We start from the raw sequence: 56,537 nt of genomic DNA on the forward strand, positions 1-56,537 counted from the left end.
AAATGGACACCTATGTGTTAGAGTGCATTTAAATGGACACCTATGTGCTAGAGTGCATTCGACAAGCTAAAGGCTACATTAGTGACAATCCCTATTCGTAAATTACCAAAATTTGATAAGCCATTTAAAGTTGTTGCACGCTAGCAGATTTGCAACAATTGGAGGAGTCCCAACTCAAGAAGGGCAACCGGTCAAGCCGTATGAGAGAGGAAGTATGTAGTGCATGATTTAGAACTACTTGTAATTGTGCATGCCTTAAAAATATGGAGACATTACTTACTTGGATAGAGGTTTACTTTAGTGATGTGACTGATCATAAGAGCTTGAAGTGAAATCATCACTCAAGATGTCCTCAACATGCAGTAGAGAAAATTTTAAATATGACTATTGAAGTGGAGTAAATAACATTGAAAGCGTAGATATCAGTGATCCTAGTAGGGGGTAAAGGAGCTCTGGTGCAGCATTATAAGAAAAGTGAATCCCCGAATTCTATATGGCAAGGCATATAGAAATTAAAGCATAGTCTATTTGATTTGGATGCATACAATCCAGGAATTTGATTTTGAAATAAAATACAAAGTAGGCAAGGATAATGTAGCAGCAAAGCAGCTGATGCATGCAATAGAAAGGCTTAATTGCTTGCCATCTCAATGATTTTTAATCCTTTATCCGAAGAGACTAAGGCAAAGATAATTCACGATAGATTTTTTATGCCCATTTTTGCCTTACTTTCTCTGTAGGAAGGAATAGGGCTGCCCACGAAATAAAGAAGGTTGAAGGTTACAAAATTGAGGATTCAATAACCGTTTATGCATACCCAAAGATGAGGAATTAAAAAGACATATTGTGAGTGAAGCCCATGATAGCCTAACTGCAGGACACCCAGGTTATGATGACCCATTAGCCTACTAAATTTTACAGAGAGAATATGTGTAATTATATGGTTCAAATTGAATTCTTATGCAAGATGACCTTAGAATAGTTCATAAATATGGTTTTTAAGATTTTTATACATATGATTAAGTTTTGGAATAAAGTGGATGAGATTTTAGAGAGAAAAATTCAAGATTAGGTCTAGTTCTAGTTCTAGAGAGAGAGAGAGAGAGAGAGAGAGAGAGAGAGAGAGAGAGAGAGAGAGAGAGAGAGAGAGAGAGAGTATGGTTAAGTGACCTATTTTTGGTGCAAATGGTAGATAAATCTTCCAAAGTCATTGCATAGACTTAATCAACCTAGAATTAGATTCTAGTAAATTTTTAAGTCATGGTAGAGACTAATTCTAGAGATAGAATAGTTAAATCTTGCCATGTTAGAGAGAGAAATATAATATAACATAATCTATATGCATGTAAAATAGAGACTAATTCTAGAGAGAGAATAATAGATCTTGCCATGTTAGAGAGAGAAATACATTATAACATGACCTACCTGCATGCAAAATAGTAAATGTTGTGAGAGAGAGAAAGTGATTATAGAGTATAAAAATTACCATACGAACATAAGATTTGATATAAATTAGGATAAGAATAAAAGGGCTAGAACTTAAATAGTTAGTAAGTAATCTAGAGAGAGAAGGTAGAGAAGATAGAGAAAATTGCATCCTACGCTCCGAAAATATAGAAGGATCAAGAAGGGTCTGGATAGAATAGAGTTGAGTGATTGGAATACGTATGAAATCAAATTTAATTCACTGACCATGATTCTTAAATTAACCTTAGATTGAATTCTAGTGAGATAAGATTGAGCATCTATGATTGGATACTAAGTAGTTAAGATTGAGCATCTACAATTTTGTACCAAGTTATTGATCCAAGGATTTAAGAGAAGATTGTATGAACTGTAGAGTTATTTGAGATGAAATCTCTGTTGTTTAGGCTGAAAAGGCTTATTGAAATTTATAGACCTTGGAAATGAGTAAGAGGGCTAATATGAATATGGGACTCCTGTACTAACGTCTTAGGTAAATCAAACCATATGAATGGGTACTTCATGAGAATCTAAGAATGGATCTCATGAAAGGTCCCAATGTAAGAAGGGATTACCAAGCTGAGAATTATTTGTGTGAATGCATTGTGTTTCATGTATTGAATTTTGAAATAGTTATATTGTTTGGATTGACCAGTGGTACAAGGTGAGCCCCACAATGGCAAATGTGGAGCTTGTGGAGGTACCACACGGGTTATTGTTCCATGTGAGTTGCACCTCAAAGGTGGCTCATGTGATGGTGGTCTCTCAACGACTTGACCCCTTAGGCTTGAGCGTGGGTGATCTTCTGGTATAACTAGGGGAGGGACATGTTAGGTGGTCTCTATAGAAAAGGTGGGGAGTGTCACGGGGGAATCTGTGCTCCATGGCATCGTGGTAGTAGGTTGATCCAAGGGAGTGGTATGATCGCTTCCTAATGGGACATTGGTAGTAACCAAGGGTCAGATCCATGGTGGGTTGTTGGTGGTAAAATCGAGGGTCAATGAGATGAGACCATGGCAGGCTAGTCTCAGTAAAACCAAGGGATCAAAATAAGAGAGATTGTTCTTTTATTGAATAATTAATGTAATTCGATATATTGTTTTAAATTTATGAAAACATTATTTCTTATTAAGTGAAAGAGTGTGTGAGTAGAGGTTTGAATTTTGTATGGTGTGACTGTTTTTCTTTACATAAAGCTGTGTCGTCTAGGGGCATCAGGTGAAATACCCCTTGTACCTATGCATAACCCACACAAAAATTGATTCAGATCTTTCAATTATATGGTTGGGTAGTGGCAAACCCATTGGGTTAGATGGGGTTAGGCATGGTTGAATGATCTATTGGTTAAATGATTAGAGGGTTATCAAGAAGAGATTAGACTTGTAATTTTGAAGTGGCAAAATAGAGGCTAAACCTTAGATAATTAGAAGGAATCACTCACTTTTCTTGGATAAATGAATCTTCCAGAGGAGCTACTACTCGGATAACCAATGCCTAAGATATTGTTGGGAGAGCCCCTAGTGAGTCGCTTTACCCGAGTTATAAATTCAACTTCTACCAAACTCTAGGGGTAGGGCTCTCACAACTTTGAAGGCTAACATTATAGACATGGTGCTAATTATGAAGCCATCAATTTAGTTTTATAGGAATAACTTACCAAATCTATTTATGCTATCAACAATAACCAAAATGTCATCATGTACTAGAGCAATGTGTTGAACACAACCATTATACACATGGTGCTGATTATGAAGCCATACCAACCATTATACACATGGTGCTGATTATGAAGCCATCAATTTAGTCTTATAGGAATAACTTAGCCAATCTAGTTATGCTATTAATCATAACCAAATTTCATCATGTCCTAGAGAAATGTGTTTTAAAATCAACAAACAAGTTCATAGAAATGCTTTCCAATTTATCTCAAGAATTTGCAACCCACAACCTCATAAGGTTGAGACTTGGGAGTATTGATAATTCTAATCATTAAGCTTGACTATAGTCCTCGTATATTAGGCCCACACAAAATTATTGTGACCAAGTTGATATGAAAAATGTGGCACAATCGGGTAATTTTAATTACGTATATATTTGCTTGTATTAACTAAGGTTAAGTGAGCATATGCTAGGATGACAATAAAAAAGTATGTGGGTGGTTTAATAGAAAACCTGAAAAAGTGCATATATATGCTCACTTAACTAAGGTTAAGTGAGCATATGCTAGGATGACAATAAAAAAGTATGTGGGTGGTTTAATAGAAAACCTGAAAAAGTGCATATATATGCTCACTTAACTAAGGTTAAGTGAGCATATGCTAGGATGACAATAAAAAAGTATGTGGGTGGTTTAATAGAAAACCTGAAAAAGTGCATAGAGAGGCTTTTCATTGAGAAATGTCTTTGATTTCACATGAGACTTTGGAGTTATCTTGGTCATGCCCTTTGGTTATATAAGAAAAGGAAGATTGAATCTCTTTCATGTTCAAAAGGTAAGTGCCACTTTTCTTACTGGCTTACGAAACATTAGGCATCTCATAATGACAACAAGTCTAACATAGTTATAGCTTATGGGGTACTCTTTTCCAAGGGATTTCATAATGTCGAAAATACTTTGAATTTTAAGGCAGAACTCTCAAAGAGTTCAATGCAAGTGACTAAACGCACTACCTTCTTACAATGCTTACTATACTCCACTAAAGCTATTAAACCTTGGTAGCTCTTACTCAGGCCCTTTACCTATATAAGATTGTAATTTGTGCTTACAATAGAGAGAGGTTGTGAAATGGAACCTCCAGTGATTGATTTGAGTCTCCTTGTTTCTAATTATGATTACGAAATAATAGCTATTAATGATGGATTTGTTGATAATTCATGATTCTTTCTAGTAGTTGATTTTAATAGTGTGCTATTAATGATGGATTTGTTGATAATTCATGATTCTTTCTAGTAGTTGATTTTAATAGTGTGCTACAACAAGATTCATACTCTCATAGTCGGGAGTGGGTAAAATGTGGAATGTGGTTACATTAGGGAAAATTTGGGCTCCAAATGGGCCCTTTTAGAGCTCATTAAAATAATATAAGGCCAACCAATAAGAGTTCTTAGATTCTAGATCCATGTAACATGGATCTTTTTTGCCAAAGTGGCCCCCACAATTTCGAGCTCAAAAAAGAAAAATAAAATATATATTGACATAAAACTAAAAAATAAAAGAATGCCAGTCTTGAATACCACCTCTACCAAAATGTATGTAAGAAGGAATATCAGGAAAAGAAGCCAGATTGATTGAAAGCTATTATGATTGAAGAATTTTTCCACAATTTGAACTTAGTTCTCTTCATTTCCCACCTCTCTTACAATGTTTAACTTATTTCCTCCATATCTGCTTCATCTCTTCTTCTTCTTCTCTCAGCCTCTTTTTTCTTCCATCTTAATAGTCTGGTAAATTTCGTTAAGCTATGTTTGCTAATCATGATTTCTTTGTGATTTTATATTGTTTGTTATGTTTGTTAGCCCTCTGACCATGATGTCATTTGTGAAAACTTATAGGGTTATTTGTCAACTCAACTACAAGAAAAATGGAGTGCAAGGTTCACAACATTTCTTTAAAGTTTTAATTTTGCAATTTAGATTGTTGAGCCCAACGTAATGGTAATAATGTTCTGTTTTCCCGTTGTAGATGAGCTCTAGGAGAATACACATCTCTAACATTGAAAGTGTGGAGGTTTTCAACAAGAAGGATGTTGATGGTAGCTGGATCCCTCAGTGGTTTAGGAAGTCATACTGGATCACGATGAGACCCAGCACTCGAGGAGCATTTAAGGTAAAACGAAAAGACATTGGTGATCCTAACAAGCATTGGAAAGATAGGATCATGGAGTTCTGCATAGCATGCAGCCAAATGGTGTAATTGAGGTCCTTGTGCATCATGTTTATATGCACATGGACATAATGCTACATCACCATGTTTATATGCACATGGACATAATGCTACATCACCACGATGAAAGTACAAGATCTAAGTCAAACAATAAGATTCAATAAGTAGTCTTTTGTTTTTTGTGTTCAATACCTAATTGTTTTGTGCTCTATAGCTAAGCATTAAAATTTTCTTGCAGCTTTATATCCATCGAATGTGGAGGAGTGGCACAATGCAGAGTGCATTAGTGGAAGAAACAATGTCTTCCATATAGAGATAGGCACATTGCTATATAATAACCCACCTAGCCATTTAGTAGCACAGGGAATCTTCTTTTATAATTCCATGTATGTTTTGGCTAATGCAAATGATAATGTTGGTAGATTGGAGTCTATCTCACTACCACCATTGTCTAGCCAAGAATGGGTTTGTTCTTGCACAAACATCATTATAGCATACAAGAATAAGATAAGAACATCATTGCAGCAATGAAACCATCAACAAGTTTTAAGAATAAGATAAGAACATCATTGCAGCAATGAAACCATCAACAAGTTTTAAGATTCACATCCATCTGAGTTGGTTTATACCATTTAGAACCTTTGCATAAATGTTTACATCATGTGAGGGTGTCAAGAAAACAAAGTTAACATATCAAGTGAGGTCCCTTGATAATGATTGGATGAACCAATTTTTGGGAGAGGGATGGGATGTAAAGAGGATCTCTGTATAAGATGCCATTGAATGATAAGTAACAATGCTAGATGTTACATTCAGGTGAAATCAAAACATAAAGTTTGTTTATAGCAAATTCTATTAGGGTGACATCTGTTACTTTTTAGCATTGATTGTTTTTATGACCAGGTATTTCATTGGGAGAGGCAAACATTATGCATGCGATTTCATTATAGAAGATGGTGACTATGGAGAGGCATTTGGCAAAGCTTGGATCAAGACATGCGTGATGGAACTTACTCTTCCATCATAGATGTTGTAATCCAATTACAAGCTCAAGACCCGTTAGGGGTCATTAGATATTAGCCTTTTTAGATAAGAGATCCAATTGATGTGTAGTGATGCACCGAGGGATTTCTACTTTAAGTTAGATGGTAGGAAAATCGAAAGTAAGAGTGAAGCTTCCAAAACCTACTTTGCTTGTATCGAACCACATATCCTAGAGGTTGTGGAATCACCTTGAGATTGTAACCTTTACATATAAAGAAAATTTCAAGAGTTATCTTTGGTCTATATTTTGTATAAATGTTACTTCTTTCTTCTTTTTGCATTTTTTTCTTTCTATTTGCTTCAATGAAAACCACATGTCTTGGCATCCTTGCTCCTCTACCTTGAAAATGTCTAGATTTTTACATTAAGCCATAATTGGTCTCACAAACACTTATGGCACATCAGCAGGCTCTCGTTGCCCAATATTGTTAATTAGAGTTTCAATTGTTGTGGCCATGTATGGTCATACATCCAAATCCGTATATTCCGCTAATCGTAGATTTTACACATATGAAAAATTACATATGTGCTATCAGTGAATGTACACTACAATTTTTTATTACAACACAACTATGGGATAGACAATGATCCCCTACATCGCGTTGTATTGAATCTCTCAAGCCGTGTGGTCCTATTAGTGTTCTTGAAGGTTAGTTTCTCTTAAATGTTGATTATTTATACACTATTGGCCCTTTTGTTAGGAAATCAACACAATGTGACTACAAGTCTGGTCTATAATCACATTGTATTGAATTCTTCAAGCCTCAGGGTCCTTATAGGGTAGTTGTATTGTTTTGTTGACTATTTTTAACATATTTGTGTAGTCATGACATCAATACTTGCTTGTAGATAGATTTGTTTGAGATTGAGAAGCAAGTTCTACATGTTGTAGAGACTCCTCAAGAGAAATTGTTTACAACCTATACAGAGTAGGCCAGCATCATCATCATCCCAAGGTAACATGTATGTTCTCTTGGAATGTGTCTGTCCAACAACTTGATTCTAGCTAGATGCTCTTTACTTGAAGAGAAAGAGAACCACCTTCTGAATGCATTCACATGGAAATAAAACCAATCTAAATCTTTTAATTCATTGAAAAAATCTAACGACTTTACTCAAATAATCTTATGCAACAAAGATAAAAAACATTGTGAGCATTATAAGATCTTTTCTTAACACTTTACCCAAGAGGAGATTTTAGAGGCAACGGAGATCATTAGATACAGAGTCCTACAACAACATGATGGCTTTGGTTAGAGAGTGTGCTATATCACCATGTTGCTACTGCACTCAATGTTGGGACTACCTTAGAAAATGTAAGCATGTCACTTTTTAGTGTTTTCTACATATTTGTGCAATAATATAGACCTAGTATATTATAATTTAGTATAACGCGATAAAAGGCTTCACTCGCCAACATCCACCCTATATCATGTTGAATTGACTTGCAGTATACGTGGTCAATATAGTGCGAATATGGAACCCTACATCCGATCAGCTACGTTGCATACTTATGCAATGTGAAACCATACAGTCATTGTTGTAATAAAAAATTTTAGTATCGAGCTTTAGAGGCCCGTTTGTTGCATATTAGTGCAATATAGATCTTGTATAACGCAAGTTAGAGCAATGTGATATAAGGCTTCTCCTCGCCAACGTTGTCCAATGTAAGTCGCGTTGTAATGACTTGCAATATAGAAGGTCAAGTTAAAGAGCAATACCACATATCGCGTTGTATTGATTTCCTATCAAAAGGGTCAATGATGTAGAAATAATCAACAATTATGAGAAATTAGCCTTGAAGAACACTAATACCACAAGATGACAGGGAAGGAATTCAATAAAACGCGATGTGAGGCCAGATTGAGAAAGGAATGCTACCTATCGTGCTGCGTTGATTTGGACCTAAAATTGTTAGTTGTGCTCAAAAAAGCAACAACACACAAGATTTGGATTTGTATGAACACAAGTTGTGCTCATCATCACGCCTCACATGTCTACCATACATATGCATGCAAAGTCATTATTGCTCACGTCATCATCACTTGCTCTCTGTCATCATCGAGGTCTTCTTTGTGTGTCTTGCCGCGACATCGCTTGCTCTTTGTCATCGAGGTCGAAGCGACATTGCCTCGGGTAAGTGCTCTCATTGCCTCAATGCCTTTTCTCAATGTTTTAATATGGCGTCAATCACTATAGCACAAGCAAGCATGCTAGCTCGAGAGGGTCCCCTAGGCGAGAACCAAGTAGGTGTAAAAGTTGGGATAAAAACAACCAGTAAAGATTTGCACTATATGAGGCCCCTCTTCGAGTTGTATTGAATCAATGCAATGAGGAGGACTAGCGGGTGAGGGACCCCTCCTCCTCGGGTTGTATTAAGTTTGTCTTATATTAGCAACCCCATCACCATCATGATAATTTGCCTTACATTACCAGCCCCAACACCATCATGATAATTTGCGCCATATGAAGCCCCTCTTCGAGTTGTATTGAATCAATGCAATCCAACGTGATGAGGAGGCCTAGCACCCTCCTCCTAGCGTTGTATTAAATCCACCTTACCCTCCCAACCCCATCACCATCATGATAATCCGGCCTTCTTCCACCGAGCAGATCACATGGCACGGCCCCCAGTTCCCTTCCGTGGGCCAACTTGCAGTATAGGCGACGCAGAGCTTGGATACCCGCGGTGGGTTGAAGCTCCGTAGGACCCTCAACCATGCGATTGTCACAGTGCATCAACGCGAGGTAGGCTTCTCTATGGACGAGATATGTAGGTGATCGAGTCGAAGCCGTCTTTGCTTTTTCCGAATCATGGGTTTAGAGTGGCACTGATCGCATTCATTATCGCTGGAAGTGATGATATTCTGCCGCTCGGGGTGCTTTGTCTCCAGCTTGATCGGTCGTGAGAGCTGCAAAAGAAGATCGCCGCGGCCGTCCGTTAATTAGTGTAGTATGTCGTAGTTGTTGTTTCTGTTGTTACTGGACTTGGACTTAACGACGACCTATTCAACGTGGTTACGTAGAGACGGAGACGGAGACGATGACACAAACCTCCGGTGCCATCACATGATCTCACCAAGAGGGGGAGGGGGGGTCAGCGCGGCAGGAGAGAAGGTGACATAACCACATGGACGAATAACGTCCGTCCGACAGCGAAATGGTTCCCGAATCCCCCTTGCATAGGAGAAGCCTCGTTATTTTCATAATTTCTTTCCAACAAAATAATGTAATTTTCCACCGTGGCTTCTCCCCCACTAAAAAAGGAAACTACCAGATGCTTTGAAAAAGGCTAGATTGAGAGGCTTTTGTTGAAAAATAAGGACCTAGACAAGTAAAGGCTAGATTGATGTTGAAAAATAAGGACCTAGACAAGTAAAGATTACTATGTTAGATTCAAGAAGACATGTTCTTCAAGAGGATAGATTGAGAAACAATGAGGACCTAGACAAGTAAAGATTGTTATGCCAGATTCAAGAAGACCCGTTCTTCAAGAAACATGATGGAGAATTAGGAGAGGTAGCCTTAAGAACGATTGAGGAATTCTCAATATGTGATAAGGCTTAAATTCTTAGAGTCCCCACGTCGTGGTGCCTTGCTTGAAATTCCATCATGTGCAATATGCCAGATCATCAATTGTTGGCTACACACAAACATGTGACCTTACCAACAAATTTGCCACGTCACGCCTTTCTCAATCTCAGCTCTATTCGTAAATCAATGCGGGCCCATTCTCTGTAGTGCGGGGCCACCTATATCCGAGCTGGGCCACCTCAAACTTTGTGCCACATCACCCATTTTGTTTTCTCGAAAAGAAACTTTTGATTTTGAAGCCCTCAAGCTTGCCCGATCAGCAGTCTTGGCCCCAAGATGGCCTAGGCCCTAGTTATCACTAACCTGTCACATTCAAGAGTGGTGCCAAGTGGCATCTCAATGTGAGTAGAGGTGGGATCACATCAGAGGGACCCCCTCCTCGCGTTGTAATGCATTGAGCACATGAACCCCCCTCCCCCCCCCCCCCCCCCCCCCCCCCGCCGGCGCGATTTATACTAATTTGTTACAAGTTACATAGTATAAGATTATTTTAAGTGTGAAATCACTACAACGCGAGGAGGGCACCCCTAACAACTGTGTGCCAACATCCTTGCGTTGTAGTGATTTCACACTTAACATAATCTTATATTATGAACTTGTGACAAATTAGTACAAATCGAGGGGGGGGAGGGGGGGGCACCTCATGTGCTCAATGCATTACAACGCGAGTAGGGTTGGGGTCACATCAGAGGGAGCCCTTCCTCGCGTTGTAATGCATTGAGCACATGAGCCCCCAAATCACTACAATGCGAGGAGGTTGGCATGCAGTTGTTACACGGGTTCCCTTCCCACGTTGTATTAATTTTGCTTTAATAATATCACAAATGGATCTGACAATGACTGGAATGGTAGCCTTGAAATGGCACTTTGTATGTGCTTGAGCACCCTATGTAGTTCATAAACGACACACCTATGTTGCTCATACGTGTGATTCCTCATTGCTCGCATGGTGGGCAGGCAATACTCAAGACCACAGGTTTACATGAGGTTCGTATTCAACCTCGGTAGTGCAACTATCATGTGGTTAAAGAAGCAACATATTGTTGCTTTATATCTTCTCAAAAGAGGTTGGGTGCGGGGGTTGGCTATGCAACCCTGCATCTTAGTTTAATTATGGTAACCAAGGGAGTGAGTTAGGGATATAGAAGGCAGAAGGTGTGGAAAAGGAAGGCAAAATATGTGTAATCCGTATGTATTGTGTATGTATGTACACATGTTAAACACCTATTTTACAAGTACATGTACCAATTAATACAACACGAGATGAGAGATCGTAAGTGCGCTATCTAGGATAAGAAGAAGAAACGCAGAGTAAGTTCCCAATACACAAGTGTAAATGTCATCTTGTTGACTACCATGCTCTTGCTCAGATATTATCAATGATGTACAAGGATGCTCTTCACTATGAAGCCAACCTTCCCACGGAAGAGGAATTTCAAGATATTCAGCAAGACTCAATAGTCCACAATTTTATTCAAGTCACTAATTTATAATTGTGAAGTTTATTGAAGAATCAAATTTTCAAATTCAATGTGTTCTATTGGCTTTGGCTTCTTTCTATTCTATCCTAACTACAATTCTCCTATACTACCACATGAGTTCAATGTATTCTATTAGCTTTGGCTTCTTTCTCCTCTATCCTTACTACAATCCTCCTATACCACCACATGAGTAATTGCCTCAATGCACTGACTTCATGGATTCTACCACCATGTGCAGTGGCCTTCTGAAACCCACAACGAGCATGCCAATGTGAGTGCTCCATGCCTTGGGTAGACCACATAGATAAGCAAAGTAGGGACCATGAGCCCCCAAAATGTGCTACAATAAAAATGATGACAGCATATGCACATGGGTTATTTTCAATAAGAATCACTAATAAACAGCATAGGAATACACAAAATTGGGATCTAACCATATAATGTGTTTTGTAACACAGACTTAGAACCTGAGTCCATTTGTCTGTAGATCATTGCATAGGATTCTCTACTATTCACAAATACCTTGAGTTCGCAGTAAATGCATTCTTCACATCTTGCAATCGTACATGCACGAGATCATCACTAATTGTTCTGAACTTTAAATGAGAAAGTGTATACTTGACCATTTGTCTTGAGACAAGACTTGTGAGAGTGCTCCATTATCTTGTTTAAGGTTCTTCAGCTTATCAGTCTTGGCATGTATATGGCATTTGTAGTTTCCACTATTTTTTGACAATGTAGTAAGTGGTCTTTGTTCTCTTACTCATTCACGTGTATCCAAATTAGAGGTGGGTCCATGTTTGATTTTCTTCTCTAATGCCCCTTCTAATTTATTGTTCTTGGCATCCTTTGATTTTTGTTCCAATTCATGGTTCTGCAAATGCTGAGCATGAACAACTTCTACCAGCTCATTGTATTCATTCTCCTTGTTAGATAGTCGAGCATTTAACTGCTTGATCTGAGCTTCCTTCATCATCAGCATCCTTTGTGACAATATCCAAATGCTTTGCACTTGACTATAGCAATCCTTGTTGGGTAACCAAACAAGCAAGCCAACATTTCTCTCACAAACATATTTGATCAAAGAAGTTAGGCCTGAAAATTTAGGTGGTTGTTAGGTCAAGGGATCAAGTGTGTAAATTGATCCTTTCACCCATATATTAACATTCATTCTCCTTAATTCCCTTGTCTGTTGCATTACATAAGGGTTGACCTTAGAAGCCTCTGTTCTTTTATAGAGAGGAGCTTACTCATCATCCGGGTCCACATGTATAAATCGCTTCTTAGAGTTATCTTTGATGTTCTATACACCATAAAAAATTATTGAAATTGCAATTAACTGCTTTCTTTGTAAAAATATACGGTGCAATAAAACATTATCATTAATTTCAGACACTTGCATTTCAAATAACATAAAAATCAATGCCCTCTAGACATATCCATACCTCCATTGAGCACTGTAGCAACACTTCTTGATGCAATAACACTTCCTGGTAGTAAAATAATTAGGTATAGAAAATCAATGAAGACAAATATGACTTTTTAGTTCCACTTAAAGGCACCAAAAAGTCAAATATCTCTTCATTGTTATTCATGCATGAACAGTATGTGAGGAAAGAGGAGATTCAGGTGAAAGCTTAGAGGCTTCCTTGAGAGATGGAAGATTTAAATGGAGGGAAATTCAAATGAAGAAGAGTGGCTATTGGATGAAGAAAACTTGCCCAATGACAACCACCATGACTTCATGAAAATGCACTAGCATAGAACTTAGGCATGCTTAATTGTGCTGAAAAAAAAGAACTTTTCAAAATACTAGGTTTGCTTCAAGATATATTCGAGTTCTTTTTAAAAATGCCACTATTTTCAATCAACATCTTCTAATTCCATGTTGTACTTATGTCAGAAATATAGTTGCATAGTTACATATGTCAAAAATATTCTTGTACTTATTTTCTTACTTTATAGAGTACTAGCTTTTCACATTTATGAATTTTCACTTGCAGTGGTTGAAGTTACAAAGAATTTAAGCACATTAGAATAAAATAAGCATTGAATCTCTTTAGAAAATATAAAAAACAGTGAATTTAGATTTAAAAATAAGAGAGAGAAATCCAATATAATAATATTCTTTTTGTACTTTTTTGAGATTCTAGGAGGAGAGAGAAAGCCCTTAAAGGGTCTATTTGGAGCTCGAATTTTCCCTAATGTGAATGTTCACTCTCTTCAAGAGCAGACAGATGCAATTTTTGAGCCTTTTATGGTAAATTCACATGAACTTTCTGATAATGATGTTTCCCAGCTTCCAGATAATGGAGGGCATGTAGGAAATCAAGCACCAATTTCTGACATGCATATGGATTCTTGATGCCCTTTTATTACAACCCTGTTATTGTAAATATGTATATACCTCTCAAATGTTTTAACAATAACATGCAAGGCCTTTGTAGGTTAGACAAATGGAGACTTTTATGGGATTACATAAATAAAAATCAGTCTCATATGGTTTTTTTACAAGGACACAACCAGCATGCTTTTGTTGGAAGGGAGGGTTCTTTTGTAGGATATCACATCTTTTATGCTGGAACTTGTCACTTCTCAGGAGTAGTCATGTTTATTTGCCATGAACTTTAGCCATGTGTTACATATAATGATCCGTTAGCAAGATGGTTGGTTCTTCAAAGCCATGTCAATGAAGAGATTTTTTAATTTGGTAGGGTATATGCATCATAGACTTCTTAAATGAGAGCTTACCCTTGACTTTCAAATGTGTTTCTGTGTGGAGACTTTAATAACTCTCTCGAATATGATGATACACAAATCACATATGCTTGGCTCTGAAATTCGTCAATGGCATGCTACAGTTCGATATATGGGAGCATGTGATTTGTGGAAACACTTGATGCCTACCATGCAAGGGTATACTTTTCACCACAATGCTATTACTGACTATTGGGCTCGTCTGGATAGATGAAACATGTTGAATGTAAATTGATACGATACTTTCACTCGCAAAATGTCTATAGACTACTCGATGTCTCTTTCACATCATTATCCGTTGTGGATGATGCTATACTTTGGCATGTTGGCAATGGATGCACCACTCCCACAAAAGAGGTTGCTCTTGATCAACATTAGCTATTTGAAACATTGACTTTTTGTTGATTTGGTGGCTCATGCAATACAACCTTTGAAGATGCATATGCTTGTTGACATTGACATTGCTTGGTGCAAATTTGCTACTCGCATGCAGGTTATTATTTGGGAATAGGGTAAATGGTTTTTGAGAGAAGAAAGACATAAAGTGAAGGATGCAAAACTAGTGACTCAACAACTCAGTGAATGTAGTCATCTCAAAGAAGTCTTGATGATTTGGAGCAAGAGGAATTGATGCAAGAAACCATTTGACTTAAGAAAAATGATGAAAAAAAATTACAAAAGTGGCAGATAAGGTCCATACAAAAACTTCTCAAAGACACAGGTTGCTCGTACAAAGGATTTTTTAAGGGCTTACATGTTTCCAGGACTTTACAATGCATTCATAGAGTCAAGAATCAAGATGATTGTTGGATTGACAACACAGCAATTAGAAAGGGGCTACTTCAATAACCTTTTTTTGCTGCCCCCAATGAATCAACTTGAAGAATTATGGATGCACGGCACCAGTTGCTTTGCAATGTGAATAGAATTTAGTCTTGCAGCAGTAGCATGTATCAGATTTGGAGGTTGAATTCACCATGGATGAATTACAACATGCACTGCACGATTTGGGTAAATGGAAATCCCCAGGCTAGGATGGGCTCATAGTAGAATTTTTTTCTGCCTTTTTGGGATATGCTGAAATCTAAAATGCTTTTCATGATCAATTGTTGTTGGCATTCAGGCAAACTCCCGTCTTCTTGGAAAGAGGGATTGGTTCATTTACTTCCCAAAAAATATCTTTCTGAAAAGTTATCAGATTGGAGATGAATAACTCTTATGCCTATTGTTTACAAACGGGTTGAAAAAATGTTGGTTAACCGTTTGAAGGATATTTTGTATGAGTGTCTGCACCCTCCACAATACGGTTTTGTGCGCAGAAGGCAAATAATGGATAACATTGCCAATGCTTACATTGGCATTGAATATGCCAAATATATTCAGCAGGACGTAGATTGAAATAGAAAAAGCATTTAATACATTGCAATGGTAGTTTATTGCCAATGTCATGCAAAATATGGGCTTTAGACCTACGATAACAAATATTGTTTACTGGCTCTATGAAGGAGGAATTGCTCAATGTATATTACACAAGGGTCTTTTAGATTTCTGGTCTCTAGGCAAATCAGTGCGACAAGGCTACCCTTTAGTGCATTGCTCTATGCAATAGCCACTCATCCCATGCTCTTATTATTGGACAAGCTGCTGTAGAGAACAAGCTACATGGCATACCGATTTCGAATGTGAATCACTTTGTCAGTTAAGCTTATGTGGATGACTCGTTTTTCTTTCCAAGGAATACTCAAGATGATGTTCAAATAATTATGGATGCTCTGGACTTGTTTGGTCTTGCGGCAGGATTGAAAATCAATTTCGCTATGTCCAAACTTCTTCTGCTTAAGCATTGTGATTCGCACTCTATTCTTTGGCTAGGCCAAATAATCTCCCTAGATCAAATGGTCAGACATCTTGGGTATCCTCTGGGGGCTAGAATGTCTCTAAAGAGAGAACGACAGTGGGTGTTGGATAAGGTCAATTTCAAACTTCAATATTGAAAATTATCTACCTGGCCGTTGCATGTTAGATTGAGAATTGTGCAATCCATTATAATGGATTACATTCAATTTCACTTGCCTCTTGTTCCCTAATCTTTCACTGATTTGGATAGTTTCATGTTTGCACCCTTAGCATGTTTATGGCATACTAAGGTGGACAGAAAACCCACTAGGCTACCTTTAAAAAGCCTTTGGTCTGTACTCCAAGAATGCATGGTGGCCTCAATATATTAAATTTACACTTGCATGCTATTGCAAGGAAAGCTTCTGTTCTTCTGAATTTCAACGAGCAAAAACAGCCTTGGACTTTAATGTTATGAAGACTTGTTGCAGCAATGAAAACTTTCAACTATTGGGCATTGGATGATCACTCATGTTGAGGTTATATTTGGATGCTTACACGGGCGCATTCCTGGATGCCCGTTCTCTACAAAACTAATCCAAGACTAGCAGACTCTAATGGCTCAAATAGAATGGTCTAGTAGATCACTTGATCAAGGCAATTCTCTTCGTAGAGAGAGAACTCATTGAAGTGCATTTCAACAACCCCTTGCTCTATTACACCTGAGGAAGGCCTATTACCGTTCTACTAAAGCAGTTAGATATGATGAGGATGTACTGAATGATAACGGTCGTATTCTTTCTTTTCCACAAGCTATGGCCCTTTACAATCTAGGTTTACATCATAGACCGATATGGCGAATCATAGCTTCTTTATTGCATGATTTTCAGCCTCTACCTCCTCTACAATTGAGTCATACCTTGGATAATTGGATTTTGGTGAGTCAAAATGTAGGCTCTCGTGCAGTGCCCCTTTGCAATCTGACTACATCCAGTCAATACAAATTCCTCCTTCCTTGGATAAAGGCTCATGGAAACTCATTATGTCACATTGACAAGCCTTCTAGGTGGTGGAGGGTGGCTCTCTTGAACATCTGGAAGTGTAGATTATCCCTCAAACAAAAAGTCTTCTTCTAAATGCCTCATTCGTGCCTTATTGGTTGGCAATTTTTTGGCTCAAAGCTGTATTGCTCCAACATCTTGTTGAAGATGTTCACATCCACATGAGACAATCTTATCATCTTCTATAGTCTTGCCCCCATTCCAATGCACTTCTGGACAGATTGTCAATACACCTTCGTCTTAGATTTGTGGGCAAAACTTTTGGAAAATTATTTTGGCTATTTGGCACCATTTCCCCCTGCTCTGCCAAAATTTGATGCTTTCATTGTATGGACCAAATTTTGGGCCCTTTGGTCCATCTATCATGCAAGAAATTAGCAAATCTTTGCCACACAAGATATTCCTGCTTTGCATACTTCAAAAGATCTCTTCTTTTATCTCTTCAGGGTTATTTTGACCTTGGAGATCTTCCCTTGTGTCAACTTTGACTGCTTTTGAGATTTAGTTGTCTTGTACTTGCACAATTGGGTTTGTAACTTACCTTGTGTTTCTTGTATTTTGATTGTGGGCTTTCCCCTCTACTTGGAGGTTTCAAAAAAAAAAAGTGTGTGTGTGTGTGTGTGTGTGTGTGAGAGAGAGAGAGAGAGAGAGAGAGAGAGAGACTCTGTTGCTCAGAAAACCAAACCCAAATCTTATGCTAGCTTAGCAGCCTCTAATGTGACTTCCCTCAACCTAATAATTCATTTCCAAGAAAAATGAAATGCTCGAATACCCAAAAACTAATCTAATAAATCAACAAATTACACAGGAAAAACCTAGACCTCTACCTTGGCATCAAGCATAATGGAGAGGCACACAAACCATAAGCTAAAGCCATAAAAGCTTACTTTTTCCGTGTAAGTAATCAATTCACATCTTTCGGTAGCTTGTAAGACAAAACCACAAATCTTCCATACAGAAGATTACATTAGCTTCATCTTCTTCATAGGTCATCCAACTACACACATGCACTATGAAGAATGGAATGGACAAAATTTGCAATGTCTATCATATCTACTTTGAAAGTAAATTCCGAAGACAATTACATTACGTCTCTGAGACTAGCACACCCTCCAAGAAGTATGGAATGTACAAAATCTGTAATATCAATCATATCTCGAAAAGCTGAAGTTACAAAAAGCCCATGTAACTGCCTCCTCTAAGTCTTTCAGGTAGGTAAAATTCTGCTATCAAAAAATGCGCAGTCTCATTCAAAATGGCGTGTTTGGTAGAAATAATGCCCGTTTTTTCACTATTCACCCTACTTTTTGACAGCCAAACAACTAAATGGCTGTATTTAACTGCCAAAATGCACACGAACAGGCATGACACCTCTGTCAAAAAGCAACCCTAACAGGCTTGCCCCTTCGCAGGGAAGACAACATAATCAAGGAGTTGAGAGGGTTCAATAACATGCTTGCCACCGTCTTAACACAAATCCCTTGTCAATACAAGAGAAGCATGCCACAGAGGAATCATAGTAACAACCCACTTTTCATTAATGCCACCAATTTGAACCCAATATCATGACCACAAATTCAAACACATTAGGGTGTTTACAGGCCTACCCCGAATCTCAGGATGGACAGGGGAGACTCTCCGTCCTCAAGAATGGGCGGTGGACATCTCCCCCTTTTCACAGATTCTCCTCCATTTCTTGTAGTCTGTAAAACCCCTAAGATTACAAAACTACATTTCAAAGTGCAAGCATAAGGCAGCTTGACTTTTAGAAGAGTATGTTCAGCATGGCAGCCCTTCAATCTGGCATGTAATACATGACATTCTTTTCCATTACATATCTTAATACTCATGCCATCATTAACGAGCTTTCAGCCTTGTCTCAAACCTGAGCTACAAGTGAAAACAACCAACTGCTTACAGAAAGACACCTCTAAACAAAAGTGCTTAGCTTTAATACAATGAAATTCTGTATTTCTGACATTACATGAGCTTTTTACGTATTATGTTTCCTTGCTAGGTGGTGCCATAACTTCCACTTAAGAGCATCCTACCAAGATTGATTCATATAATTCACTCTTCAGATTTAATCGTAACTGATCACATGTTTCTTTTATATTGTGTGGTACCTATCTCAAATCACCTGAACAAAGAACTCCTGATTTTTACAGTTTCGAGGACAAAAATGATAAGCCTCACCAAATTTCAGAACAGAAATGAGACTCTTCCCCATGCAAAAAATTGGAACATGGACCCATGTCTTCTTTCGGACACAGTTACTTTTTCCATTTCCAAGCTTTGTAGTCCTCACATCTAGCAACTCATCAGAAATATGATAAATAGTTAGTTCCCACAAATGGCTTAAATTAGGTGTTATCAGAGTCCATGCATGCATTTACACTGGCAATCTTGGGTAGCTCTATGAACTAAAACCCACTCTAAAATACCATTCCACACTATACTCCATCAAACTAGTAGAAGAAAAAGATAAGCTCTTCACCAATCACAAGCCGTCAAACACCTCTAAAGTCCATGTCCAGTCACACTAACCTAAAATCCGTGCCCTAAAGCCCATGTCCAGGGAAAGCAGTATAGCCTTGAGAACAAAGATACCCAGCTACAATCCCAACAATGGCACCTGCACCCACTTGCAAAGGTGTGTGGCCAAGCAGTTCTTTTAGCTTTTTTTCACTGACCGGATGTCCTTGGAACAGATCCTCCACGATCAAATTCAGCACCTGCAGCATAGTTTTAAAGCCACATGTCATAGGTTGCAAAAATGATTGGCCCTTTTGGTTCAACTTGCATGTAAATTCTCTCTCTCTCTCTCTCTCTCTCTCTCTCTCTCTCTCCCCCGGCCCGCAAGAAACGAGCATATGTGATAAAGCAATACTACGAGATATTCTTGAGGAGGCCTGGCATAGGTTGAGGGAATGACGCCCACCCACACCCATCACAGATCCTCACATCTGGCACACTTATGCACACTCATTTTACCATATTCCCAATCAGCCTCCACTCCCACACCCACCCAAACCTCACCCCACTTCTTCACATCAACCATGGTTAATAAGGCCATCCGGAAACTCCAAAACAGCTGCTTCCAGGATCATGAGGGGATTAGATTGCAGCACCTGGTGTATGAGACAAAAGGTGTACAATGAGTCCATGGAATCTCATCATGTAAAAAAAAGACAACATAACAAAAAAAACAAAAAACTAACACTAATCCCTAGGTAAATGTCTACATGTATGGATCATTATCATCATCCTCATCATGGAGGATCACCATCCTCATCACCGTGGATACAAAGTGGGCGTTGGGTCTTTTGCAAGACGATAATATATCTTCTTCTTCTTCTTCCTCTCTCTGTCTCTGTCTCTGTCTCTGTCTCTGTCTCTCTCTCTCTCTCTCTCAAATAAGACATCACAGCTGTGTGTATGAGGAGAAACATGTCAGTGTATGCCTCCAACAAGAGTAGGCAGCTAGGGATCAAAGCAAATGAACAGTAAATTGAGAGTTTTCATTGCACAAGAAAGAGAAACAGACCCACCAAGCCAGTTAGGGTAGGGAAGAACTAAAGAATTGCAATGATACTACACCACGTAATTTATGGAGATCCTGAAGAATGATGGCATTCAAATCCCTAAAAGATGATTGCCTCACATATCAGTCATTGGAGGAGACACGTACATCAAGCTAAATAGCCCCTGAATTATATATTTAGCCGTATGCTACTTGCACCCAGAGAAACCAGCATACTCAAGACATCTATATCTAGAAGTGAAACAGGAAACCGATACTTCTAACTTGTATTACTGCCTGGACAATGCTTGGGTTTATTGCATGTGTTTTGTCCAGGACAGCTACCTAAAAGTGTGCCCAAAGAGGACAAGGATACAAAGGATGGCTCAGGGAAGAAGCCGGGGGGGTAGACAGAGTATTCTGAAGATGTCAAGACAGCAATATGAGGAGTGCAGAAAGGAGGGAAAGTGTTTTATTTGCGGTAGTAAAGATCACATGAAGAGCCAATGCCCCGAAAACCCCAAGAAAACTCTAGTACAAGAAGCTAAACCCAGTGTCAATGTGACTCCATATGTGCATGGGAATACAGTAAATGAACCAAAAAGCCGTTTGCTTTGCAACGCTTGGGGAAAACTGAAGGAAAAAACTGCTCCGTTTCTATTTGATAATGCTTCTACTGATAATTTTATAGCTATACAGATGGCTTCTACACTTGGGTTGAAACCTGAGGAGATGGGTATGCATATACATGCAGATGCAACCTTTGAGGGTAAGGATGTGAGTGTGACCCCTGTCGTTGGAAAGTTACGCATACACATACATGGATACTTGGATCATGAGGACTTTCTGATTGCTCCAGTTCACAAAGGATTGTTTCCATGACGTTCAATTGGTCACCTCAGAGAGTATGGATGAGTTCCATGCTGCCATATCTCTGTTGAAAAATCTATTAAAAAGTCTCCTTGTTCTTACTTCGTCTTTGTCCATGACAATGTTGAACATGATTATATGGTGTGAGTAACCTTGACCAAGAGAAACTTTCTTTTCTATGAAAATTTGAAGATTGTTTTGGTGACTCTTTGCCAGGAGAGTTACCTCCAGAGAGACCTGAGGATCATCGTATTGATGTGATCCCTGTTAGTTCTTATCACCATTTGGTCCCTTCACCAGTTTTTATCAATGCTTTGGGGCAAGCCCAAACACAAAACAGAACCAAGGTGAGAACGAGGATTTTCCACAGAAGAAAGCTGAAGCATTCACTGGCAAAGTTTGGCTTGAAAGATGGCTACACAGCATGAGCAACAAGCGATTTTAATCATTAAAGTGACTTATAAGGCTTATAAGCCAGTGGGTTCACACACATCATTAAAGCTGGCTCGACATATGATTATTTTTGTGCATGTACAAGTGGACAAAAGGAGGTGCCTAGCTCCAGCTTGGGGAGCAAGTTTATAAAAACCATCAAAGCAGTTATTTTTGCTACTTATGGCAAAAAGGGAAAAGCACATCCAAAAGGGGAGCTGGTCGACTCTATTTAAAAGCAAGGAGGGCTGTTTTTATCATCATGCACGTGAAGAGTTCTGGCCGACTACATCTGTTCTCTCTCTCTCTCCTCCACTCAATGTCGGTCGTACAGTATACGATAGTAGTTTTTTTTCCTCTCTCCTGCTCATCACAGTTCTGGCCATGCAGCAGCACCTGTTTAGAGATACGCACTGGTCGGCAGCAACCGTTTGCTTATCTCTTCCTTGCGATAGTTATACACACCAACAGGCATCTGATTTGTTCTCTCTCCTTGTTCAACACTAGTCGTACAATCTTGGGCAGGCCGGCAGCAGTTTCTGTTGTCTCAGTTCTCCTCTGTTTCGACTGTTGGCTGGCATGACAGCAGTACAGCAGCAATACGACAGCCGTACAGCACATCAGAGTCACCATACAGCATCCGTACAGTCAGTCACGTGTGTAGTTTTCAGCTGGTGATTTTTCTCACAGACCTGGCCGTACAACGAGCAGTGTTTAGAGTTGATTTTGTGACTGTTTTGGGACAGCTTTGAGCAGTTTTTGGAGCTGTTTGTATCTAGGCACTGAATTGAGATCTGGGCAAGTGCCTTCTCGAAGCTTTGTGGCAAATCCAATGCTACAAGCACCCACACCTTGAGTTCTTGTAAAAGCTCTACTGAAATAAAGAAGTTCCTACAAGAGCCGGCTGTTCCAGCTCGGTGCAATGTCTCCTCTTATTTTGTGGCTTCCTGATGTGTTTCGTACCGTGTTTGGTATATTTGAAGTGTCTATCTATTGTCCCGGGTCCCCGGTCAGTTACAGTGGTATCACAGCGCAACTTTTCCAGATTGCTTGGAAAAGGGCAAAGATTTTGGGAAGACTCGGAAAATTCTTATAGTTCTCTTTCACTTTTATTCTCTGGACAGAACATCTTTGCTCGAATACGATATTAAAACACTATTCGAGCACTTGGCTATAGGGTTCCAAAAGACCCTCGATGCCCAAGAGTTTCATATAGAACAATTGGACAAGCTTCTAGGACAGTCGGCCAAACGAGTCCTTGTTGAGCAACTACCGACGCTACCTTTATGTTGAAAGATTATTATCTGGAAAGGTAGCTTGTGACAAGTCGGTGATGAATATCTTCAAAGATCTAGCATAGATGTACGTCGAAAATCCCGCAAATTTCGCTTTTAGGTACCTCTGGGAGAATGGTGACATCAAGGTGCAGCCCAATAGAGAATTCCTCATTCCAAAACCTCCTGAGCAATGCAGAAAACGTTCACCTGAGGATTTGGATGAGCATTCATGTTATGTGAAGAAGAGGCCCCGCTTGCCCTTGGTGACACCTCCTGAGGAACAATTGAAGACCAAAGATCCTCATCCCGCTCCTCTTCCTCTTGGCCTCGAGGGAAGAGTGGCTCTTGGTAGGAAGCCTTGGGCTAGTGTGAAACAACATGCATGGCAGCCTAAATGCACAGATTGTGGAGTAGTAGGTCATATGACAAACTTTTGCCCTCAACCGAAGATCACGCACTATGAGGATGCGTACCAACCACTATACCTACTGTACTAGTCACTGTACATGCTGTACCAACATTTGTACTTGTTGTACCCATTGTACCAGCCACCGTACCGATTATACCTACCACTGTACCGGCTGAATGGAGAGTTGTACTTGTTGTACCAGCTCTATTGCATGAAGACCCGTGGTTTTTGGGGAAGAATCAATACCCACATGGAGGTATATGGATTATGTTGTTGGCTCGGCATTTCTACAGCCTATGTTCCAGCTTGGTTGCCTCGTGTTGGGCTGTGCTATGGCATTTGTATATGGATAATCCGGCATCTCCCGTGGGGAGAGTAAGGCCCTCAAAGCTTGTACATGATATTATTCTCCTTGGGTAATAAAATACTCCAAGGGGGAGATCGGCCCATTCCGGCCTCTATGTGGTGTCACATGTGCAAGCTCCATTTTCAGCATTTGTGGATATTTTGTCCAGCTTTTATGTTTTATGCAAAGTGATGATGGATATGTGTTAAGGCTGTGGCCATGATTAAATGTTTTAATATGCTTTGATGGTATCGACAAGTGTGTCAAAGGCCCTAATCCCCCGAGCACTCACCGCCGCGAGTTACATTGGTATCAGAGCATAGGCTTTCTTGGAAGCGGAGGCTTCCTTTTATCAATAAGGAAGAGAAGAGATCTCAAGTGGGGACCACACTTACCATCATTGTTGTTAAGCATGGCCAACCGCTTCATTGCTTATGAAGCAAGAGCATGAGCAATAGACAGCTTCTTGATCTAAGGATTTATGAATTCGCAAACTTTATCTTGGAAGTATGGAGTTGGCTTTATGTGCACACGTTTAGCACTCTTTCCATATGGATATTGTGGATTATATTATCAAGCTTACATGCAAGCTATATGGAGATATATCTCAGGATATCTTAAGGATATGGTGACGAGATATTTCTTTTGGCTTCATGATCAACCTGGCAAAGAAAAGCTAAGTATACTTTGAGTTTGCAAAGTTGGTGCTTTTGCTATTTACAATGAAGTATTCTTGATGTTCACTAACCCTTGTATAGCCATGCAAGGAGAAAGGTGGTGTTGTTTGCCTTGAGATGGTTTCAGGGAAACATTGTTTATGGCTCCCTTTATTGGGATGGATTATATCTATGGAGATTTCTTTCTTGGATGAGATTTATATAGATATTGGGCTTCACAAGCAATTTCTATGGACGAATCTATGCGAGTTTATAGAGAAGAAATCTTTGGATATCTCATGGATATGATGCTTTTATGGATAAAGTCCACCTCTACTCCAAGGTGTGTAGTTAGCATAGAGTATGCGGTAAGAGTTATGGTATACAAGGATTATGGTATACAAGGATTATGGTATACAGGTCTATGGATTCCTGGACTTCTTTTCTAGGGACTTGGATCCATCCTCAGGTTTATGGATTATGTTTATGACTCCCTTTTATTGGGATGGATTATTCTTTATGGCTCCCTTTATTTGGGATACACTGGACTTACATGGTTCACATACCTTGTGTAGTGTTCTCTTGTCCTACGTGCTCTCTTGAAGATTGTTTCTACCATGTGTGGGTGGAACAATAGAGGGCAGATGGAAGGGAACATAGGCACTTCAAAGGGTAGTGACAAGCACAACATACCCTATGTAGTGTTCTCTTGTCCTACGTGCTCTCTTGAAGATTGTTTCTACCATGTGTGGGTGGAACAATAGAGAGCAGATGGAAGGGAACATGGGCACTTGAGAGGGTAGTGTGAGTTGGTGGCCGAAATGCCTACAAACTATTGGTGGCCGAAATGCCTATAAACTATGTGTAGCAGAAATGCTTATGGAACACCAGGTTATCTATGCTTGCAAGTGATTGTTTTATCTTGTTACTTGAGCCCACCTCTCATCCAAGGTGTGTGGTTAGAGTACCAACACGGAGTGCAAGTGGTAAAGTGGACATGATACCTGGTTGGCAAGGGACTTATGTGTACGCCAAGGGTTATGTGGATTGGCACATGTTTGTGTGCTTTGAGCTTGGATTATGATATCTGGACTTATGGGATTGTTTTGTCTCGCCCGTTTATTTGGGACATGGATTTATTTATCTTTATGCCATATTAGAATCACTATCTCTCCATATAGAGGCCAAGAGGTTCATTGTTCATCTCACCATGCATGTGGATTCATGTTGGGATTGTGAGAGGGCAATTCAATGAACACTCCACCATACATGTGGATTCGTGTTGCGATTGTGGAGTGAGTGTTTCATTGTTTCCACACCATGCTTGTTGATCAGAGTTGGGATTGTATGGGAGAACATGGGAACTGTTGGGATTAGGAGAAAGGATTGCCAGAACTATGGAGAACCAGCTTTTCTGTCTCACCATGGTTTGTGCTCTTGAATGGCACCAGTTTATGTGCATAGCACATGTTTCTATGCGAGGCACTAGTTTCTTGTGCATGGCACTTATTTAAGTGTCTTAGCACCTGGTTGGTGATTTTCATTGGCATATGATTATCTCATTGATATAGGTTATTGAGACACAATTGGCTCTTGTGCCTGTGTCTAGCATATCTTCCACGGAATTCTCGCCCATTTATTTTGGGACATGATTTTGATATTGGTATTATGGAGACTTATTTAGTCTCACCCATTTCTTTGGGACATGGATTCTTCAGTTATATTAGATTTTTGAGACGGTCTCGTCTCGCCCATCTTAATGGGACAAAATTATGTCTTGAAGCTTAAAGTTGCGGACAACTTTTAAGAAGTTGGGGAGGATGTCACCAGCCTGGACATTTCCCAGTATGAAAGGAGTCTTGTGGACTCCAGGATGTCTAAATATTTGGAAAGTAAAAGCTTTGGGAATGGGGGATTATCCTAGAATACAAAGGACCACAGTCCTAAAATTTAGGAGAGTTGCTATTTTTGGCCCAACTCCGATGGAGATTCTGTTCGCGTCATTACATCTGGAATTGCGCAGATACCAAGAGTTGGCAAAGTGCCTATGACACAATGTCTATCAGTTGGGATAGTTTTAGAGATAAAGTTTATGAAAGGACCCATCTCTTAGATTGGGACATGTGGCAAGAAAGTGAACCAAAGTGAGACAAGTGGCCTGACACTTGTTAGAAAATGGATCAAAGTGAGACAAGTGGCCTCACACTTGTCACTTCAGCTATTGTGTGGCTCTCCACTTGTCATTGTAGCCTTCTCTTGCCATTTTAGCTCATGGGAGGCCCAAATCTATAAATTGGAGCCCTATCTCTTCATTAATGGAGGCTCTCTTGCTGCACACTAGCTTCTACCACCGTTACAGGCTGCCCTAATGATGGCTACTCTCTTTCTCTCTCTCTTGAAGGCTGCCCATGAAGAATACCGGCTGTTGGGGACTGTTTTGGAGGCTTCCATCGCGAAGAAATACTTAAGGCAAGGGTATTTAATCATTTATTATGATTTCTAGCCACTGTACTTGTTGTACCTGCTGTACCAACCACCGTACCGACTGTACCAACCACTGTACTTGCTGTACCAACCACTGTACCGGGCTGTACCAGCTTCTGTACTTGCTGTACCAGCCACTGTATCTGCTGTACTAGTCACTGTACATGCTATACCAACATTTGTACTTGTTGTACCTACTGTACCAGCCACCGCACCTATTGTACCAGCCACTGTACCGACTGTACCAGCCATTGTACTTGCTGTACTGACTGAATGGAGAATTATACTTGCTGTACCAGCTCTATTGCATGAAGACCCGTGGTTTTTGGGAAAGAATCAGTATCCACACGGAGGTATATGGATTATGTTGTTGGCCCAGCATTTCTACAGCCTATGTTCCGGCTTGGTTGCCTCATGTTGGGCTGTGCTATGGCATTTGTATATGGATAATCCGGCATCGGGGAGAGGAAGGCCCTCAAAGCTTGTACATGATATTATTCTCCTTGGGTAATAAAATACTCCAAGGGGGAGGTCGGCCCATTCCGGCCTCTATGTGGTGTCACATGTGCAAGCTCCATTTTCAGCATTTGTGGATATTTTGTCCAGCTTTTATGTTTTATGCAAAGTGATGATGGATATGTGTTAAGACTGTGGCCATGATTAAATGTTTTAATATGCTTTGATGGTATCGACAAGTGTGTCAAAGGCCCTAGTCCCCCGGGCACTCACCGCCGCGAGTTACACATGTTGAGCGGCCACCTAAACATGAATGGGAAGGGTGCATTAATGCCTTCCCAAGGATGGATTTGTAAGGGCTGTCTGGAAATTACAGCTCATACATAATGATGTGTGTGGTCCCATGGGGACACCATCATTTGGGAAGCATCTATACTTTGTAGCATTCATTGATGACTATTCCACATTTGCTTGGGTTTACCCTTTGAGGGAAAAGTCTGAAGTCTTCATGTGTTTTCAGCATTTTGTTGTTAAAGCCGAAAATGAGATAGGTTGTAAAGTACAAACCCTCTGCTCAGATCAAGGGGGGGAATACATGTCAGATGCATTTAAGGCATATTTGGCAAAAAGAGGCATAAAGCATCAATGTACTTTGCCTTACACACCATAGCAAAATGGTGTCGCAAAAGGGAAGAACACGTCATTGATGGAGATGGCAAGATGTATGGTTAAGAGCAAGAATCTGCCTCACAAATTCTGGATGGAGGCAATTATGTGTGCTACACATGTTTTGAGCAAGTGCCCTACGAAGGCTTTGAAGACCATCACTCCTTTTGAGGCCTGGTATGATAGGAAACCTACGGTTGACTCTCTCAAAATTTTTGGTTGCCTTGCATATATCAATTGAATGATCCACTGGTCGGCAAGGGGACAAGACTAGAGGTAACTCCACAAGAAAAAGATCTTGCGAGGCAAAGAAGGGTTGAGCCAAATATGCCTCCTTAGAATTATAGTTGGGTATGGTCTCTTCAGCAAAATATACCATTAAAAGTGTGGAAGAACAACCTGCCTTTCAAACCCACCGCGTTGCTTGAAGTGCGAACAAGGTCAGAGTAGAAGGTTGATTGGAGATCGATGACAGTATTATTTTTGACAAATGGTAAAGTGTGACTTCGTAAACTAATAAGAGGGTCATATTGATAAAACCATTGCTGACCCAAGATCATGTTGTATTTGCATAGGGGCAAGTCCATCTTATCACGATATTGGTAAATGGGATAAGAAAGTAGAGGGGCCATGGTGTTGCAATACAATCTACAACCACCTACCAACTCTCTCTCTCTCTTAAGTGTGGCAACTACAAGTGGTGTATTTTCAAACACTCATCCATCGTCGTTGCCACAAAGTAAAGAGTATCCAATGTCGATCTGATTGGGCAACCACAAATTGATCCAATAAGTGTCAACACATATGTGGACACATAAGTAGGAATAGTAGAGGTAGATTGTGCTTGTGCCACTACCTTAATTACACATGCTTATGCAAGCTAGGACATAACCATAGCATGCTTACCTTTTGAATTTTCTGAGCACTAAACTTGGGACTCGTCTTCCGAGCTTAAAGGTTCCATGTTGGAGATTTGTTGATTATTAGGGCCTTTAGGGCACTCAAACCGACGATGGTTACCTAAATAGATGGAACATAATCCTGACTTTTGTTGACCTTGAGAAGAGGATTGAGTAAACTGTTTGGGGTTACGAGATTGGTCACATCCAAAGTCACATCCACAGTCGAACCCTCATGGTTGATAAGCCTCTTGGTGCCATAGACAACTCATCTCGTTGTCGAGGCTTTTGGAAAGATTATTGTTGAGAATTAGGTCGAGGTTGAGAACCACCAAAAGACGACTTTGAACCATCACGAACCAATCGATTACCATTACCGAAGTTAATAGATCCTCTCCAATCTATCACCACCCTCCTTGGGAATCAAATGAATTAATCTCTCTCACAGCCTCTTCGACATGGAGCCTGTCATCATAATCTCATTGAAGGCAGCTTTAAAGCCGCCTTCCATGAGATCCCAATGCCAAAGAAATAAAGAGGCCAGACGTCCATCTTCTCCCAGTCATTTGCCCCTGGGAGAGCCGTCAAAGCCTTCACAAGCACCTCTGAAGTAAAGGGAATTAACAAGAAAGTCCGGAGAGCGGGGGGGGGGGGGGGGGGGGGGGGGGCACCTCTCTCATGTGCCGTGAGACCCACTCACATGCATCCAACACTTGAGAGGATAGGGTGGCACCCATGAGAAGAGAACGGAAGAAGGAATGAAGGAAGTCTATGGCAATGGCTCGCACCGGGGGGGGGGGGGGGGGGGGGGGATCCATAACTATGGATCCATCCTGGTGGCCTCGCAAGATGCGGAAACCATCCCTCCGCCTATGTGAGCCATAAATCTCAAAGAAATCTCCGATAACCCTATCACCTGCCCAGGTCCAAAAGGAGGCTCTGGCATGGTATATGTACTCCATCCTCTGCTCCTTGATGAAACTAAGCCCTGTACGGGCTGTAGCCAACTAGGCCTCAATCCACGGGCTCTCCTGGGTACTCTCCTGAAGCCGCCAAGTCTATGTTAGAAGTCATCTCCTGTCTAGATTTATACACCAGGGCCTTTGTTGTGGGTGTGCCCGCCCTTATGAGGTGTTTTATCATTTTTCCCCACTCTTCGCATTTTTCCCTATTTTTCCCATTTTTCTGTGGCTTGGGAGGCAGCCCTGAGTTGGCAGGAGGATCCATTTGCTGGCTGACTACATCAGATGTGTGTGTACTGGAGCTGGCCAACTATACTTGATGCAGTCGTGGACCCTCAGAGCTGGCCGACTGGCTGCATGTTGCTGGCCGACTGTAGATGCAGTCGTGGAGCCTTTTTCAGCAGGCCGACTGCACATGTGGGGGCATATAAATAGGCCCCCACCCCCATACCACTCATTGTATCATACCAGGATCTTCTTGTGTATATCAGAGCAGAGTTACACGCCTACATCTCTCTCTCTCTTGTGCTGTTTTTCTGCATGCGTTTTTTGCTCTTGTGTTCCCAGATCTGGTCTTCATCTCTGCTGCGTATTCTGACATGGTATCAGAGCCTAGGCTCTAGATAGTTCTTGGGATTTGTGTGAGCAAGAGGGGGACTGTTGTGTGGCTGATTGGCGGACTGTTTTGGACTGTTCGGGAAGAGGAGAAGCAAGAGGACGGCGGGCTGATTTGCTGGACAGCCACTTGCAGGTTTTAGTTCTTCTTTGTTCCCACCCACGTACCCTTTTCAGAGAACATCCCCGCAATGGCAGATCTATTTGAGATGGCCGAGAGACATGTGAAGATCCCGACACTCCCCACGTTCCCGGTGGACCGTCAGTTGGACGGGAGCAACTACGGCATATGGAAGGTTATGATGGAATCTCTTCTGGAGTCTTACGACCTCGCTGATTTCGTCGTTGTTGGGGTTCCACAGCCGGAAGTAGAGGACGGGGAGTTACCGTCAACCCGAAAGGCCCGGGAGGCCCAGACACAGATGTGGGATCGTGTCAACGCCAGGGTCCGTTCGTTTATTTTCCTCAACTGCACACCACAGGTAATCAATCATGTAAAGCATATGACGCTGGGCTAGAGGTATATGGCAGCATTTGGCTTCTCTTTACAACAGGGTATCGCCCATGAAGAGGATTTCCTTGGAAGTATAGATGCGGGTTATGAGCCCTGCAAAGTCGTCGACGATGCGGGAGCATATTAACAAGCTGCAGGCTCTTCAGCAGGAAGTTCTTCAAGTTGGGAAGGAGATATCGTCAGAGGACATGGCCATAACATTGCTGTCACATTTGCCCTCTTCGTACTCAGCATTTTACTCGTCGTTGATTATCAGTGGCAGGCTCAGCACCATCACGTGGGAGGAGCTTGTGCCCATGGTCCTGGACTAGGAGGAACGATTCACGAACCCTTCTCAGGGTGGAGGTTCGGAGGCCTTAACTGGCCAACGGTCGAAAGGCTGTACCTCGGGCAAAGGGAAGGCTTCATCGGAGAAGTCTTCTGAGAAGAAGTCCGATGCTGACCGCGAGAAACTGAAGGCAGAGAGGACCTGTAATGATTGTGGCGAGAAAGGCCACTATTGGAGGTAGTGTCCCAAGCGGAAGACCGAGAAGGGTGAAGATTCCTCAGCAGCAATCATGAAGACTCCGGCTTTTCTGCACCTGGAGGTGATGGACACCGATGTTTCATTTTCTTCAGGCAGGGAGGAGATTGGAGGACTCTCCGCAACGGATACTCGGGAGTGGATTCTCGATAGTGGTGCTTCCATGCACATGACTCCTTCCCGTTCCGGTTTACAGGATCTCTGCAGGCTTTCTGGTCATATTCTTACTGGGGATACGTCCACTATCCCAGTTCACAGTGAGGGCAGGATGGAGATAGTTCCCGATGGCAGAGGGGGGAAGCATTCCTCCCAGGTGTTGTATGTTCCGGCACTTGGTTTTCATCTGTTGTCAGTGCATCAGGTTTGCAAGACTGGCGTACGGGTGGAGTTTGATGAGCATTTTGTTGCTCTCCGGGACAAAGCAACAGGCCAAGTGGCTTGGGAAGGCGGAGTGGAGAATGGAGTTTATAGGCTTTCAGCACTTTCTCTCCCAGGTCCTCAGGTTTGTGATGAGTGACAGTCTCGTAATGGCCACTTGTGTGTGGATACGCTGCAGGTGCGGGCTTTCCAGGACCAGATGGTGGATAGCTTGCCAGTAGATGGCAGCAGTTGGAAGGAACTTTCCAGTACTGATGTTGGTAGTTCTTGTGTTCGTCAGTCAGAGGAAGCTGAACAGGTCACTTATGCTCTGATGTCTCGTAGTATTCGGGACATAGAACTTCTAGTAGTTGAGGATGTTCTTTCCACGGGGACCTTTCGGAAAGCCAGGTAGGTGGCAGGTGCTTACTTGCAGAAGGAGGTGGTTTCTCCAGGCTTTGTGGTTCCGGATTCAGAGGGGGTGGTTGACAAGTTTTAGAAGGCCTTGCGTGGTCTTCAGAAGGTTTCCAGGACTTGTTTGTGCACCGTAACAGGTGTTGATCCTTGTGAGCAATGTGATGTCTCTGTGACTCAGAAGCTGTATGGTTCATTGATCTGGTTGATGGACACCAGATTGGACGGGAGCTTCCTGATGAGGCGGTTGAGCTCATGGTTGCAGATGTCTCTTTGGGAGGCAGGATTGCGTTTCCTGTGGTTTCTGCGCCATGCGAAGGATCATGGACTCTTTTACACAGGAGGGGGATTGCTGGATGGAGTCCGACTCCATGGTTGGAGTGACTTGGTTTGGGGAGGAGATTCGGACATGAGGAGATCTACTTCAGGCCCAGGAACAGTTTTACGGAGCAGTAGAGGTCAGTCATCTTTTGCCTTGTCGCGGACAGAGGCAGAGTACCGGGCTGCTTGTGATGCTGCTTGTGAGGTGGTGAGGATGCAGAGGTTACATTGCAGGTTTGAGCTTCCACTGGAGGAACCCATGGTCATCCAGAGGCACTTTGTTCGTGAACAGATCGTTGCTGATGACATCTTGCTAGAGTTTTGTTCGACGGAGGGCAGTACGGTGGACCTCTTCACGAAGTCGCTCTCTTAGGACTTGCTCGGGCGGCACCCTAGCTCCCAGTGGTTGGTTTCACAGCCACGAGCTGAGAGAGGGTGTTAGAAGTCATCTCCTGTCTAGATTTATACACCAGGGCCTTTGTTGTGGGTGTGCCCGCCCTTATGAGGTGTTTTATCATTTTTCCCCACTCTCCGCATTTTTCCCCTATTTTTCCCATTTTTCTGTGGCTTGGGAGGCAGCCCTGAGTTGGCAGGAGGATCCATTTGCTGGCCGACTACGTCAGATGTGTGTACTGGAGCTGGCCGACTGTACTTGATGCAGTCGTGGACCCTCAGAGCTGGCCGACTAGCTGCATGTTGCTGGCCGACTGTAGACGCAGTCGTGGAGCCTTTTTCAGCAGGCCGACTACACATGTGGGGGCATATAAATAGGCCCCCACCCCCATACCACTCATTGTATCATACCGGGATCTTCTTGTGTATATCAGAGCAGAGTTACACGCCTACATCTCTCTTTCTCTTGTGCTGTTTTTCTGCATGCGTTTATTGCTCGTTTGTTTCCAAATCTGGTCTTCATCTCCGCTGCGTATTCTGACAGGCTAGTGTCATGTGCACGCTAGGGGCAGGTAGATTGGCGAGCTAGAGTGTAATATGTTGTGGGCGGACTTGTGCTTTTTGGTCCGCTATTGATAGCGTGTGCTTTTTGGGCCGGCCTTCCCTATTTATTGTGGGGAGGGGTACCAGTTGGGCACACAGACGGATGGAGCTCAGGAGTGCAGAGCACGTGGAGCGGAGAGCTCCACCGTGCAATAGGCCATCGTCCTTGGGGGGGGACAACCCTTGGTGGTATCAGACACTGGAGGACGGTGGCAGGACACTCGCGAGGGCATGATGCTCTAGCTCGTGGCTCGGTGGGGATGGCCAAGATTGTGAGCCTCGCTCACGGCTGTCAAGGTTGGGTGGCGAGTATGCCTGCACCCCCTTCATGGTTTATGGTTTGTTTTATAGGTTTGCCTTACGGGGAGATCTTGGAGGTTTGACAGTGGTATCAGAGCCAACCCTAACGCAAGAAGCTGAAAGGTATGAGTGGGTATGCATCACATCTGACAAGATACCCGGGTATGCTTCTCATCGTTCTCTTCCTATGAATCGTTGCTTTTTCTATCAAGTCGTTGGTCTATGTTGCATGAGATTGTGTTTGGCGTAGGGAAAAAGTATGTCTAGTCGTGTGAGAGAGGGGAGAAGCAATCGTGGTGGTTTATGTGTGGAGTGAGCCCTCTTTTGAAGAGTCTCATGCTTGACCATGCTGGCTATGCTAAGGGGCAGGTGGCTGTACAGTGGTCGCACCAGTACAGCAGCCGTACAAGGCTGTACGGGCCTGTGCATACAGGTACAGCAGCCGTACAAGACTGTACGGGCCTCTGCATACAGGTACAGCAACCACACACGTGACGGGTCTGGATAGAGGCCTGGACAGGCCGTACTTGTGGTACAGGGGTCGTATGAGCACAGTATACACAGCTGTACATATGAACGGACTGGTGTGCAGAAAAAGCAGCGTCAGACCTGCACAACCACCTCTGAATAGTCCGTACAGTCTATGGATAGCAGTGCACAAGAGGGAAAAGCAGCCGGCAGTAGTCTAAAAACAGCGTGTCTCAGTTTTTAAAAGAAAAAACAGAATGTTTTTTGTTTTAAAAAAAAGTGAGCGTTGGTTTCTCACAAGAAAAAAGCATGATGTATATAAAAAAAAAAGCATGGCATGACTTTTTGAACAAAGCTGGACATTGTTTTTAGAAAAGCATGGGACAGTTTTTTTTAAATATCAAGGGGACTCGTATATTTACACACATTAGAAAAAAAAAAAGAAGCAGGCAGTTTTTTTTTAATGAAAAAAAAAACACCTACCTTCCCGAAGCCAATGGCGCGCGTGGGGGTCCCTTACCTGGTCACTTGGGCGACGGACGTGGGAAGGGCTGTCGACGGCACTTGTGAAGGGCTGTTGGTCGACCAGGCTGTCGGCGGTTGCAAGGACTGTCGGGGCTCGATAGGGCTTGTGGCAGCCCACATAGGGACTGCACCTTGCTGACGGGCACCCCTTTGGGGTGAGGAAGCCCAAGTGTTTGGAGCTGTTTCCCATGCAGCCATGCATGACGTGTGCACGCACTCATGCAAATGCAGGGCAGTCTAGCAGAGCTGCACATGCCACAGCCATCCATGTTACCCGAGGTCTACCACACGTAGCCAAAGGTTGTGGACAACCACATGTAGGTTGTCCAGACAGAGGCGTACGATCATTAGTGGGCTGCCCTACAGCAGCAAGTGATGGCGACACGTTTTTCTACGATCTCTCTTCAGATTCTTTTCTCTCCAAGATGTCTAGGTTGTGTACGGGACTTTGTGGTGTACTTGCGAGGTTCAGATGCACGTGCTTCGTTCTATCTCAGTTTTGGACCAGCGTGTTATGAGGTATGTGTTTGTTTTTCACATGCAAGGAACATGCAAGATAGGGTTTAACAATAAAAGCACAGTGTTGTACCGTGTTATGCAAGTACACATGTTTGTTCTGGGGTACACATGGGAGTTTTTACTCCAAGAACTTTATTGAGACACACACACACAAGAGTTAGTCATGGACTTGTACCATGCAAGACATAAACCTAATACCCTACAGCTATTGGAATGACCATTGTTTTCGTTGTTGGGCTTTGATAGGCAAGACATATTTGCATATGCAGGATTGAGGAATAGTTGACTACACATTGACACTATGGCTACATGGATATTTGATAGAGGGCACCTAGATTAAGTTTACTTGTTGGGATTCATTGTCAGATTGCATGACAAGACAGTTATGCGACAATATCCAATATGTACCTTTTCAGCCTTACAGTCCTTAAGGTTTTGATGGTCCTCTAGTTTATGTCCATAACAGGAGTGTGTACAGATATATTCACGCTATTCCAAGTATACCCGCCTATTCTTATACCAAGACTATTGAATCATGGTTATTCAAGAATTTGCGCTATGCACATAAGTTTTTGGAAGCAAGTTTTGGTTTCCAAGATTTTTTGGGTTTAGACAGATGCTTTGACTAGGACGCTGGTCAAGGTTGTTCTTCTTTGTGTACACAGATGTTGTCTAATCCCTAGACCGAGTTATGATCATAAGTCTCATTTGGAGTTCTTGCTTTCGAGAACTTGTTTCAGTTTGTGGCACATGATCAGCCATTGGCATTTATTGTTTCTGATAGATCGCGATGAATCCACAAAATGGTGTTTTGTAGTAATCGTAGCACGTGTATGGGGTGTGTCATGGTGGTATGGGACGCCATGATCCATCACATGTTATGGGGCCAAGCCAAATTGTCAAGGCTTCATTCAAACTCTGCGCCTACAAACACAAGGCTATCTCAATATTTTTTAGGGATAGATACTTTACTTTTGATATAGACAGTTATGATAGATGCTAGCTTGCGTCATAACCAGGTCTGTTGGAACAGTTGTTTCTTTCATGTCCAAGGTACTCAGAGACTTTTCGAGGTGTGTTTGGGAAGTTAGACTTCCAAGGTGACGAAGTACAGATTGATGATCTTTTCTAGAAGATCGGTTCTTCTCTTGTTTGGGAAGAGACTAGTGTTGTGTTCCACTTGGTTCAGGCTTCAGTAGTAGGTTCTGGGTTTTCCCAGTTTTGTGGTTTTTTTTTTCCAGACCAGATTTATAGAGGACATCAAGATGAAAGCATGGTAGTCAAATGGAAGATACTTCTGGTTTCGGGATAACTCTTTAGGATAGTGGTTGCTTACCTTTGGTACTGGTAGCATTGTCAGCTTCGAGTTACTCAAATGATCCATTTGCTCCGGATTCGGCTTTTGTGACTAGGAATTGACGCTCATGTCATGTTACTTGAGCAGGTCGATCTCTTAGTCGGATTGTCCTTGAGACTATTGGTTTCGACCAATAGAGGGTGTTTCCTTAGTGTTGCAAGGGTGACAACTTCTCCTCGAGTTCTTTTTCTTGAGCTCAAGAGTGAGCTCTTTTGAGAAAGGGGAGTCTGTCATGTGCACGCTAGGGGCAGGCAGATTGGCGAGCTAGAGTGTAATATGTTGTGGGCGGACTTGTGCTTTTTGGTCCGCCATTGATAGCATGTGCTTTTTGGGCCTTCCTTCCCTATTTATTGGGGGGAGGGGTACCGGTTGGGCACGCACCGACGGATGGAGCTCAGGAGTGCAGAGCGCGTGGAGCGGAGAGCTCCACCGTGCAGTAGGCCATCGTCCTTGGGGGGGGACAACCCTTGGTGGTATCAGACACACTTCATGGTTTATGGTTTGTGTTATAGGTTTGCCTTACGGGGAGATCTTGGAGGTTTGACAACTAGGCTCCGATGAATACTCCACTCCTGCTCTCGGAAGGGTGATCTCTCCAAGGCTTGCGCCCGAACTAGTGTGAAAATCCTAGCTCTCCCAAATCTCCTCTACCCTACTACAAATCTCAAGGCACTAAATGAGGCTGCCTAGGATTCGAGTGCTCAAATTTATGTCGTACTTCCATGGATCCTCCAAGGAAAGAATGACAGGAGCATGATCATGACATAATATCAATCATGCCACCAAGTCTCATCTACATAAAACCGGTCTAATCTATGGAAAGATTGGGGCCTGTAATTGTCCAGTCGGATCGCAAAAAGCGTAGACTCTCGAGGTTGCATCCGAACTCTAGTAAATGCCGAGGGTCCCGTCCCCTCCATGCCGAGTACTCCGTGCCTGAAATTGTAGCCATGCCACCTCCAAGTCTATCCTTTGTTGACTCTGACATGCTAAAATCCCCACCCATGCACCAAAACTCTGCTCGTGGGAAGGACTGCCGAACCATACGCTAGAAAATGGCTCTACCTACTCCAGCATTCAACACATATATGTTCAAAAAGCCCACTTTGTCCTCTCCAATCTTGATGATCACCCATTGAGCTCTCCTAGGGTCAATGGTGCCGGAATCAACCATTGCAGGTAAGAGCTACTCACTGATGGAAATGCATACCCAGAGCCACCCACCTCCTCATCCGTGCCAATGGCTAGAAGTGAGTAAGCATGTCAGTGACACGCAAATCATGTAGATGGTGTGAGAGCTCTATGGCATGTCCGTGAATAGCGGCAAGCATCGACTCCGTGCTCAAATCCGTCCCCACCGTTGTACTCAGACGGAAGGAGAAAATCATCACGCCACTCTCTGGGTGAAAGGCCTAGAGTGATGCAAAACCACACAAATGCGAATGGGGGCCACCGTCTCCTCGAAGATGCCACTCCGTCAATAGGGAAGCATTGGTAGAAGATGTAGTCAACTAACTGCCCCAAAACCCCGAGGGGGGAGGGGGTGCTTGGCAACTCCGGAGGGAGAGCACGCACTGGAGAGGCCGCAATGGTCATCACTACAGGCTCCAAGAAACAATGGATCAAGCAGCGAACCGAGCTAGCTTGCTACCGCCTCTCCAGGTCACACATGGTCAACGGGCGGTGGGAGTGCTCCGGCAAGGTAGAAAAGGGAAGGGGGGGAAGGTAGGGAAGGGGATTCCAAAGAAGCCAAGGCGGAAGGAGCCAAACGGGGGGAAGCTAGAGCAGAAGATGGGGGCAGTGGGGGAGGAGAAGCGCGAGGGGGGGGGGAGGGGGGGGGGGGGGGGCAAGGGGGCAAGGGACGAGGTTAGGCCCGCCGGAGGCTCTGAAGGGTTAGAGGGCCTTGCGGGAATTTGCATACTTGGAGCTGGACCATGACGAGGCAACAGACTCCAAAAAAGAGGGGGGGGGGGGGGGGGGGGGGGAACATTGGTCTGCCACTCTCCTCCATCAGGATCCTCAGACCCGGGACCCCCCCCTCCCCTCCATGAGGAGCTGAGCTGCACACCGGGGGGGGGACCATTGGTCTGCCACTCTCTTGCATCAAGATCCTCATGACCGGGACCCCCCCTCCCCTCCATGAGGAGCTGAGTTGCGCACCGAGGGGGGGGGGACAACTGGGGGCGCCCTCCTGGACTGACAACGTGGACAAACTCTAGCATGATGTCCCATCTACCAGCAAACGAAGCATTGGCTGGGGAGGCCAAAGTACTCCACTCGGTAAAATAGAAGCTCCATGGAGACAAGGAAGCGATATGACATGAGAGGAACTGACTCCGGAGAGGCTATGCAGATACGAAGAGAGGGCATAGGCATGGAAGCCATCTGAGCTAGAACAAAAGCGGCGGTGGGAGGGGATTCCATCACTCTCCCGATAAGACCACCAATCTCTGAGAGGAAAGGAAGGTACTCCTCGAGAGACCAGGAAAGTAGACTATCGCAGGAAAGCAAACACCAGTCAAAGGGTCGGACGCTGGGTCAAAGTCATGTTGCCACCTCGCAAAGAAGGCTTGGGCCGTGTCAACCTAGTAGTATCCACGTCCCAAAGGATGAATATCAGTGATCTTTCCAAGCTCGCCATTAGGGCTTGCTTGCAAAAGATCCTTGAGCTGTCCACATGCTGGGCAGCCTCCCACAATCTTGCAGACCAAGGTGGTGGCCTCCAGGTAGTAGGAGACTGTCAAAGCAAGGAGCTGGAGGTCCACTTCTGAGAAGGAAAGGCAAGGGACGACGGCCTCAAGCCGGGGATGACAGAGGGGCTGCCATGGAGTCCTTTGAGGACAATCTGACAAACTCACTATACCACCTTAAAAACAACAAAACTGTTCTTTGTAAAATGAGGAATCATGCATAACTTCAGGTTAAACCTTATGGCCATGCTTGTAGCATGAGCATGTCATGCAAAACTTAAGGCTAAAACCTCACGATCATGTTTTGTGAAATGGGCATGTCATGCAATACTTGAGGCTAAACCTGACAATCAGTTCTACGATTGTGAAGCATAAACAACAGGCAGCAACTCAAAACAGAGGAAAGAAATAAGAAGATCCTTACTTCAGCTTGCATGCCTGCGTGCCTTCTCACGCCTGTTGCATCATACATGACAATGAGGCTGAAGCCAAGGCATACAGGAAAGAGGGCATCGCTTATGCCATGGCAGACAGCAACAGAGGTTGTCAGGGCAACACAAAGAGCTGAATGTGACGAAGGCATGCCCCCGGATCCAAGCAGCATCTTGAAATCCCACCTTTTCTCCACAAAGAAAGTGGTAAAAACCTTGAGAACCTGTGCTATGGTCCAAGCCACTAGCCCTGACATGAAGGTAGGATTCGCACATAATGTGGCTAAAACTGGGCTTATGTGGTCCTTCGCCATTGCTGTAGTGCTTAGCAAAGCCATAGCCAGCCCACCTTGCTCCTTAAAGGAGCTGGAGAGTCCCCTTTCCATTGAGTTGCTATTGAGTTCTGCCAATAATTCATTGATATCACCATCGATTGGTTCACTGATATGAGTATGCATTGGTTTCTTCAACATGGCCTTTTGGTGCAAGAAGGAAGTAAGGGCTGATGCTGCATGGGTTAAGCTCAATGCAAGAGCTGCCACTGCATGTAAAGATGGAAAAACCCTTGACGCCCATAGTCTCTGAAAGCCTTCCAATGCAGATGAAGCTGCAGAAGAAGAGATGGAGCACACAGAAGGGCCATGTCGGAGGCCATTACTATTTCCTTTCTTCGAAACATGCAGCTGTATGTCCAATGGAAAGCGCCCAATTCTGAAAGCATTGATAGGTTGCAAAAGGCATGATTCATGGCTGTGCAGATGCAGGAGCGCCATAGCCAAAAAGGGCGAGGGGGTGCAGAACCCACAGCAAAACTACATGCAGAAGTGCATCAGAGGATGGAAAGGGGGCTTGTTACAGAAAAGGAGAAGACCACCATGGGCATTGCGCAATTTATTGTCGTTGAAAAGGAACCCACATAGCAGAACTGCAGTTGCAGGAGAACCCACGAAGTAAACTGCAGTTAGAGGAGAACCCAAGACGCAAAACTGTAGGTAGAGAAGAACCCACAACGTAAAACTAGTTGCGGAACGGAATGCAAAACACCCATTTGGGAATTGCGCAGAACAGAAGAAAGACAGGGATCTGACAAAACAGTAGCACGTACAGGGAGAGTGAGAGAGAAGGGGATAGTGCAACTTGACTTTTGTTCATGCAAGGCTTCAAGACGCCGAGAACGATCCTTTCGCGTCTTAGAATATGCTGAAGAGGCAGTGGGCGAGGGAGAGAGTGAGACGACATGGCTTCCATGCACTCCTGGCCACAAAAACTCCTCTGCCAGTGGCCAGGGACCCCCATGATCCAGCAGGCTGGGGTCACGAGTGTGTGTGTAATGAGTATGCATAGACATATATATATATATATATAATATAATATATGTAAGACCCGAACTACTATATACATGCGTATGTATGTATAGGAGGACTCCTTTTACTCTTATATGTGTATGTGTATACGTATGTATGTATAGGAGGACTCCTTTTACTCTTATATGTGTATGTGTATACATATGTGTGTATATAGAGAGATATTAACACACATACACACATATATATGAACATATGTGTGTGTGTGAGAGAAATTTAGACAAGCAATGATGTAAAAAGGAGTTGGTGTTAAAAAAACTAGAATGCTTAGGTAGCCTTATCTATATGTACAAGTGCATGAGTGTGCTCAAATAAACATGAAATTGAATTCATACTAACACAGAACATTCAAAGATAAAGCGTTGTTCAAAATCAGGAATGAACACATGCGGCATCCAGTACATAGTGCAATGTTGCCGGCAATAATATCACACTCAAAATGCCATTGCTCATATAACATCTCCACGTTATACCCCCATGTGGAAGCGTTTCGCAGTAGCAGTTGTTTTCTTCTCCTCGAAGTCCTAATTTCTACAACACGTCTTCTTCGTAGGCATCTATTTCCCAAGTTTCAGTTTACCATGTTACCTATAGCAAATGTTTGGCAGTTTTGATTAACAGATCTCGAAGGCAAAGTTCAAATTAAGAAACATATAATCGGTGCAATTTTACTTATAAATATCTTGAAGTGATCGAATGAATATGAATCTATAAACATACTTAGAAAGGGTGCTAGAGACACGTCCGAAACTGCACGCCTACGCTTATGATCAATGGAGACCTTGAAGTGCCTTGCAAAAAGGATAATTACAAATTGGTTAGCACATCTGAATTTGAGTTACACAACATCGTTATCCAAGTCATACAAATTTTGTGCTTTGTATAAGTGAAAAAAAAAACCATACATAAAGTATAGTGGGGAGTTGGCACAGTCCTCTCCAAAATTTTATAAATATAAGGGAACGTGCCCTTCCCTTGCTTCCCAAATAACACTCTCGGTATCAAAAGTGGACCAAAGATACACCTTTAGTGTTGAAAGTGGTCATTAGTTTATTCGAATATAAAAGAGAAAAAAATAGGAATACCTTTGTCAGCCTGCGATAGTGAAGTCAATGACACGACGAGTCTCGTGTGATATTGTTTCATGATTGTTGATTAATTTAGAGCTATAACTGTTGTCGATGCGCATGAGTTATCTTCGACCTCATAACCAAAGCCACAATCTGCAAAAAAAAACATTCAAAATAGGAACAAAATTAAGATCCAGGAAAAGCTACTCCTACAAGCGGCTATTAAGTCAACTTGATCAAATAGCTAAGCCTAAAGAGGGCATGCTTGAGGAGCTTTTTTCTCAAGATGTTATCTCTTGGAGTGCAGTAATTTGCAAGATAGCCAAGTGTACTACTTTAGCGAGAGCACCACACTTGGTACACATATCAAGCACAGCCCTACCAAGCACCATATCATTTCCAAACAACCCTTATCTAGCAATCTTATCATGAATTTGTTTCTCTTTGTGACGTGCCCTTATACTGCCACAAGCTTTTTTGATGCAAGCAAAGGTCATTACATCCGGAGAGTGGCCCTCATGCTATATATGTTTAAAATAGTTTAATGCATCCTGACCATACCCTGCAATCTTAGAATTTGTGTTTGGGTTTTGTTTTGACATATCGCTTGATCGGTTTTGTTGAGAGAGAGGTCAATGGTTGTAGACAAAAGAGAGGAAGAAAGAATAGGTGGTAGCACAAGGCTTCTCACGAGAGAGAGAGAGAGAGAGAGAGGGGGGGGGGGTGGCAGAGACAGATATGCCACCTCTGTTCTGCCCTTGACTCACGCAAGTATGAAATAAGCCCTTCAAGTATGAAATACAAGTGCAAGTAGGAGTAACCCGAATTCTCTCTCTTTGCTACTCCTGGCGCCAATGCTTGAAGCAGCCCCCTGAACAGGCCCTAAGAGACCTTAGGCAACTGCAGAGAAAGCAACAGTGATGCTATTGCCAATGGATTGCAAGGAGTAGTAGGCTGAGACTCAATGCTGCTTGCTCTGTAACTGTTGGTGTCATTGTAGAGCTGCCAAGCAGAGTGCTGCTTGTGAACAAGAGATTGTTGTTGTTGAATGTGTCCCGCATTGCTAGGCCCCTACTATTGTATGGATACACATCCTTGTATATGGCCTCGTTGGTTGTATCATTGAAGTAGAGTTGTGTGGTGTCTTCGTATGAAGTTGTGTTCCCATTGGCGGCTTCGTAGATGCGAACCCTCACATGTATAGTGGAGTTGTGGTGTCCTCATATGAAGTTATGTTCCCATCGACGGCTTCATAGATGCGAACCCTCACATGTATATGTACTATCATGTTCGTGTAACAAATTCAGTGAGCTTTTGAAGCAAAGCTTTTTGAGCTATTTTTAGGGAGCTTGTTATTTAATGGGTTTTTCATTTTGAGATTTTATTTTTATTTACATGCCACGTGGTTTTCTCTCCTTTCATGCTTTTTTGCAAGGATGTTAGGCTACCCAAGGTAAACATTTCGTAGTCACAATAATAATTGTCTTCTCCGCTTTTCTTTTTAGAAAAACAATAATTATCTTCATAAGTAGCTTAGGTATTGCACCCAGCCACCAATAGAGATTGGTTAGAATCTACTGAGTTGGGTATGTAGGCAACCTACAAATTGAATAGTTTCAACAATAGATCTTAGGAGTTTAATTAGAAAAAAGGGTATTGTCGGTTTTTTTGCAATCCTCCAAAGTCTTGCTCTTTCAAAGCCATTATTACTAAAGGAATTCCCTTAATCTTTTTGCACAATGTCTGTTGCTAGCACATTTACTTTGAATGGGGTAGGAGTCATTTGGCAAAATAGAAATGGTAGCATTAAGAAAATTAGCTTGAATACCACATGTACTTTGGGCCAGAGAAGTGGTGGATGTTGTGATGAATTCAAGTGTGTAGAGTGTGTGCAAGGTTAAACTAGACCCATCTAGGTAGCTTTGAGGATTGTCAATGTGTAACCAAGTATTAAAAAATGGTTATAGTATATTGTCTAACCATAGTTAAATTAGACCCATCTATAGGTAGCTTAATTATTATCTAATAATTAATGTACTCCAAGCTTGCCATATGCCTATTTCAAAAAAATCCTTGCCTAGGTAAGGCCTATTTTATAAAAATCAAATCTATGAGCTTGGTTTATACAAAAAAGGGCACGAGCCTACATACATGAATCTACAGAAGTGAGTCCATAGGCATAAGCCTACATCCATGAGCTTATTTATATACATGAGTCTATAGAAGTGATAAGCATGAGCTTACATCCCTGAGCCTACATCCATGAGTCTACACAGGCATGAGCCTATATCCGTGAGTCTACAGGTGTGAGCCTATCCGACATAGGCATGAGCTCAACAACATTGATGTGAGTCTAGCTCACACAATTCTAGCTCACTAGAATTGTGTGAGCTTATTTTATTCAAAAAAGGTATGAGCCTACAACAGATGTGAGTCTAGAGGCATGAGTCCACAGACATAAGCCTACATACTTGATCCTAGAGACATGAGTCTACAAGGTGTGAACCTAGAAACATGAGCCTAGTAAAAAAAACAAAAAAAGTTCAAAAAACCAAAAAAAAATCAAACTGGAAAAAAACTTATTTTTTGTAGCTTGAGCAAAACATACATATTTGAAATCATTCTCGGACCTAGAGACTGCTTCACCAAGGTCGAAAACCTTTGATGCAAACTTGATCTGGAGTAATTGTTGAAAACACCACTATAGTCGACTATAACACATCAAACCATGCTTTTTCTCAACCCACCCAACATTTTGTCTCTTTAAACAAGGACCAACACTCAACACATTACTTCCTTGTTAAGAAGGCAAGCCTCTCGACTTCAAGTGAGGAGATGTGGGATAAGATAAGCTAACTAAGCATAGACATGAGCAAAGGAATAACAAAACTCCTAGAGAGGAGAGCTACCCACATTCCTCTCGGAGGCCCAGATTCACTAAACTGGCTCTTTAAATAGCATCATAAACTTTGTGAAAATAGCATTAAACCATCCTATATTTGGTCGAAGCTCTAGTGAGAGCATGACTAGGAACCTCAAGGTTTCACTCCCTCAGGAATTTCCCAAGCCATGTCGGATGCCACAATGTTTTAAACATTTAGTATCAATCCTCATGAGATGAGTTTTCCCCAAGATGGCTGCAGCCCAATAACCATAGTTTTATGGTAATCGATACATGTCTCTTTTGATGTACCATTAGGGACAAGAATACACCCAACAATAGGCACATATAGTGCAAGCAGGAGTCCCACCCTATAGGAACCCACTACAGAAGCTTCTTCACCACAAAAACAAGTTCCAGTTTCTCTATGGGCAAGGAACGTGGAACATGGGGAAGGGTAAATAGAAAATGAGTGGGACTATCTCAAACCCATGGGATCCACAAGGGCATTCACATAACGTGTTCGGAGCTATAAGAGAGCATGGTTGCACAGCCTAACCCCATGGGGCAAGAAATCCAAATCTTGAAACAAAGGGTTTTATGCAACCACTCCCTTATGTCTCATTGCTACGTCAATATGTAGAAAACATGCTTAGGATGGTGTTTGAAATGGGAAGGGGGTTGCCATAAACATAGCACCTAGAGGCTTAGAATTGGGCAAAACAAAGCCAATCCGCATCATCTCAAGGGAGCCATGCTATAGCTTGGAATTAGGTTGCCATTACTATGGGAGCCATAATATAGCTTGTCGTTGGTACCAGGAAAACTTGGCACCATTAGATATGCCTTTGGTGCCACTACTTCGAGAGCACACTTAGAGTGTTTTTATGAAAAGTGCTCTTAAATGCCAATTTTGGATTTGCACGGAGTAAAGCTTGGGACACATTGTCTCAAACCATGGAATCTTCACAAATGACAATAGCAAGGTGCGCCTCATTCTTAAGCTGCCCCACTGCTGAGACCAATTTCAAAGGAGTCCAACGCTTCATGATGGGACATGTTGGGTATTATCGACATTTCATCTTCATGTACGTAAACATTGCATGTCCCCTCTATGGACTTCTAATCATTTTTTAATGGACAGAGGAGTGTTAATATGTGTACAATACCTTGAACCACTGCCGAGACCAATTTCAAAGGAGTCCAACGCTTCATGATGGGACATGTTGGGTATTATCGACATTTCATCTTCATGTACGTTAACATTGCATGTCCCCTCTGTGGACTTCTAATCATTTTTTAATGGACAGAGGAGTGTCAATATGCGTATAATACCTTGAAGAAAGCCTTGGCAAGCACTCCCATCCCATATTGAGGTCCCCCAATTGGGACATCATATTTCACATTCACATCGATGCCTCCGCCTTGCAATTGGGTGTGTACTGGCTTAACCCAACGAATATGATTTCCCTATTAGCTTTTCCAGTTGCCAACTAAACGAGGTAGAACAAAACTATACCACCATAGAGAGGGAGGGACTAGCTACACATTTAAAAGTTTGGCCATTATCTTTTGGCAACTAAGTTCATTTTCTTTGTGGACCATCAAGATCTCCTTTACATGGTAAATAAACCCTGTACCACCAGGTAGATCACCACATGGCTACTAATCCTGCTATAGAGTTCGGCTTCATTGTCACAGTGCAAAAAGGATCACAATATGTTTTTGCTGACCATATGTCACGCATCCCCAATGGGGAGCCATCCGTGGGGGCATTGATAATGACTTGCCAGATGTCGCCTTGTTCTAGCTCTGCTTAATTTCTAAATGGGGAGAGGAAAACGTGCACTTCCATGCTAATGGCCTACCCATTGACCCACTCCTCAACAAAGACCGAGTAAGGCATCTCATTAAAAAGGATGCCCCTTTTTATCAATTGATTTGTAGGGCAGCTCTACATGCAAGGGAAAGATAGAATAATAAGATGCTATGTCTGCGAAGACGAGTATGTCTTCCTTCTCAAGCACTACTCAAGAATTGTGAGTTGACACTTTGCATAGCAAACATTACTGTAAAATCCTCTTGGTAGGACTGTAGTGATCCACCTTAATTGGAGATGTTGCAAAATACACCAAACGATGTGATGAATGCACAACGAGTGGCAATCCCACAATTTAAGGATAGAATACCCATAAACCTGGTCATGTCCATCCAACCATTTGAAAAATGGGGCATTAATTTCATAGGACCCATTAGTCTGATGGCTTAGTACACTCAAGCGCGATACATCATAACGGTCACAGACTATTGCACTAAATGGGTCGAAGCTAGGGCTACCGCAAGGCTAACATGAGATCCACAACAAAATTCCTTTATGAATCAATAGATCACTCACTTTGGGTGCCCTCTTGAGCTGGTGAGTGACAGTGGCACACACTTCATCAATGAAGTGATATAATTCTTGTTACCAGAATTCCTAGTCACCCCACAAGAAATCCTCCCTCTAGTATCCCCAAGCCAATGACCAAACCAAAAGCACAAATAAAGTCCTTTGCGCCATCCTGACCAAAATAGTTGAGGCTAGTCGAAATGATTAGGAACAAAAGTTGTCTGTTGCACTTTGGGTGTTTCGCATAGCATACAGGACAAACGCAAAACCCTTCAGTTTGACCTATGGTATTGAAGCTATCATCCCTATGGAGTTCTTAGTGTGCCCAGCTTATGAGTTGCAGTACAAGAAGAACTCATGGGCAATCTCTTGAGCTACCACATTTTCGAACATGAAAGACTGGATGAAACACGCCTTCTAGCTGTGTACAATATGATTGTGGAAAAGCTAAGGTGTAAACAGTGGTAACCAACTCAAAGATAAGGAAATGAGTGAGGGTAATATGGTCCTCCTTATAGCACAAAAAGCACAAAAAGAAACTTAAATTCAAAGGCTAAGGACCTTTCCTAGTCACTGAAATAACCCTCCAAGTCACAATGTGCATAGAAACACTTGACAATGTTGAGATGGCGAGATATTTCAATGGTAGCAAACTAAAACGCTACTACGGCCCACTCACCCCACTGATGAAACCACATTAAGGGCCATTAATGCCAAAAAACAACAGAAGAAACAGCACAAGGAAATGAAAGAAATGACACAACATGAAGCAAAAGAGCGACAAGAAAAACTTAGGGGCAAAAACATCATTGTGAACATGGCCCAAGTAGTGGACCTCGAAGAAGAAGACTAGGAAGTGAAACCTATGCAGTTGTGGCTAGGAATGACCACCCCGACGAGTTTCACACAAAATTGGCTCTTGTTGATTTAGGACCTATTCAAAATCTGATGTCCTATGACACATGGCACTCCCTCGGGAAGCCACCACTACTAGTAAACACCCCAGCCATGGTCACTACTATTGCATCAAAATCAGTCCAATGTTTGGCACAATTATAACTATGTTTCACATTGGCAATAACCCCTTGGAAGGGACGTTTTATGTGATACCTGCAAGAACAAATGAGTGAAGAATTCCTTCTAGGACATGGATGGGATGGGACATAATCGGTGTCAAATTGATTGGGATGCAAGGATGGCAACCTAAGGCCAAGTTACAGTCTTGATGGCGGATGAAGAACCCTTATCACCAAATCACCTACCCCAAGTCGACCACTCCATTTCACTAATCACCATCACTCTACTCTCCGACCAACATAAATTCATGCCACCCAAAAAGAGGCCTCTCCCCATAGTGAATACCCAATTGCCTTACTCCATTGTGAATACCCAATTGCCTTACTCCATAGTGAATACCCAATTGCCTCACTCCATTGTGAATACCTAATTGCCTCGCCCCATAGTGAATACCCAATTTCCTCACCAAACATCATCTACACCAAGCTTTGCCACAGCTCAAGCCTATACCCCTACTAACCCCACTAACAAGACTAACCAACCCTAGGTACAACTTTAGCCCTGATACACAAAACCCATGAACCCTCACACACCTGGGTGCCCAAGAAGCTCCTTGCAACCCAAGGCTATTATGCAGGTGCAGATAACTCTATGGATTCCTCAAAGATCCACTTACCCAACTCACGCCCGAGCAAAGCAAACTCCTCGTACCTCTCATCGACCTCCAATTCGATAGCCACAAGCTCACAAGACATAGGAAAACCCCTAATACCTTCAGTGAAGCAAAATCATCGTCGCCACCAACCTCACCCTTAGGCGCGACCACCTATACAGATGGATCCCTAAGTCTCTCCTCCTAGAAGCTCAACACTTCTATGAAGGTAATCGAAAAATTTAGGTACCACGACAACCAAAGTGCTGCATTGTTCCTATCCTGTGATTCGAGAACCATAAAACTTTCAATGGCAGTCCAAGATAGCCTCCATTGCCACCACCACTACTACCATCGGGACAAAGGGAAAGCCAAAATTCAGGAGGATTCCATGACCATACAACCAGCGTCCACTATCCCCGACAGTGATGTACCTTCAACTTCGGCTACTCCACCACCCCTTATCATCCAACTCCCTTGGTGCATCCCCACTCAATCCCTTGCTTCTCCGACCCCCCTTTACCTAGCTGCTCCCTCTAATGAAGCCTTAGGGGATTCACCTCAAAAAAATGTTAGTGCACCACGTGAGTTCAGCAGGAGGGGTTTTTTAATTAGATACATTGAGAAAATTTAACAGGATTATATTAACAGGAGGGCTTTTTAATTCAACTTTAGAAAAAAATCCGTTAGTTCATAAGTAAAGAGGGGTTGTTTTATTGGGGGAAAAATTTTAGTTAAGGGGTTTTTTTAAATACCTCTTGAACGCACGTGATACCCAAGGTTTTTTGGTAGTGTACCCCCTAAGAATGAAGCCTCCAAGCTTTCCTGATTTAGCTACCAACTTCGCCAAAACCTAATTGGAGCCTCCTCCTCACTCTTGAAAACTTGGCAAGGAGTTAGTATAAAACCTGCAATGTGGTGTTGGCAATATAGCCCTAAGGTATAAAACCTATTTACAGGGTGCCCAAAAAAAAAAGAATCAAGACACGGCCATACCCTCATCAAGCCATGGCTGTACCCTCTTGAAGCCATGGTCGTTCCCTCTTGAAGACACGGTCGTTCCCTTGTCAATTGTTTAGCCATAGTTGTACGCTCTTTAGACATGATCATTCCCTCACGAAGACACATCCGTTCACTCATGCGAAGACACGGCTATTCCCTCGTAAAATGCTAAGCCACAATTGTTCCTTTGTTATCAGCTAAGCCACGGTTGTTCATTTGTTATTAGCTAAGCCACGCCTGTTCCTTCGTTATCAGCTAAGACACAACCGTTCCTTCCTCATCAGCTTAGACTGGATCATTTTCTCATGAAGACATGGCTGTACCTTCACGAAGCCACATCCGTTTCCCTTCCTAGAAATCTATAAAAAGGGCCCACCACTTTCATTTTACTCACTTTTCTCTCTCTCCCCAACCAAACTATTGCAGTTTTTTATCCCGAGCTTTCACACTTCCATACTAGCTTTTTATCCTTAGCAGCATGACAGCCCTCGCCCACTCTGACTCCTCCTATGAGGTTCTCCCTCATACACCCTAGAAGAAGAAGTGACCTGCTTTTGTCGATCCTCGTTGTTTCGAGGAGTACACGAAGCACCCCACCCAACTCTCCCACCTGGGTGTGAGAACCTTATGCACTAGGTCAATAGGGCCACACTGTCCACAACCTCATGAACAACCATAAGGTTGAGCACAAGTTGTTGTATTATACATAACCTTGCTACAGGCCAATCACCGATCCCGCCATATTGGCATGCCTGGAGCAGATAGGGCTTAGTGGTTTGCCCACTCTTCAACCTTGGGGCCAGATCTACTAAACTGCATGTACTTCATCAAAACCTATGATGCACACCAGGCTTCAGGGTAGGTGCTCGACAACGAGGGCCACCCCGAGACAAGACACCTTAGTCTGGACCTCGTTTGAGAGACGCTACATCTCCCCTACATGGAGCAGCTTTATGTTCGACTGGCTAATGTGATGCGCCACGTCCAGGATACATACCAAGAGCCCAACACCAAGGACGAGGTGGAATGGCATAACATTTCCCGCCGAGAGCTTATTTGCTAGCCCATGCACTTTTGTTCCTCGTCACTACCCGTTGCTCACACTGGACCAACCGCTTCAATAGGTGCCACCTGTCCACCCTCGCTTGCATACATCAATCCATAAAGAGCTCCATACAGTCTATGCCAACCCCCAAGGCAAACTCGCGGCTGGCTCCCTTCTCACCAAGGTGATATATGACTGGCCAGAACTCCCCTGGCCCATTTGACTCCAAGGTGCCGCCCCCATTCCTACCCCTCTGTCAGAACCCCAACCCTCTGCGACCTCTCCACCCTTCAAGTGCCATCACCCCGACACCCAAGAAGAGGAGGCCACCCGCCACCACCAAACTGGTGCTATGGACCCAACTTTAGGAGGACTAGGAAGTCGAAGCTTGCCACCCGCCGAAGAGAACAGGAAGAGGAGGATTTGCGGCACACTGCCAATTCTTCAAAGCAACCCTTTTCGAAACCCCCCTCCTCATGTCTCCTCTCTGCCCCTCCCTTTTCAGAGGCAGGTTTGTCCTCTCTAACCTCCTCTCAACAATGGAATACGATGGACATGCTACACTGGGCTCATGCAAGAAATTTTCGTTCCTAAGCGGCTTACTCTGAGGGCATTTGCTTAACTCATGGCGTAGTCTGAGATTTTGCGCAGGGCTTTTCCAACCTTGCTTGGGAGCTGCTAACATCAATGACATATTACATGCAGAGACAGTAGGAGAGCAGGTCACCGCACCGCACAACAACAAACGCTCACTACCAAGGCCAACTAGTAGAGTAGACACAGGAAACTCTCCATGAAGCTGCTCACAAACCAGCAACTCCATGCCGCTTTGGAGGACTGTGAGAGGCAACCCTCGCCACTGTCAACAAGCTACAACACCAACTACATGCCACTGAAGAGGCTGAGTAGCGTGCCAACCAAGCCTTTGCCCTCGCCCAACAAACTGAAGCCGACCAACTCCACAACAGCAGCAAGTTACCCACGCTAAGGATGAAGGCAATCACATCTGCATCTCCTTTAGCAAATATAGAGAAGTGGCAGAGGACACCTTGCGCCAGAAGGACTTGCGTTGCAAGCCACCGAGGCCTACGCCACTCTCCCTCAACCCACACGTTCCGGACCAATACCAAGCATGGTCGAATGCAAGGTTGATGCATTGATGGACTCCACCATGAAGCTCCCATGCCTTGCCATCCCTCTCCAAAACCCCACCGAAATTCTCGACCTCCACCACCGTGCCCTCCGCCTTAACCTCCTTCAACACGAGATCTTCATCGATGACCCCATCTCCCCCGCCACCCACAGTTTCCTACATCGTCACCAAAATCCCCTCTGAATCCATCTCTTTCTTGGTTACCCTCTTCTTCCAATCCCAGATCTTCTTCTTCGAACCCACTACCCTCTTCAACCTCCCTGTCCACCCTCTTTCTACGAATATCATTAATTGGATAAACCTCATTAGGTGCGGGCGCCCCACCACTAACAACACCCTCGACCTCGCAATTTTTGAGGGTACCCTCCTATTCCTCTACCCTTACTCTTCATCCAAAACTGTCCAAGCCCTCCATTTCCTTCAGCACCAAGGGTGGGAGTAAATATATTGGTCATATAAATCTTTGTGTTGTTATGAGCTCCCCCCTCCTACACCCCCCAAGGGCTCCTCGTCCTATACCACCGCTGCTACCTCCAACTCCAAGTCATTCATGCCATTGGGATCATATAGTTTGATGATTCCTAGGTAGTCTTCCCCCTTAACTTCTCCCCCAGGAAGCTGAAGATGCACGCGTCTTCTTCTACTCGAAGTGCCACCACTGATGGCACCCTCGGCCTCGCAGTTCCTAAGGGTCTATGCCCCTACCCTTACCCTTCATCTAAAACCGCCCAAGCCCTCCATTTCCTTCAGCACCAAGGGCGGGACTAAATATACTGGGCCTACAAATATTTATATCGTTTTATGAGCTCCCCCCCTACACCCCCAAGGGCTCCTCGTCCTATACCACAACTGCCACCTCCAACTCCAAGTCATCCATGCCACTGGGATCATACAATTTGATGATTCACCGGTGGCCTTCCCCCTTGAATTCTCCCCATAAGAAGCTAAAGACGCATGCGTCTTTTTCTACTCAAAGTGCCCCAACAACAACTTTGACAAGGACGACAATGACAACGATGGAGGGGCCAATCCCGACAATCCCCCCACTCATCCACCCGCACCCTCATCCCCTCCTCACCAACCTCCACCCCCTCATCCATCCCAACTAGGTACCCAAAATTGTACCTTGGCATAATCTGCTTCTTCAACCTTGGTACCCAGCCATTGTGGCCACAATCTGCTTCTTCAACTTGATCATCACACTTCTAGAGGCCTTCCCGGATTGGAATCACTACTATGAGGGTAGCCAAGGCCTTGCCTTCAATCTCAACAAAGGACCAACCTTGAAGCATTTGTTCGGCTACTTTGAATGCATCCAATAAATGCTCACATGTGGTTTGCAGACTTTCAAAGACATAATGGGAACCAGCTACTACAAAGTCTTCCATTGCTCCCCCTCGCATCCCAGGTTGCGGTACGACTTCATTCAAACCTACTCCATCTACTACTACAGCTGAATCTCCTTTGCTAGCTTCGAGGATGGATCAGAATTAGGAAGGGGGTTATGTTAACCACACTAGTTAACATTATTTTTAAGCATGGTTACGCATCTTGTAACTCATTATTATGTAACTACACTAAACGCTTCATGTAAATGATGTGTGGGGGATGACTGAGCTTACGACATGTGTAATGTTGGCGGCCATAAAAAGAAGCGTAGGTGTACATAGAGCTAGAAAATCAGTTTTGGGTCCCCAATTATTAAATGGGTGGCTGGCCTTTGTAAAAAGAGAGATCATGTATATAAGTGACTTATGAAATATGAAAAGGGACAATCCCATTATCACAATTGAGTTTTCCTTCTCTCTCTCTCACACTATCTTGTGGCTATGGTGGTAGGCTTGTATGTGTTGATGCTTGCTTGCTTGCTTGCTTGATTGTGGTGTTGTGCATGTAGGTGATGGTACTTGTCTTGCTTCTCCTTCTCCTTCTTCTTGTCTTCTTCTTGAGATCACTCAAAGGCATAGCTTCCTTCCTTTTTGCTCACTACCTAGCTTGTGGAAGCTCCATTTGAGTGACACAAGTGGAGGTAGAATGAGCCCCTAGAGGCCTCACATTGGGGAGTTAACCCTCATTAGGGTTGGCTATTTGTTGCTAGTTCCCGAACTGACTCTTACATGGTCCTCCTTCCCTTTTTCTCTCCCTTTCTTGTGCAAGGTATCATGTTGATTTGGTTAACAATCGGCGCGATGGACTCCAAGAGTCATGTGAATAATATGTTTCATATGGATATCCAAAATAATATACCTCCTTGTTTAAAGCCATGGTGTAAAAAAGGGCAAGAGACTTTAATATTATGTTACGTAATGTTTCCATTAAAGACCCCACACCATGTTATTGAGTGTCCTCATAGAGCCATTACGCCAAAACAAGTACCCTAACTCCATCCCTGAATCTAGTGCCAAATCCAAATGTCATTCGAGATGGTAGCAAGTGTGGATTCAAACATGTCTTCAAGGATTATCCCAATAGAGTGATGATCACCTAATTGGCAGGAGTACTACCCAATTTGATAAGCGTTAACTCGTTAAGTATATAAGGAGGACTTATTCATACAATCCCCCTTAATGTCATCATAAGGCTCTAAACCAAGATAAGGGTAGTAGCCTTAACTTGTTAAGTAAATAAGGAGGAATTATTCATGCAGTCTCCCTTAATGCCATCACAAAGCTCCAAACTAAGATAAGGGAAGTACCCAAGGAAACATTTGAGGCAGTAAAGAAGTAGTAGAAATCCCAAGATTCAACCTTAAAAACAATAACTAAAAAGCCAGAGGTAGAAGCCCCAAAGGCCACATTAGTACTTGAAAAGGCTAAAGGACCAAAATTAGATATCCAAAAGAAGAAAAAATCAATGCACAATTAGTTGTTATCAAGGACACCACCACACTATGACCATTTGAAAAGGTTTGGATGAGAGCTCATAAGATGCCTTCATTGCGAAGATAATGAATGATCTCTTGTTAAAAGTAGCTCTTCTTAAAGAGAAGAAACCCATTGACCATGTAAAGCTTCCAAAGAAACTTAATAAATACTCAAACATTATGTTAAAGAAAGAACATATGCAATAAGAACTTGTGAGAAAGGTGCAGGTTAAACTAGAGCTAATCCTTGAACAAGTGGTCAAGTATAAACCACTAACCCTACTTGAGTGTATCTTGGACCCTATTCCAAAACCAAGCATAGAACTAGTGAACGAGAGAACCTTAGGAGCCTGCCAAAGGCCTTAACTAAACCTATAACTATTCTTAAGAGGCCATAAAAAGAGCGAGTTTTGGAGCCTCTGCCTCTGGAACCAATTCAAGGAAACTGCGCATTACTAGATGATGCACTGGCAATGGAAGGATAAAGTTTCCTTCCTTGAGTTATCATAGCCACAATATTTTCTCTGAGAGGTGAGTGGTAACTTCATTTCATCCCCTTCAAAGGAACTCTTAAGGTAGATTTAGTGTGCATCCTGACATTCTCCATAATCTTGGATGGTGGGCTGGCGTCAACATAATCAGCAAGGATTGATGGTAGGCCAGTGAAAGTCCCCACCACTAGTAGGGGAACACTAGGCTCATGGTCACAATGGGAACCTAGCTAAACCCTTAGGATTCCTCCAATATGGAAAGATTAAGACCTTTGATCTAAGCTTCCATTAGACTTTTGTGGTGATGGATTTCTAGAGAAGCGGGTCATTCACCATGATCATTGGAATGTCTTACATGAGAGAAGAAAGGTTCTTTACAATTGGGAAACCAATTACATCTATATACTCAGGCAACTAGCCCATGAAAATAAATATAAAAATAGAAAGACTTATCCCATGGGTCAAGGTTTTCTCACCAAT

At 42.8% G+C, this 56,537-nt stretch overlaps 1 protein-coding gene across 3 annotated transcripts; it reads right to left on the reverse strand.

Annotated features, from left to right (window-relative positions):
- Positions 1–19,032: 19,032 nt before the first annotated feature.
- LOC147630058 (uncharacterized) lies at positions 19,033–41,437 on the reverse strand. Of its 3 annotated transcripts, none has more exons than XM_086811669.1 (3): positions 41,236–41,437; positions 40,124–41,055; positions 19,033–19,855 (listed from the first exon to the last, which is right to left on the reverse strand). In XM_086811669.1, exons 2-3 carry the CDS (start codon positions 40,901–40,903, stop codon positions 19,682–19,684), a joined length of 954 nt encoding a protein of 317 aa, XP_086667795.1. In that variant the 5' UTR covers positions 40,904–41,055; positions 41,236–41,437; the 3' UTR covers positions 19,033–19,681. The 3 variants fall into 3 exon arrangements, with proteins under 3 accessions (XP_086667795.1, XP_086667793.1, XP_086667796.1); XM_086811667.1 differs by having other exon boundaries at positions 19,033–19,430; positions 19,668–19,855; positions 40,124–41,437; XM_086811670.1 differs by adding an exon at positions 20,160–20,251 and having other exon boundaries at positions 19,749–19,855; positions 40,124–41,437.
- Between the last annotated feature and the right edge of the window lie 15,100 nt (positions 41,438–56,537).

This window comes from Cibotium barometz, chromosome 17, assembly GCF_041138505.1.
Source record: "Cibotium barometz isolate CiBa-2024 chromosome 17, ASM4113850v1, whole genome shotgun sequence".
Classification (NCBI taxonomy): domain Eukaryota; kingdom Viridiplantae; phylum Streptophyta; class Polypodiopsida; order Cyatheales; family Cibotiaceae; genus Cibotium; species Cibotium barometz.

What these genes read in the sequence shown, in the direction of transcription:
- LOC147630058 (XM_086811669.1), bottom strand. Translation starts at nt 40,903, where the DNA reads ATGGCGCTCCTGCATCTGCACAGCCATGAATCATGCCTTTTGCAACCT. An exon ending in ACGCAGGCATGCAAGCTGAA is followed by an intron (nt 19,856 to 40,123) that starts GTAAGGATCTTC and finishes ACTATGCTGCAG; the next exon opens with GTGCTGAATTTGATCGTGGA.